At 50.6% G+C, this 69,808-nt stretch overlaps 1 protein-coding gene and 1 long non-coding RNA gene across 3 annotated transcripts; one reads left to right on the top strand and one right to left on the bottom strand.

The window, feature by feature from the left end:
• The first annotated feature begins 22,574 nt into the window (after nt 1-22,574).
• On the top strand, nt 22,575-68,005 carry TBX5 (T-box transcription factor 5). 2 transcript variants are annotated; one of them, XM_063173304.1, is made up of 9 exons: nt 22,575-22,704; nt 30,067-30,242; nt 32,055-32,149; nt 34,683-34,802; nt 36,549-36,696; nt 38,881-39,033; nt 47,465-47,556; nt 57,433-57,659; nt 66,002-68,005. In XM_063173304.1, exons 2-9 carry the CDS (start codon nt 30,096-30,098, stop codon nt 66,577-66,579), a joined length of 1,560 nt encoding a protein of 519 aa, XP_063029374.1. In that variant the 5' UTR covers nt 22,575-22,704; nt 30,067-30,095; the 3' UTR covers nt 66,580-68,005. The 2 variants fall into 2 exon arrangements, with proteins under 2 accessions (XP_063029374.1, XP_063029373.1); XM_063173303.1 differs by lacking the exon at nt 22,575-22,704 and adding an exon at nt 27,441-27,746.
• LOC134427460 (uncharacterized) lies at nt 22,584-26,192 on the bottom strand. The gene is made up of 3 exons (XR_010030181.1): nt 26,012-26,192; nt 23,883-23,962; nt 22,584-23,154 (listed from the first exon to the last, which is right to left on the bottom strand). It is a non-coding gene; the product is annotated as an uncharacterized LOC134427460 (long non-coding RNA).
• Nucleotides 68,006-69,808: the final 1,803 nt, after the last annotated feature.

The raw sequence follows: 69,808 nt of genomic DNA, 5'->3' as shown, positions 1-69,808 counted from the left end.
GTGTGATGTGATTATTCCCAGAAATGCCTCGACATCTCCCCGCTGGCCCGGCCCGGGGCCGCGGGGCTCGCAGCGCGGCTCTGCGCGATACCTTATCGGGCCGGGCCGTGTCCCCGCGTAGTTCCGAGCGGAAATAGGGCCGGGAGCCAGCCGGGCCCTCTGCCAGGGCTGCTCGGCATCCATGAGAGCTCTGCCGAGCCCCCCGCCAAGGTAAAGGGGCTCCGCTGCACCCCCGGCCCGCCCCGCATGGGGAACACCCTGGGGTGGGATGGGATGGGCTGGGCTGGTACCCAGGGATGGGGATGGGGATGGGGATGGGGATGGGGGTCCCCGGGCACTGGGCACAGCCTGATGTGCGTGGGGTGCATCCCACAGCAGGGCCCACCCGTGCGGGCAATGAGGTTTTTCTGGGGAGCCCCCCTTGTGCGGGGAAATCGGGGTGCACAGACTGGGAGTGTTTGATCACTGCTTCTTCTGGGCTTGCTGGCCATCCCCAGCAGAGGATGAGGAGAGAGGAGAGATTTTGGAGCGGGCTTGGGTGTGAAGTTTTGGATGTGAATGTACCTAAAGATGCTCTGGTAAAACTCACCATGGCGCTTCTTCATGTTCTTCATAAATATGAATTTATTCACCTGAAGTGGTACCCGGTGTGCCAGCTCTGATCACGTATGGCAGGAGAGAAAAACAATACGCCTATTCTCTCTCATATATATATAATTTTTTTTTCATTATTTAAATAATTTCATTTACAGGGGAGGTGGAAGCGAGAGAGGGCTAATGTAGAACAGGTGTTTTGATTTCATGTTCCTCTTTGAAAAGCAAATCTTGCCATTTGGAGCCCTTATTCACCCTTGGTTGGTGAAGAAATTAATAATAGGGGTTGTTTAGGAATTCATCAAAGAAAACCCCATCCCCTTTCTCCACCTCCCCTTCCCTGAGCCGTCAGTGGCATCCAGCACCCCCTGATTGGAGACGGCACAAAGCTTTGGCGCTTGATTTTTTTTTTTTTCAATTATTATTTATTCATTATTTTCTGGTTGATTTTATTTTCCAATGCGCTGTTTGGCGCTGTGATTTAAGAATTTGGCACGGAATGAGAGGGGCTGGCTCTTCCTCGCCGTGGGGATGGGGCGAGCAGGGAGAGCCAGCCCGGATGCGGAGGGGCGGCGGCATTCCCGCAGAATTCCCGTTCCATTCCCGCTCCATTCCCATTTCATCCCCATTCCATTCCCGTCCAATTCCCCTTCCATCCCTGCTCCATCCCCGTTCCGTCCCCGTGCCACCCCCATTCCATTCCCGCTCCATCCCTGCTCCTTTCCCGCTCCATTCCCTCACTATTTCCTCACCATTCCTGGACCATTCCAGTTCCATTCTTCACTATTCCCTCCCTATTCCCTCACCATTCCCTCTGGGAGCCGGGATGGAAACACACGTGGGTTTGGAGAGGTGCCCCTGAACCCCCTCCCCGACCCTTCCAGGGATCTGCTCATGCCCAAGAAGTAGCTATCAGTATAAAATATATTTATATATAATAAAAATATATAACTATATAAACAAATATACAACAATATATAACTATATATATATATATTTAAAATAGCTATACTTATACATATAAAAATAAATATAACTATACATATATATACATATGCAGAAATAGCAAATAAATGTACACATATATATATAAATATAACTATACTTATATATATTACTATACTTTTGTGTATGTATATATATATGTATGTAAGTGTATATATATATATATATATACACAGATATATATATATAACATATATCTATCTATCTATATATATCTATATCTATATATATATATATATTTCCTTTCTATTTCTGCTTTTCTCCTACCCCGTGAATAATTAAAACCACAGAACCCATCGGGTGACACAAAATGTGTCTAAATCTTGAGAAAGTACCAGGGGCAGGGGGTTCATTCATCCCCAGCTCCCAGAAACAGCTCGGGGACACGGGGATGAACGAAATCTTTGAGTTGGTTTTGGATTGTTGTTTTATTTGTTTTCTATTTTAATCGTTATCATCCATCAGAATTAAATGTGGTTTGATGATTTTCCCGTTGCCCGAGAGCTTCAAGGTTCCTCCCCGCTCATCTCCCGAGGTTCACAAAAATGAAAAGCAGTGGTAGGAATGAGGTAAATCGTTATATCGGGAAAAAAAAAATGTTTGCACTGGGGTGATTTGGAGTAAAACGGGGACTGGAGAATTAACATGCAGTTTTTAAAGCGAGGGTAACAAGTGCCGCGCCGATTTGGAGGGCTGGTTTTAGGACGGGGTTTTAAATAAGCCTAAAACTTGAGTAACTCCTGGTTTATATTCGCCAGCGTGAGGATAAAACAAATTTAGGATCCTAAATGATGTTTGTGCCTAAACTCAGCCAAATTAACCAAATATTTGGCAGTCCAAGAGCCCCGTTTTGCTCTCGATTTCGGGCTTGGGCTGCTGCTGTGGGAAAGCCGTGGGTAAATGCATCTCCGAAATTTGATTTCTGCAGCCTGATCCCGCTATAGGTACTTGTGCCCAAGCAAATCCCTGCCCGCCGCTGCTGCCTGCTCCGAAAAAAAAATAGATTTTCTTGGAGCCCAGGGCAATTTTCTCCATCCTTGTCTTGGCGAGGCTGCTCCGTGCTGCAGAAACCCCGGCTAATTTCCCCAGATAACCTCAATATTGGCCAGGAAGCCGAAGGAATGAGCTGGCCCGTTCCTCCTTTGGCTTTAGAGGTTGTTTCAAAGCTTTGATTTGAGCTCGGGGTGGTTGGAGGGCGCTGTGCCCGCACCCCTTTGTGAAGAGGGGAAGGGGAAATCAGCGATGAAACATCTCCGAGATGGAGAAGGAACCTGTGGAAGCTCTGCAGACACTCAGTCCCGCCCGGGAGCTCTCCCTGGCCGAAAACACCCGGAGGGTTTGTCCCAGCAAGTGCAGGGCGAGAGAGATTCGGGATTTACATCAGGCAGACAGGAAGAGAAATGTTTTTGTGTGGAAAACAGGGAATTCGCCTCTTTTTCCGTAGGGGAGGTAAAAAGAAAAAGTTGTGAGTTTGGGGATTTTTTTTTTCCCTTTTAATTTCTCTCACGAGCGGCGCTAATTTGGCAGCGATCGCCGGTTTTTAATCCCGAGCCTAACGGGAGCCGGGCTCAGCTCCTTCCCCTCGTCTTCCAAAATCAGGGATGCCTTCCTCATATTCCCGACAAACCGCTTTAATCCCCTTTAAAACCCCCCCAAACTTTCAGTAATTCTCTTTAATACCCCCCCAAAATATCTCATTAAAACCAACCCAGCCCCACCGTTAAACGCGGATTTACGGGGAGTCACTGCGGACGCGGTTTGGGGGAATTTGTTCTTTATTTTCCGCCGTCTTTTCAGAGTAAATCTTTTTTCTCTCCCGTTAGAAAGCTCCTGGATTTCTCCCCCCTCCCGCTTTTGGCTGGGGGGAACGGTGTAATTTAAATCCGCCCTTCAGCCCGAACAATGGGGGCCGTAAACCCAGACTAAGAAAGTTGTCGGCAGGGACGGAGGAACCGCAAACACATTTTTTTCCCCCCAACCATACAATGTGGAAACTCTTAAAGGGCGCTATCTGTAGACATCTTGCAATCACTGGTCTTCCTTGTCATCTGAAGGAGAAAGGGGGAAATATATTAAGTGAAGACACACTTTAAAATTACTTATACATTTTAAACATGCTGGCAAAGGGAACTGCCTGATAAACTCTTGCGCAGATTTCCTTTTTCTCGGGTAAATTATTTCAAGTTGTTATACAAATATCTCCCGCCCCTCTCCTTCCCCGCGTTTAATTCGAACGAAAAACAAATTCCTGCAGCCCCCAAAAAGCAGCTCGGACGTGGGGGAACAACAGCCCCGCGTGGGTGCGAACACCCACCTCAGTTTGGCTTAAAAAAGGAGAAAAAAAACCAGCAATAATAATAATTTAAATATGTTTAAATGCTTCATAACAAGCCGGTGCTGCAGCCAGGTGGGAGCTGAGCTGGGCTTGCTTTCCCCTGAGCCAAAATTCCCCCGAAAGCGGTGGGGACAGGGAATTATTTCAGTGCTGCCCAGGGCTGCGGCCAGGCTGCCTCTGTACGGCCGCCAGCTCCGAGGCTTTGGCTCTGCAATAAACTGAATAAACTGAATAAACTGAATAAACTGAATAAACCCCGCGACTTTCCCACCGTGCGGCCGCGCTCCTTGGCTTTGCAAACGGGATTGATCCGCACGGGAGAGCGCTCGGAAAAGGAAGCGTGGCGCTGGCAATTTAAATTTTTTTTTCTTATTTTGTTTATTTTTAATTTTTTTTTTCTCGTTTCTCTGGGGTAAAATTGAATATATTTTTTTCCTTTTTTCGGTTTTTAATAAAAATGAGGAAAGTCTCGGGATTCGGTAGGGGATGCGCTGCCTGCTCGGGGATATCCCGTGGTGGGGAGGGGGAAATGGGGAGTTGGGGGATGGAGGAAGCGGGGTGGGGGTGACCCAAGGGCAGCGGAGGGGCTGCGGGGATGAAGGCTCGGCTCTGCTGAGCCCACGAGCAGGATCGGGCCCCTCTTCTCCAGGGGATCTCCGGGCTCCCTCTCTCCCCCTCCCGCACTTCCAGCATCTTCAAACAGCGTCCGTCGCACAACCTGAGGGTAACGGGGCGGGGGGAAGGGGCTTTCTTCTTTTTTTTTTTTTTTTCCTTTTTTTTCCCCCCGTTAAGTCTCTTTCAAGCTGGATTTATGTTTGTGTGATGAAATGCCCCTCTGTGTTTAACATTCCCAATGATCATTTGTTTCCTTAGCTCCATTACTCCTTTATGAGAGCGCCTTTCGCCCGGGCATGTTTAATCATAGCCGCTTACGCAATATTTTCTTTGGGATAGATTCACTCAGCCTTATTACATATCAATTATTTCCTTACAACTTCGTTCCACACCAGCTGCTTTGTTATCTGGGCCTGCCACCCCTTCACCCCCCCAGCCCGGCGTGCGGTGGGAAGGGAGGGAGACGTTTGTTTTTCCTAGGATAAAATACTGCTAATAATAATGCAGATTGAGCGGAAGGAGAAGGGGGGAGCGGGGGGAGAAGCCGGGGATGCTCCGTGGGGCTGAGTGTCCCTGTCCCGGGTAGGACTCCTGCGGGTCGGGGTCCCTTTCCCCCCCTCACTCGGCGGGACTCCCCGTTTCTCCACGATTTTGCCTCATTTTGGAGCTGCTCCGCGGTGTTCGCGCCTCCCAGGCTGGGCGCTGGCTCAGAGCGGAGATTTCAGCTTCAGCATCCCCGGGGGAGCTCTCCCCACCCAGCCTCCCCCGGCCCCTCCGGCAGCCACCCATCTGGAAAGGACATTTCCAATCGATTCGAGCCCTTCCCGCCCGGACTCGGGCTCGAAATCATTTCAGTGCGAGTTTTATCGGAATTTGACATCGTAAACACGCCGCCAGATTTGGCTCCTCGTTCCGAGCCGGTTCTGCGGCGCTGTCCGGGATGGGCCCCGCTGCACCGGCGCTGCCGGGGTGGGCTGGGGGAGCTTTTCTGCTCCTCCAGCTGGCAGAGACGGGAGGGAACAGCCCCGACAGCAGGGAACCATCCCTCACAGGCTGCGAGAGCCCTGAGATCCCTTCTCACCTTCTGCTTTCCACCCTCCCCGCCCCGAGACTCCAGGGACAGAGTTTCGTTTCCCGTTTGGGCAGCGCGGCACAGCGAAGATTTCTTTTCTCTTTTTTTGCTTTTTCCCCTTCTTTTTATTTTTTAATTTATTTTTTTTTATTCTCCCTGATGCCGAAGAAGCCGAGATCTTTTGGTTAAGTCGTTTCTTTATAGGGGAAATATATACATCCATTTATGTGGGCTGTAAAGCTGCGCTGGGGAAGGGAGAGTGACCTGCTGCAGTTCTGGGACCGTGACTCGCTGCGACAGGGACTCTGAATGGGGACACCCAGATTTGGGGGTGTCAGGAGCCCCAGGAGGATACACTCGGGAATTGGGGGGGTTAATGCTGAATTTCCTGGCTCTGGCGAGCTGCTCTCTCCATCATATTTACGCGCACACACGGATATGTGAACAGATGACTTGGCACCGGCGAAAAACACTTAAAATAATGCCTCTGCCTCTGGCCAGGCCTGTGTAAATATCTCACTCTCCCACATGCCCGCCTGGCTTTTCCTGATGCTGCGTTTCTTGATCACAAATACATAATTTGCACGAGTGTGTGTATACACGGAGCCGCTTTGATCTCGGCGCAGAAATGCCCCCCCTCGCCTTCGGAGGGGCTGCAGCCCCGAGAACAAAAGCGGAGAATAAAAATGCTCAAATAACACATTTTCAAATGGGCAGCGTGTGTCGGCTTCCTTGAGTGGTTCTGGCACTGGGAAAGGGGTGGTGGTGGTGGGGGAAAGAGGCTTTATTGAACATATAAATTTAAACTTAGTTACCGCTAACAGTTGCCTTATAAAAGGGGTCCATATAACCCACATCCATTTTTTTCCTGCCGTCCTCAGGCGCGTTTCCCAGCTCAGCCGATCTCTTGGCAGCGCCAGGCTGCGAGGAGCGGGGCTGGCCGCGGGCTTTCGCAGGGGGAGATGTTTATTTTTCAGTCATTGTTGGCTCCCTCCCCTGGATTATTTTACTGCTGCAGATTTAAGCCCTTCTACTTATTTCTCGGCTCTCTGGCAGCGCTCTCTGCAAAGCTGCTCCCAGCTCTGCGCTTTCTCCCTTCGCCGCGTCTCGGGGTGGTGAAATTACAGGGTACGAGGGAAATGTGTAAATTATAGGGTTTATTAAAATGTAGGCGAGCGTGGCTCTCTAGGCGAAACAGATGCAGGATGGCTTGAAGTCAGGCAGGCTGACAAAGTGCAGAGCAGCGGGGCAGGGGAATCATTAGAGGGACATTTCCCGCAGGGAGAGAGGAAGCGGCCCCGGGATGCCGGGGATGGGGAGGGGGGGTCTCCCTCCAGGAACCCCCAAAAACCAGCACTGATCCCCCTGGGGAACAGCGAGGAGGTTGATCCCATAAGGAGGATGAGGCCTCTGGGTGTTCAGCCCCTAAATTCTGCATCACTCCTCTGCCTGTCCCGGGATGTCCGAGGGGCTTCCCCTCCTCTCCCTCCCCACCCAGCCACAGCCCCGGCCTCGGAGGTGATGATTTATTTAGGCTAAAGCTTAATTCTCAGTTTATAGTTTGGCTTCTCCGATATTAACCTCAGCTGCTTTTATGTGAATCTCAGGGCTGATGAAGGGACTTTCTGCGGCAGGAGAGAGCTCTCAGAAGGACCTTGAGGTTTGGGCGCTCAAACTCCCTGTTCCCTCTTTGCCTCGCTCCGGGGAAGAGCAAACTGGCAGGGAACAGGGCTGGGATGTCGGTACAGAGTGGGGAGTGGAGAAAAAAGCCCTGGGTGGGGTGGGCTTGGTGCTGCAGGGGCTCATCCTGGGAGATGGAGGTGGATGGAGCAGAGTGAGATCAGCAGGAGGGTGGGACCGTGCAGCTTTCCCTGAGCTCAGGTGAATGGAGGATGGATGTGCTCTCCTCGGCAGGGCAGACACTCATCCTGCATCTCTCAGGAGCTGTTATCACCCTGCCAGAGGAAGGACAAACATCCCGCGATCCCTCCTGCTGTCCCCGTGGGACCTGCTGGGAAGAGATCCCGTACAGGGAGTCCTGCGGGTGTTCTCTCAGCGCCCGAGTTCCGACACCTCGCGCAGCTAATGAAGCCTTTATTTATTCGTGTTTGTTTTGGAGGGTGTCGGAGCAGCGAAAAGTAGACAGGGGTTAACAAAGGAAAGCGTTATTTACTAATCCCCTCGCAGCCTCCATTCGGAGTAATAGAAACACCATCATAAAAGGGGTAATTAGCAGGGTACTGAAGTATTCATTCAATTCTTGTCTTCAAGAGGTTGGTTTGGGGATCTCAACCAGCCTGGTTGTTTCACCGCAATGGGGCCGTGATCCCCTCCTGCTCCTCGGGCTGTGAAATGGGGAGGAAGGCTGCCCACACCTCCCTCCCCTGTAAAACCAAGTCTTACAGCGCTGGTTATCGGTCCTGCCTCCCAGTTCATGTCCTGCAAACTCATCTGTAAGCTCAGCTGTCATTTTTCCTCCCTCCCTTTATTTGATTTTTTCTGTTTGTTTGCTTCTAGCCACGGCATTAATTTAAGAGGAACACATGTACTCGGAAATGGTCCTTGGGCAGCTTTGCAGCCCTCAGTGAGGGGAAGCTGAGACAGGTCTGGGTAGGAGAGACTGGAAAAGCAGCTGGAATTTCCATAAGGATGTGGGTGAGCTCGGGCTGAGTAGTGGGAACGGGGGAAGAGGCCGTGTCAGCAGGGACCAGGGCTCCGATCCTCCTCTGGGGAAGTCCTGGCTCTGGGCAGATGCAGGAATTGCTGAGGGTTTCTTCTCTCATTCACTGAAGCTTCCTAGCTGAAATGCCTTTGAAAGACAAGCAGGTTTGCAAATAAAGGACAAAATCAGCTCTTCAGTTCAGCTTTCCCTCCTCGTGGAGCAGGGATGGGAGTCAGAGGAGGCTGGATGCTGAACGGAGAAGTGCCTGGTGTGACTGGGGAGAGCTTATGCACTCAGCAGTTGTGTTCTCGGCGCAGAGAGGGGGCTTTTGTGCTGCTGGATATTTCAGCAAAAGCTGAAGAGGAAATGAAGCAAACCCGTCTGCGTTTCCAGGGGGAATTCTGCAGCCTGCAGGCTGGAAATATCTCCCTCTTTTCCCTTGGACTCCGGGGCTATTTTTGTGTTGCTTTAGATCGTGATCCTGGGTTCTTGGACTGCTTCTTCTGGGGTGCCAGTCTTTCTAAAAACAGGAAGAAAATTCTATTCCTAGTAGTATTTTCTTTCTACTTTTGACTGGTGGCTTCTTATTTTTAATGAGTCTTTGGGGTATTTTCTTTTGGTTTTTTGGGGTTTTTTGAGCCAACGAGGTCACGCTTTCTCCTGTGCTGAGGGGAAGGGGATCTTTGCACAAATGCCTATGCTTTTCCCCATGCTTATCTCATCCATACATAACTCTGGCAGTGCTCCACCGCCTTGTGAGCCGCTCGCTCCTGGCTGGGGAGGAGCAGCTCCGTGTGTTTGGGAACCCCAGCAGGGCCGGGCAGTCAGGAGCTATCGAGTGTGAGGGTGATGAACGGGATGGAGCCTCCAGGCTGGAGCAGCACGAGTGCAGGGCTGTGGGGATGGAGGGACACAAGTGTCAAGTGCTGCCTCTCAGCTGTGCCCCGAGCTCTGTTATTCCGGCTCTGTTATTCCTGAGCTAATGCCCGCTCACCCCCTCGGGCTGGGCTCTGATGTCCCCAGCTAAGCAGCCAAACAAAGCAAAGGTGGCAGCTGAAGCCTCCAGTGAAAATTGTGCTGTTGGAGCCTCGTGTAGGGAGCCCTCCTGAGTGATGGGAAGAGTGCAAAAGGCAGGTTGTGTGAGGGAGGCAGAGATAAAACAGGATTTATCCACAGGGAGGGAGATCCTGCCTTGCTACCGAGCTGCTCTGGGCTGCTGCTGCTGAGCTCGAGTGCTTGGACTGCTCCTGAGCCCCCTGCTTCCCTGGGCTGCTCCTCCTGCTGCTGATGGAGCCATCAGGCTCTGACTATTCCCGCTCCTGGCCCGTCCATGTCATGCTGCAGAAGAAGGAAATCTCCTGTAACTCAGGGATGGGTTCCCTCTTCTGTCACCTGCCTTTGGAGCTGCTGCACTGTGGTCACAGAGATCACTTTGCTGTGGTGCTTGGTGCGTTCAGGGTGGGTTCAGAGTGGGTTCAGGGTGTCTCAGCCCCAGATCTGTTGCCACAACAGTTTTTGGCTTCCATGGTTCCTGCCCAGTTGAGGAGGGCCTGGAGGGATGTGAGATTTGCCATCCAGAGCAAACCCAGTGTGGCCACTGAGCCAAACTGGACACCAGATGAGCACTATGATTCCAATGGTTTGTACACCACTATGGGTATTCAGCACATATTTTATCCCTAAAAATGCCTCAGGCTGCTGTAATGATGCCGATCTCTGTGGAAACGAGCAATGCATCTCTCTGCTGTCTGCTGCTGTGCCTCCAGTTCCTCCGGCAGCCACTTGGGACCCGACATCCATCTCAGACCCAAAGACAGGAAAGACTGAAGGGTTTTATTGTGTGAGACACGAAGGACATGTTGAGAATTCCCAGCCAAGGATCAGCAGAGGTGAAAATGAAGCAAAACTGAAGCAGAGGAGGGATTGGTACTGGTGGGATATCAGTGACAGTGGAGCTGGCTTTTCCATCTGAAAGGAAGAGCAGGGATGTGGGAAGGGAAGAGGTCTCTGAGTCCACTGTGGGAGAGCAGAGGCTGAAAGGAGGCCCCAGCACGAATTCTTCCCTTCCCACTAAGTTGGAGAGTTTTCTCTATTCCGTACAGAACGTGATACTCTCTCAGGAGTGACCCTGCTGACCTCCCGCCTCCTGATAGGATGGCGAGTAAGTGAGTGCAAAATAAATGGCACCAAATAGACCTTTTCAAAGAGAACAGGGGAAATAAATCAGGTTATTCTGGTGCAGCATTGACAGCATGTCAAAACAACTCCCCAAAGCGTGAAACTTGGCTGGGGAATGGTAATTCCACTGCCATGATCCTCACATGCCAGATGTATGGCTTATCATCATGTCTGTCTGTCTGTCTGTCCACCTGGCTGCCTACCTGCTGTTCCTCAGGATCCACTCTTGGAGCACACAGGAGATTTTTATCAGCATGTCTCCCATTCTGGAGCAGAAAATGCGTTCTGAATGGGTGAGGATTACTCAGGGAGGAAAGTCTGTTAGAATAGCTGGGGGCTCAATGTGGCCAAATGATCTGCTGGGCAATGCCATGGCAGATGGGCGGTTACATTTTATTATTTATATTTTATTTATATTTTATTTATATTTTATTTATATTTTATTTACAGAAGCCCTGTTGTCTCGCTGAGACCCATCAGGCAGGTGGGTGATGGCAATCCCTGATGGATGCTGCACTCTCAGCCTGGTGAATTGTTGTGTTATCCAGGCTTCTATTACCCAGAGCAGTGACAAACAGATCTAGAGCTCATCCTGCCAAAACCAAAAAAACAAAACAAAACAAAACAAAACAAAAAAAAAAAAAAAAAAAAAAAAAAAAAAACTAAAAAAAAACCCAAAAAAAAAAAACAAAACAAAAAAAAAAAAAAAAAAAAACACCAAAAAACAAACCACATTTAATTTTTGTTCTGTTGAGCCCCAGCCTCCAGGATGCACACACTGCTTGCTAATTCCACCAGGAAACTGGGACACGAAATCCAAAATTGGGGAACCCCTGGCAGGCTCTGAGCAGATCAAGAAGAGCTGATGAACGAGGTGTGAACAGCAGGCCGAGAGCTCCACAGCCTCTCCTGTGTGGTTCTCAGGACACACATCCCTGGGTTTGCTGTGCACAGAAGATTTGGGGGGGAAGGCAGTTGAGGATTTCATGGCTGTGAGCTCCACGGTTCCCCCAGCAGGAGCAGAATAAAGAAGGCTTAGAAATGCTGCTGAAGTTAGTTAGTATGTTGGAACATTCCTGGAGATTTCTGTAAGTCCAGAAAAACTGTAGAAAATTATCCTCCCCAGGAATTTCCAGGGCTAAAGGCTGAGCTCACTTCCAGTAGTGCAGCTGCTGTAAATTTTGACTAATTAGCAGAAGGCTGAGTAATTTGGGGAGTAGTTAATGTTTTGGCGTTTGTGTGCTTGTTTGTTTTTCTCTTTGGGGGATAAGGGGGAAATGGATCTGTGCTGCACACTGGGTCTGGTAGCAGGGGGTGTTTCTGGGGCCAGGCTGGAGAGATTTCCTTGCAGAGCCTGTTTGAGCAGTGGAGCTCAGGACATGGCCAAGGTCTTGAGCACTCGGCTTTGATCCCAGGGACACCCACCAGCAATCCTGTGCAAATCCACTGGGAATTTTGTGTTTCTGGAGGTGATTTTGGAGCTAGGTGGGGGATTGTAGGGATGTGAAGGAGCTTCAAACAAAGTTGCTGGTGGGGGTGAGATGTAAATGGAACATGAGCAGCAGAAGAGCTCAGATCAGGCAGAACTTTAGAATGATGCCTCACCCCTAAAATCTCCCTGATCTACAGGTATTGGTTTTGCCCGGGCTGAAATTCAGTGATTTAGGACAAAGCTATGCAGGATTCTCTGTTCCAAAAGATAAAAGCCCTTTCTTCTGACTTCAGGTGAGCTGGAGTAACCAGTGTGGTCTGGAGGAGGAGAAGTGTCCTGCAAGACAGGAGCAGAGGCCGGGTTCTGTAATTTCCCAGTCCCAGGAGTTCCACCTTGTTTATGGTGCCAATCCCCCCTCTCACCTTGGTTTATAGGAGTCACACCTCGAATGGGAGCAGGGGGAGATGTCCCAGCTGACCCTGCTGGGGTGCAGCTCCTGGCACTCAGGTGGCACAGCCCTGCCACTGCAGCACCAGAGAGGGCTGGCACAGCCTGGCAAGGACCCACCTGCCCCTTGGAGCACAAACTCTCACCATTCCAGGTGACCGTGCTTAATCCAGAGGGGTCCCCAGCACATCCACCGCAGGCTGCAGGCCATAAAACACTTCCCAACACCCTATAACAAATTTAAGACCCTTAGTACAAAAGACCAAAAGCCACAAAACCTGGAACACGCAGGAGAGATCAAGGGCATTGCCAGTGTCCTGGGTCCCAGCAGTAGCAGGGAAATTGTGAGGTGAAAATGTCCAGACCATCTTAGGAAGTGGACCATGGCCCACCCTACAGAGGAAAAGCAAGAAAACCCCATCAGTCCCTGCCAAATCTGACCCGAGGGGAAATTCTTTCCTGAATACAGGCCAAAACACAAAGTAATTGCATATGTACTCTTTAAAAATGGATTTTATTTAGGAGAAACACATTGTCATCATCATCCTGTAAACTGCTCCAAATGTGTGCTGAGGATTTCCGTGGAAGGAGGACGGGGAAGGCTGCAGAGCTTTGCAGAGATGCTGGGATGGGTGAGGGACCTCCATCCCCCTCAGCCCTGAAACACCCCAGGTTTTTTGGAAAATTAGGTTTGACTTCCCTGGAGCTGTTTTTTTTCCCTTTCATGAATCCCCCATCAGCTGTGCTGACCTGGATTGGTGGTTTAGAACCAAAAATCAGCCTTCTGAGAGTGAAACCAGGCTTTGTGAAGGGTTTCCTCAAGGTCCTGGCCTGAGGACCTGGCTCAGGGCTGGAGATCCATCGTGGGTTTTGGGCACACAGCAGCCACTCTGTGCCTCTGCTGGAGCCCTCCCTGATGCTCTGGGCTTGTAAAAGCCCCAAGCACCACTCCAGCCTGACCAACCAGCCTGAAGGACTTGTTCTCAGGGCAAATTTGCTCCTGTTTCCTGCAGTCCCAGGTCTGTTCCTCTCTTTGTCACCCTTTGATTGCAAGGGAAATCTCTGGAAATGAAGGGAAATCTCTGCTCTCGGTTCAGGCAGCAGTGGCAGTCAGAGCTATCTCAGGCTGCAGTTCCACCGTGTCTCTGGAAGCAGATGGATTTAGAGCATTTGCCAGAAAGATTTATCCAAATTAGAGCTCCCAGCCTCGCTGAAGCAGCCAGCTCTGTGCTCTGGATAGAATTAAGAGGGGCTGGGAGGGAATGGGTAGAGGTTGTTTTGCTCTCTTCCTGTCCTTTTTGTGATGCTGAAATTCCTTATTTTCAGTGAGGATGAGCTCACCATGAAATCTCAAATTTTCCCATCCAAAATGGCATCACAAAGGCATCAGACTACTCTGTCATTTTACAGATAGGTTCACAATTGTTCAAAAAAGGGCTCAAAATCACACAGGGGTGTTGGAATTTTCTGCCAGAGACCCTGAAATTTTGCCTTTCCTAGGGAGGGAATCAGGGCTGACATGACTGGATGCTGATTTGGGGAGCTCTGGAAGCGTGGGATGTGCTGCTGGCCCTGAGGACAGATGTGCAATGAGGACAGCATGCACTAGGGACTGCACAGACACCACTGATCCATCTGGGACCCTGCTGGCTGGGATGAGCAGCAGCTCCTGCACCCAGGGCTTCCCAAACTGTCTGAAACGTGGGAATTTGCATCCCACACCAAATCCGTTTGATGTTTTCTCACAGCTGTGTTGTGACACATGCAGAGAACTGATATGTTCAGGTCTGAAGTGAAGCCATGGATGAAAATTTGGGGCAGGGTTATCCTGGCTGGATCATCCTTAGGGTGAGGTCTTGGCCCTGCAGTTGTGGGGTTGTCCATGGGGAGATCTGTCCGTCCTGTCCTTCCTGTCCATCCTGTCCATCCCTGTGACCTCGGGCTCTGTTCTGGCTGAACTGAGGAGCCTCTCTGGCCACAGGAGGTGCTCACAGGCAGCTGGGGCAGCAGCTGAGCTCTGGGATCCAATTTCCACTGGGAGCTGGCGGCAGGAGAGCTTTGCCAGAGGGAGGGCTGTGGGCAGCACCGTGTTTGAGCATCCCTGCCTGTGCAGCAGTGACATCCAGGGCTGCTCCAGCAGCTGCAGCTTCACAGTCCTGCCTGGCCCCAGATCTGCTCTGGGTGGGCGTCCCCACTCTGAATTCCTCCTCAGACTGAGCTTGGCATTGATGGGAGCCTTGCTGCTCCCTTCTCATGCCAGGAGGAGCACCAGCTGATCCAGCAGACCCAGCTCTCACTGGGCATTCCCAATCAGCCTCTCTCATCCTGTAACTGCAGAAAACACGGGAAAAAGATTTAATGCCAGCTCAGCTGGTAAAGCTGGAGAGCCAAGTGTTGTGGAGAGTGTGTTGGCATCTATATATATATATTTTTTTTTTCATAGGACGATTTCATTTCTATGTATTTGGAACAACAGGTTAAAAGCACATGTCAGTGTTAAGTTAAATCTTGCACACAGGAATAAAAATAGCCCATGCTGGGCTTGGTGGAGAGAAGGGGAGCTTGTACCACTTGCATTAAAAATGACATTTAAGTGGAAGGTGAGCTTGAAACTTTGACAGGACCATGTCCATCCCCTTTGGAGCCTGCTCCTGCAGAGCCAGGGTAGAACAGCTTTCCGTGCTGATGATCCCTCACTGATTTTTGTGTCCTTTTTGAGTGTGGGGAAAGTCCACTGAAAAGAGAAATAACGGGATTTTTTTTTTTCTGAAATTCCCCTATCAAAATGAGCTCCTACAGACAAACAACTCTCTTTCTGGAGACCTCATTTAGGAATAATTGATGTGATCCTCCTTCCTCCTTTCTGTGATGGAAAAGGGTATTAAAGGGGGTGCTCAGGTGCCATTCTGAGTCTGAGGATGACATGGGGTATTTGGGCTTTAATAAAGCATTTTCAGCACCTGCTGAGCCTCATGGCCGGGTCTGGAGACGTTGTGTGGGATGTGAGGCCCAAGTGCCCAGGGTGGCACTGAGATTTGGCTTTTCACACGGGACTGGGCCCTGCCCACTCAATGGAAATCAGACCCTAAAAATCCCGGAAAGGAAAAAGGCATGAAAAGAAAAAAACAAAGAAACAAAAAACCCCAAAATGACTGAAAACCCCTGTAAGCCCACACCTCCCTTCCCCTTCTCCATGGTTTGGAGTGGCTGCTTTGGGGGATCTGTTTTCACTCAGGAGCGGGGCCACCCTGCCATGGTGGGCTCCATCCCCACGGGCCCTGCTCCCCTCTGGGCTGAGGTGGCTCCAAGCACAACCCCGGGGCTGGGCTGGGCCGGGCAGAGCCCTGGGCAGGCTCCAGTAACCCTGGGCAAGGTTCACCCTGCCCTGGCCAGGGCCGGCCCCGCCGAGCTCCAGCCCCAGCAGTTGTAGGGGTCAAGCCAATGCTGACACTGGGGCCTTTGATTGTGTTTGATTCATGTCCCAACACCACTGGTAGGTCAGATGGGCTGTTAATCCAGATTCCCTTCCCCCTTCCACAGAGGGGAAAAAAAAAAGGAAAATGAGAAATAAGTTTAGTGGGCGACTAAATAAGCGACTTCCCAGCGCGCTTCAAGGCTTGTGGTGCCAACTGGCTGCAAGCTCTGGGTGTGCAGAAATGCATTTCCTCCTCTTCAGTTGGGTTTTTTGGAGGTTTTTGTGGTTGTTTTTTGTTTGGTTGATTGGTTGGGTTTTGTTTTTTTTCTTTTCTTTTTTTTTTTTTTTTTTTTTTAGCAGCCTGCTGACTAAAATGTACTGGAAGGAAAAAAATCTCAGCTGATGTGTGGAGCAGAGTCTGGTGGTGAGGTGGCTGTAATAACCTGTTTCAGGGGGACCTGGGCTGCCTGGGGGTGTAAATGTGGTCTCTCTCTGCTTTGCCGTTTGTATTTAATCCCGGGGATTCCACTTCCATCTCATTTTGGCAGCTGGAGGCTGGAGGAGGAAGCTTTGGAGCAGAACTCAGCATCACCCCCGTTTTCTGTCTGCACAGAGCTTTTGCCTCCTTGAATGTGCCTTTACATGTGATAGGGATGGTTTTTTCCCAGCTGATAAAACGTATTTGTGTGATAACACGTATTTGATATCTCTAAAAGGCCGGACAATCAGATTGTGGGTGTGCTGAGCGGGACACAGAGGGTGGTCAGAGGCACAGCCACCCTGGCGAGGTGATGCCGTGTGGGAGAATCACTCTGTGATTCCTCAATGCGGGAATTCCGCGGCTCCCCCATCCCGTGCGGGTGGCTGGGAGCGAGCAGGAGCTGCCGATTGGATTTGGGAAGGGAAGATTTGGGGAGCAGCAGCATCCCCGGGGGGTACCTGTGGCTCCACACCCCCGCAGGAGGCTGAAAATAGCGTCAGGCGGGCCCAGCGCTGGGGCAGGCTGCTGCGGGCAAATGACCAATTAGGGAATCTTTGTCAGATTCGGGAAAGCCGAGATAAGTCCCTTTTATCAGCCTATAAAAATACCACTTTCACTTATCTGGAGCTACCTACGCCGCCCAGCTGCGGGAGCCGGGAGGGGGAGCGGAGCCGCTCCGCAGACAGAGGAGGAGTTTGGGATGGGCTTGACAGCCAGGGGGGTTTGGAAAAACCTTTTGTGCCGCAGAACGAGCCCTCTCCCCTCGCCTCTCCTCCCCCCCGGAGCCCACCAGCTCTCCCAGCCGCGGTCTGCTGGGTGGGGAATCCAAAATTTCCCTTTTCCTCTTATTTTCACCCTTTTTTCCCGGTGTGATGCTGCTGGGGGGGCTCGGCCAGGTGGCAGAGGAGCCGAGGAGATTTAGGGGGAGTTGCGAGTGGGGAAGGGGCACCCAAGGGCACGGAGGAAGGCACGGGATGCTGGGTGGGTGGCAGCTGGATCCAGTCCCCCTTATGCACTCAAATGCCCGAATTTACACGGAAATGCTCAAATCCGAGGCCGTGCTGGGGCTGGGGGTTTTTTGGACACCCCAAAAATGTCTCCCTGCATCTGTGCCTGTGCATCTGAAGGCATCTCCGCCCGCATCCCCACACGCAAAGGGAGGATCAAGACAGGAGAGACTTCTAACATGAATTATTATTCACCTTTCTTCTTATTTTCACCCTTTTTTCCCGGTGTGATGCTGCTGGGGGGCCCCGGGCAGGTGGCAGAGGAGCCGAGGAGGTTTTGGGGCAATTCCGAGTGGGGAAGGGGCACCCCCGGGCTGCTGGGTGGGTGTGAGCTGGCTCCACTCCCCCTTGTGCGCTGAAATTCCCGAATTTACATGGAAATCCTCAGATCCATCCTCCCCCCGAGGCCGTGCTGGGGTTCGGGGTTTTTTGGACACCCCAAAAATCTCTCCCTGCATCTGTGCCTGTGCATCTGAAGGCATCTCCGCCCGCATCCCCACACGCAAAGGGAGGATCAAGACGTGGAGAGAGTGCTAACATGAATTCCTACTGTGGGAAAACATGCTGCACTTTGATTATTTTTTCTGTGGTTTCCAAGCTGTTTGGGCTGTAGGAAAACGAGCAGATAGAGCGTGGAGGGGGAAAAGAAACCCATCAACTCGCAGCGCTGCTTTCTAGGTTTTTTTTCAGAGGCTGTTGGGGAAGAGAAAAATGCGGGGAAAATATGGTTTTCGTTAAAAAGAAAAAATCTCCAAGCGGTTTTGCTGGGTTGGAAAGAGGGCAGAGAGGCAGCTGTTCCCCGCTCGCCCTTCATCCCCCCAGATTCAGGCCCGCAGCTCTCCCTCTGTTATTTTTGGTTTTTAGCAAATCTGGCTGGCACCGAGCGAGAGCCTTGGCTGGCGTGGGGTGAAATCGCCTCTCTCGGGGTTGGGGCAGGCGGAACTTTGCGCTGGGGTTTCTTGTGGAGTCGTTTCTCTTTCGAGGAACCCACACGGGGATGGAGAGGGTGCCACGGGGCGTGGGGCGACCCTCGGGGGGCTCGGGGAAGGGGCCCGGTGCCTTTCGCACACATTTGCTGGGAGGGTTTCCAAATTCTTTTCCAAATATAGCCCTGGCTCCTGCGGGTGCCCTTCAGGCAGCCCGGGGGGACGAGCGCGACCCCGGCAGGGGACAGGGATGGGGTGACCCCATGGAAACACGCGTGGAAGCTGCAGGGCCCATCCCCACCGCTCTCCCTTTTCCCTGAACTCCGAGCAAGCTTATTTTTGGGTTTTTTAGTCCTTTCTGCCCTGCTGTCACCTCCGGTCCTTCCCGAGGGTGGCACCGTCCCCCATGCCCTGTCCCGGGCCAGCAAGGAGAGACGAGGATTTATTTTCCTATTCTAACCAAAATCTGGGAATTCCCACCCCAAAACGCCCTGGCAGGAAGGGCTGCGTGGGGACAACATCGGGGTGTCCGCAAGCGCCTTCAGCTTTGGGGGGACACCAAACCAGACCCCCATTTCCCTCAGAATTCCCGTCCTGGAGGGAAATCCAGGCTCGGGGAAGGAGGCAGAGCCTGGGGGGATCTAGGGTGAGGGGACCCCTCCCCGCAGGCCTGGGAGCCTTCAAAGATCATTTCCCCCGCCATAAATGGGATTTACACCCGCACCCCCCGTCCCACAGCCCCCGGCTCCGCTTTGGGATATTCCTCCCCCATCACGATTTTATAGCGAGATCAAGGACAAACTTGTTGCGGGTCTTTGGGAATTTTTTTTCTGTAGTTTTTAAAATTTTTTTTAAATTTTTTTTTTCCAAGTTCTTTTCGGGGGAAAGCTCGGAGAAATTTGCGGTTCTCCCGCCGCAATTAAGAGGCAGAGGGAGCGCGATCTTGATTGCTCCCGCTCGCTGTGCTCGCTTCGGAGGTGGGGAAGGGGAGGGGGAGACGGGACGACGGGAGGGAATTGATTTTAGATTTCTCTTTTATGTCGGGTCTGGTTTCTGGTGATTAAATTTCTCTCTTCTGCGGACTGAACCTCGGGATAACTGATTAATAACATGCCACTTGGCGCCAACACGGGGTCTCGAGGCCTTTAATCGGCAAGATGCACAAGAGAACAGAGAGAAACACAGAGCAGGACAGAACTCCACCGACTATTCCAGCCTGCTGCTCTCTGCCTCGGCGGATTTTTTTTTTCTTCCCTCCCCCTCATCTTTTCAGTATTTCCTGCTAAACTCGTAAACTTTATTTGATTTACAGCTATTTCATGAACCTGCTTAAACTAACATGTGTTCCGTCTTGTCCGACTGAATCATAAAAACAATCTTGGATCCAAACGAGATTTTTTTTTTTTTTTTTAAGGAAGAAACGAGTTATTAATGACAGAAAATAGACATTGTCTTGCACGGCGGCCCCCGGATTGGGGAGATTGGTGGCTCCTGTGGGGGGACCCGGGCTCGGCTCCTTTTTTTGGGGGGGATTTTTTTGTGCACAGATTCGAGCGCTCCTTTCCCCCTTTAAAGGGTATTTCGTTGGAAATGAACGATTTTCAAGGCAAAATGAGCTGGTAAAAGCATCAACCCGCGGCCCCGGTGGTGGCAGCCTGGCAGACACACACGGGGCAGGTAAACACGCCTGGCTGCACCCCAAAAATCCCAGGCGGGAACCAAACGAGCTCCTGAAATTTTCTCCAGTGGGGTGAAAGCAGAATTTATTTTGTGCCCAAAACCACAGGACAGAGAAGCACGTATCAACAGGAGCTGTTGATATCCGTGGAACAGGTATAAATCCATAGGGTTGTATAAATGGAAGCACACCCGGGCTTATAAAAAAAATCAGATCTACCACACCGAGTACCACCCAAATATTCAGTCCCGATTCCCACCTCTGTTTGTGTGGAAAAGCTCTCCAGGGAAGATACCTGCTAGGCTCAGAATTAACTCCTTGTCACTCCGGGAAGCGGGATAGGGCATCCCACTGCTCCCAGATATCGCCGAGAACCCGCGGGGCTCTGCCCCTCCAAAAGCGATTTCTCTTCTGCACTCGGCTACCTCAAGGCCCTGAAGTTGCAATTTGGGTTTAAATCCTCATCCAGCCCTGGAACAAGAGGGGAAATGCTCATTTTTTTTTCCTTTTCTATTGGTCCTGTGATAATTTTTTGATATTTAACATTTTCTGAACACACACACACACACAAAAGAAATCTCAAGAACTTTTTGGGTTATTGATGTAATCTGTATTTTTCCCGCGGAGATAATGGATTTTAGGATGGCCGTGATACCGGTCCAAGGCCGAGCCCACAGCCACCTCCCCACCTCCCTGGGAGCGTCTCCCGCTCCCAAAATTCGCGGACAGCCGGGAATACAAAGGAAAATCTGGGAACCCCAGAGCGGCCGCGCTGCGCTGTCAGCCGTGTTATTCAGGGCAGGGGGCGAGAAAAGGGGAGAGAAACGGAAAATGGGGAAGAAAAGAGGCGAGAGGGCTTGGAAAAGAGGAAAGAGAGAAAGAAAAATGAGTTGGAGAGAAAGGGAGGAAGAAATTGGGCCGGGATGAGGGAACTGGGGATGCCCTTGGGGTCCCCCCTGCCCAGGGCTCCTCTGCTCGGGAGGGCGAGGGAAGGGAGAACATCCCCAGGTGATGCTGTGAGGCTTTTGATCGGTGTCTGCTTCAAACCCTGCGGATCGGGCTCCTTTTGCCACCCCCTCAAGGTCACGGCAGGGGAGAGGCACAGGGAGCTGAGGATTTCCCCATTTTTGCCCTCATTCCGTTTCTTCCCAGGGAGAGAAGAGAGCGAAGGCCTTATCAGCTTTTATTTTCTCCTCGGGGCCGAGATAAGGCCCTGATTGACGCTCTGGTTGGAGCGGGGATCCCACGGGCACCCCTTGCCGAAAATTCACCCACGAGAATGGGCGCAAAGAGAAATTCAGCCCAATTCCCTCTGTGAAACACTGGGGGACAAACTGGGGAGGGGGTGGTGGGGTCCTGTGTGCCCGGACTCCCCTCCCTGAGAGATTTTTCTCCCTTTTAGAGGAAACAGATCCCTTTTGCTCCATTGGGGATGGATTTGGGGGTCCAGGAGGAAAAGGGATTTTCACCCCACGCGTGGGAGGTGCGGGAGGGCAGCGCCGTGCCCGCGCCTCGCCAAGCCAAGCCCTGCCTCTGCCCCGCTCCTTCTTTTTCATTTTCGTCACTGTTTTAAAGGCTGCAGCTCGCCTGGGAAATTAATGGGCTCAGGGAGGGGAAAAGGGTTTTAATTGCAAACTTTTTTTTTTTTTTTTTTTTTTTTTTAAGGTAGCCAGAAGGGCGGGAAACAAAAAAAACCAAAAAACAAAACCCCAACAAACCAACAAAAACCAAATCCAAAACAGCCGAAACCACAAACTTTAAAAGAAAAACGCTATTCACCTGTAATTAAAAAAAAAAATAAAAAATTAAAAAATAAAAAAGCTCGAGCCAGGTATCTAGCCCCGAAGGCTCGTCTAAAGCAATTCTCCAGCACTAAATGCAGGATTTTGTAATGGAAATAATGACACGACAGAACTGTATTGGCGGGACTTTTATACAAATATTTTGTTGATAGCAACTCTCAGATCAATGCAGTCAGTCCCTGCCCCCATGGCTGAGGGGAAAGAAAATAGGAAACAATTGAGACAAAAAATCCAACACATATTAAAAAAAAAAAAAAACCAATAAGTGAATGGACAAAAATGCTTCCAGAGAAGAGGATTATTTTAAACACTTGTTTGTTCCCAGGTGCGTATTTCGCCAAAGCGAAAGGCGGCCAACAAAAGGGAAATAAAAGCAAAGAGAGAACTGGTCCGAGAGGGGAAGTAAATTATCTAAAAATGGGAAGGAAAAATAATAGTCCCTGCTAGGAGGAAGCTGGTTTTCTCTGAAAATACAGCAAGGAGAAAAAAAAATTAGCGTTGGGAAGCCACAAGTGCTGATGTCTCTGTGTTTTACCAGCCGGGCGTCCCTGGGCAGGGCGGCGGCCGAGGAGCCGCGAGAGAAACGCACAAACCTCCTCGGTTTGGTTCAGCCGACCCAAAAAGTGATTTTAAAGGGGTGTGGAGGGCGGGCGGGGGGAGAGCGAGTTCACGCTCGGCACTATTTCTTACTGCTGACACCTCGACCCCACTGCGAGCCGGCACCCCGGCCATCCATCCCCTTCCTGCGGCAAATCCCGCACGGAGAGAGCTGCGGGGACAGCCGGGGACAGCCGGGGACACCCAGCCAGGGACAGCCGGGACACCGTGCCCGGAGCTCCGGGGACAGCCAGGGACACCCAGCCAGGGACAGCCAGGGACACCCTGCCCGGGGCTGCGGTGACACCGTGCCCGGGGCTCCGGCCATGCGGGGCTCCAGAGCCGGGGCTCGCCGGGCCCGGGCAGTGCGGCCGGGGAGCTGAAAAACCAGGATCGAGCCCGGCAGGGCTGCAAGGAACCCGGGGGGGAACAGCCACAAAGCCACCATCCCCACCCAGGTAAGTGTTGCACGGTGTTTGGGGCCGTGGCTGCCGGAAAATGCGGGAGATTTGTATTTCTAGATAATATAGAAATATATATTTATATATATCTGGTGCATAGGCGGTGCGCGCACGCCGATCCGCTCGCCCGCCTTTTGCTGGCGCGCAGATTTGCGCCCACTCCCACTGAGCTGTGAGGAGGGTGGGGGCGCATTAAGCCTTGTGTGCACCCAAAAATCCCTCTTTAAACCCGGGGTAAAATGGAAATATCCGTATAAAACCAAACAGCGGATGGGGCAGGGGTGGTTCGAGCTGTTGGGCAAGTGTTTGTGAGGATCTCATCACCTGCACATCCGCACAGGCGATTTTTGTGCTGTGCCTGGGGGTGTTTCCGTGCACAAACAGCCGCGTTTATCCACGAGGAACTCTTGGATCTCAGCACTCGTGCCGTCACACTGCACGCTTAGCCTAAAGATACCAAATAAATAATATATGGAATAATGGGATATAAAATCGCTTAAAGGCTTGAGCGAAGAGGCATCGTGTGCGGGGGCGTGTTTGCAAACGGGGTGTCCGCACTCATGTGTGCACATCTGAACTTAAATACTGTATTTGCCTTAAATACCTGCATTTCCCTTAACAACCTGTATTTGCCTTAAATACCTGCATTTTCGGGTGGTTTTATCTGCATTCCTGCGTGTGCCCGTTCTGTGGCCCCTCATCCCCGCCGCTCTCATTCCCCGGCAGCAGCAGCAGCAGCAGCAGCAGCACGATCCGCGCTGCTCCAGCCTCGGAGGGACAGCGATTCCCATCCCTCAGGGCTGGGGGGACCTCAGGGGACACCAGGAGGTGATGCCGGCTGCGGGGGAGAACATTTGAGTTCTCATTTCGCCTGGGGTCCTATCCTTGGGGCGCTCGGTGCCAGCTGGAGAACCATCCTCGGTGGGTTTTTCTCTTTTCTCGGGATATTTTTCCCTCCATCCCGGACGTTTGGCACGGCCAGATCCAACCAATGTGGCGCACCAGGGTAAAAGGGGCCTTTCCTTCCCTAACCTCCTTAATTTTAATTTTTCCCCTCCATCCTCGCTGGTGCTTTTCCAGCAGGCCTGGCTCATCCAGACCCCTCAAAGCCGGGCTGGTGGTGCTGCCCCAGCCCCTCGGGCCGGGCAGGGCTGCGATGCCCGCTGGGAACTCACCTTGGCTCCCGCACGGCTCCTCGCTCTCCTTGGCTGCTGCTCTTTAATTCCTCGCTCCCTGTTCCTCCTCCTTTCTTTTTCTGTCGGAGGAAAAAACGCTTTAGTGCATTTTTCTCTATATACGTGTGTGTGTTTTATTTCCTGCTATTTTTCCTTTTATTTTTTTCCTTTTATTTTTCCTTTCATTTTTTCCTTTTATTTTTTATTTTTAATTTTTAAAATTTGAGTGAAATCTTCCTGCTACCACCGCGTGTGCATCCTAAAATTCCTCCAGATGAAGGGAGGGCTGGGACACGGGGCAGCGCCAGCGGCATCTCTGGCTGCACTTGGAGTGATCTGGAGGGTTTTGATTTTTTTTTTTTCCCCTTGTCAATCTCCTTTGGCAAATAATCGCCTGGACTTACTACTTTTTTTTTTTTTTTCCCTTTTTTTTCCCCTTATATTTTTTTATTTAATCAGAGCAAATAATTGGCTCCCGAAGCACACTTGAATCCGTGCAAATAACCAGGTTATCATTTGCTATATATAGCCCAGCGTGCTTGCTTCCAGAGGCGCCTGAGCGTTCATTGGACAAGTTTCCTGCTCACTCTCACTGAATTATTTGTTTAGAAAAAGAAATTCAGCTGAATAATGCCGATCCCGTTGGATTATTTAAGTTGTGGTGAAGAGGGAGTTTTGTTTCTGTTTTCCTCTTTTCCTGCTCGAGGATGAGGGGGTTTCCCTGACATTTCCAGAGGCTCAGTTCCTGCTGGGATATGCTATAAAACCCCTCACACCCGCATGTCTGAGTCTGCCTCGTGAATATCTATATTTATATATATAAACATACATCATATAGAGGTCGCACACACCCAGCCACGGTTATTCTGCGTTTCACCGAATGGATTTCTTTTTGGGAAGAAAAAAAAAAAAAAGGCACAGGAATTTCCCTGATAGAGCTTTAAAAAGAGGAGAATAATACAAATTAACCTTCCATTACTGCTGCAGTCAACCATGACAGAATAGGCCAGTTGCGTGGTTGGTGACGTCTCCGTGTCCTATAGGAGCAAAGCTCGTGAGATAGCAGCTATCGCCTTGAACTCTCTATTTTATCGGAGTATGGCCGGTAATAAACAGTAATATTTAATTTGTCTGAGACCACAAACCGGCTTCGAGCTGGAAGGCTCCTCGCCTTGCCCTTCCAGTCCTGGGGGAGCCTGAGGGAGCCTGAATTTGCCGTTCTTTTTTTTCCCCCCAGCTGCTTTCTTTTTGTTTTTTGTTTTTTTTTTTTTTTTTTTTTTTTTTTTTTTTATTTTTTATTTTCTTTTTTTTTTCTCTTTCCCTCCTTGTCCACTCCTCCCCCCCCCAACCTGCAGACGGAAATAAATTCGATTTATTTGCATCGTTTTCAACTTGTCTTCAAGGTGTTTGAGAGCTAGTTTGGCACTGGAGAGGTGAGTGCTTTTCTAGGCAGCGGCCGTGCTCGGGTTCGCCTCTTCCGAACTTCAGCATTTTCACTTCTCCCTTCCTTTCCGCCCAGGGGAGGGAAGCTATTTTTCTCTGCCAGAAACCTTTCTCCTCGTTGCTTTTGCTTGTTTTTTTTTTTTTTTTTTTAAGGAAACCCCGCTGTCCTTTCGGGGATGCTGGCGGCACACGGGCCGGCCGCGCTCCCCGCGTGTTTCCCGCACCTCCTGCCCGCCTTTCCCGCTGCCTTTCCCCGCTTTTCCCTCGGGTTTGCACCTCTCGGAGCAGAGCCCAGGCCAGGGAAAGGCTCCTCGGAGCCCTCGCTCGCCCCAGGCCGGGGCTCCCTCGCCGCTTTCCCCGCAGGGCAATGAGCGCCCGCTTTGCTGCCTGGTTTATTTGTGTTTGGAAGCGCTGCGCGGCTCCTTTCCCCTCGAAAAAATAATGAAATATGGGACAAGCTTGGCTCTGTTTGTTTAAGTAGCATTCTCTGGCTTATTCTCTGCGGCTACAAGTGCAGTTATTTTATTATTCTTATTTGCGAGGGTTTACTGTTGGCTGTTTCTTCTCAAGTAGCTGCTGGGACTGGCGTGCACATGGGAAGGGTTTGGGAGATGCCAAACTTCACCCGCAGCCGCGCCCCCCTCCCCGAGAGCCGCTCGGAGCCCCCAGACCTTCCCCTTCCTCACCTCAAACTTTCAGAGGGCTCCGGTGTTATCGCGCCCTGCCAGGGTGGATTTGCCGAAAATTTCCTCGAAACGCCAAAAAAAAAACAACAAACAACAAAAAGAGAAATTGTCTGAGAGGTAGAAAAGAGTGAGGGATTTTTTTTTTTTTTTGGATGGGACAGAGCGGCGAGCAGAGGGTGGGGGCAGCAGCAGGAGGAGGAGGAGGGTGGGCAGAGCAGATCTGAACCATGCCATTTATTCCGAGTCTTATCAAAAATCCGCCTCGCCAATCTGGTTCTCTTCAGCCTGCAGAATGCGACAGGGAGGCTGTTTACCCTGCGCTGACCTATTCAACTTTACCCTCCCAATAATACATTAAAAAAAAAAAAAAAAAAAAAAAAAGAAAGAAAGAGAGGGAGCGAAGGAAGATGCAGATAAACCCGCAGCCCCTCTCCACGCTGACGGCTTGATTATTTGAGCTCCGGGGGGCTGCGGCCCTCGGCCGTGGCAGCGCGGCCAGGGGTGAGGAAGAGGATGGCAAAGGGCAGGGGAAGGAGCCTGGATGCGGCCACAAGCGGGGACAGGGGACACAGCCCCGCGGACGCAGCCCGGGGCCATCGGTGCCGCCGCGCCGCTGGTTTTGGGGGGTTGCACTCATTAGGAAAATCTATTTTAGGGGAACATCCCGCACCCCCCAATAAAAGGCCTCTGTGAGCAGCAGCAAATTTCGAGCCGGGTTTAAATCCACACCTCCGGGCTGCCCGTGAGGGCGGGAGGGGGAACTGGGGGTGGTGCGAGGTTCGCGCAGCCAGCGGTTTATTTAGGGCTGGGGGGGCAGGATATTCCCAGCCGCTGAATTTTCTCTTTGGTTGGGAGAGATGGATGGAGGAGGGAGGGAGGGAAGGAGGGAGGGAGCGGGGAAGGAGGTAAAGGAGAGGGGGAGGGTTGCTGGGGAGTTTGATGATTGTCTTTGTGCCTTGTTCTTGTTTGCCGGCCAGAAAAATAGGCTGGAAAAGGAGGTTTGGGGGGGAGGGGGCGGGAGGGAGGGCTGTGGGAGAGGGAGTCTCTCCGGAGCAGGATCCCAGCTGGTTGGGCAGCGGGTCCCGGCACTTGGCGAGCGGAGCTGGACGAGCCCACGTCACCTCCGCGCTGCGCTGCGCTCGGCTCCTCCGCGCCCCGCGCCGGCTCCGCGCCCGGCGGCAGCGCCGCGAACCTGCCCGGAGCAGCGGGGCTCGCCCGCCGCCACAAACTTTTTTCTTCTTCTTCTTCTTTTTTTCCGAGAGGGTGCTGCTTTCTTTTTCCGCTCTTTCGCCCTCTCGCTCTCTCTCTCTTTTTTTTTTTTTTTTTTTTTTTTTTTTTTTTTTAATGACTATTTTTAATTTTTAAATTATTTTTAGCTGGGCAGCAGCGAGAGTGGGCCGGGGAGAGCTGCATCAGATCAGGCTGAGAAAAGGGTGGGGGTGGGGGCATTATCTTGGTCTCAGGATCCTTTCTAGCGCGTCTGACAACCTGGAAGTGTTTGGAGAGAGCAGGGGGGAGAGAGAGAGAGAGAGAGAGAGAGAAGCAGGCTTGCATTGGATAGATTTTTTTCTTCCAGGCTGTGTTTTCACATGCTGATCCGCAAATATAAATAAATAAAAGGAAATATGCACACGAGAAGCCTGATCCCATTGTAATTTCCATTGCAAACGGGGGAAATAGAGCCACACATTATATATGTGGAGATGCATTGATTGCATGGAACTCAACGAGCAAGGTAACGGCTCTTGCATTGCCACGTCTGTCCGTCGGGCTCGGTCTGTCCGTCCGTGTGTGCGGGTGCGTGAGCGAGGCACAGCGAGAGCGGGGGCACCGCGAGGCCTCGGCAGCGGCGGGGAAAGCAGCGGGGGCTGCTCTGCCCAGCGCTCCTCGGGCTCGGGGAGGGCCAGCAACAAAAGCAGAGGGTGGTGATTTCATTTCTTTCATTTCATTTTATAAATTTTCCCCCCTCCTTGGGCTTTTTTCCTCCCGCAAACCCCACTCGGCGCTACTTTAGCAAAGGGAGATGCATTCTTCATCCAGCCACCGCGGCCTGGTTCTGTCAAGCTCCATTTCTTCTCAGAAGCTCTTTTAAGGGGAAAAAAAAAATAAGAAAAAAGAAATTAGAAGCCACGGATCGCCAAATGCTCTTAGTTGTGGGGTTATTTTTTGTCGTCACACCTTCTGTTTTTAAAATTATGAATATTTTTATATCTGCTTAATTATGTCTGGGCGCGGAGAGCATCGAGGAGGCTTCGCTGGGCTGGGCTGCGCTGCCATGGCTGGGTCCCTCTTTGTTTTAATAAACACGCTTTAGGGTTTTTTATTATTATTTTCCCTCGCTCTACCCCCTAACCTCGCCAGCTCTGAGGGAACCATAGCTCCAAGCTGGAGAGAAATCGATTAAAAAATGCATAAGCGGCGCTTCGCAAAGCAAGGGGGAAGAAAAGCCCAAACAAACAAGACACCACAACAGTCCAGGAGGAGAAAAAAAAGAAAAAAAAAAAAAGGAGGAGGAGGAGGAGGGGAAGAGAAAAGCCTTAAATGGTCCCTGGAGCTGCGGCTCTGCCCCCGCGGGCTGGGCCCGGGCCCGGCTCCCGCAGCGCCCCGCGCACTTTCCGCGCTCTCGCTTCGCCCTCGGCTCCGGGGCCGGGAGAAACCTTCGGGAAGAGAGGGAAGGAGGGAGGGACGGGCACGGGCCGTGCCTGCACGAGCTGCAGCTCCAGGGGTGCGGACCTGCGGTCCCCTCGCTTTTTGGCCTTTTAAATTATAAATCCGTCCGTGGGTGCGTTCCCCACCACTAGCGGGGAAGAGAATTTTCTCCCCCCTCCCTTCCACTCCCAATTTTCCTTCGCTTTTAAAGGAGAATTGCCTTTTTCTCGCTCTCTCTGCTTGATTTTGAACAGCTTTCAAATATCGTTGCAGGGCGAAGAACTCATTTAAAAACATTCTCATGTATTTAAACCCAATATTGCCTCCATATGGTTGGCCTTTCAAAACTGAATCCCCTTCTTTGAAACATGCAAGAAATATTTTTTTAAAGCAGCTAAAACTCCCAACTCCTTAAAAACAATAAAAACCTAACAGATAATTCAATGGCTTTTATCTTTTTTGGTGGGTTTTTTTTTTTTTTATGTTGCTATGAAACTTTTACCGTTCCTGATAGAGCCTTTAAAACTAAGTCAAAATACAGCTTTAAAACTCACTGCGGTTACTCACATCAGATATAAAACCTTGTAATTTTAAAGGTCGTTTTCTCTGCTGGTGCAGTTTTATCCTAAATGCTCTGGCTTAGTTCAGTCCAGCCCCAATTCCATCCCCCGTTCACCAGCCCGAGTTACCTCTCACAGCGTTTGTCCAATTGATTTATTTGCATTTTTATATTGTGATTTTCTCGTTTCTTGTAACTGCCGCGGCTAAGAGAAGGACAGGCTTTTAAAATTATTCCTGTTTTATGAGAGGTGCAAAAAGTTGAATTTTCCTTGGGAATTGGGTGCTAGAAGTGGCCTCTTGTGTCAGCGGTGTTCTCCTGCTCCAAACCGGAGCGGGGTGAACGCTTCCCCTTCCCTGGGAGCAAAGTTGGGACTTTCAACCCCCCGGGCCGCAGCGATTCGGGAGGAATTGGAGGTGGCCAAGCCTCTGGAGGTTGTGGGGTTCGAGGTGGGGGCTCCAGAGCCGTTTGTGCCACTCGCTGCTCGTTCCGCAGCCCCTCGGGCGCTGCCAGGCAGCCCTAAAAACGCGCTGTTTACCTTTTCCAAAAAGATGCATTCAATAATACCGCCTCCCCCTTCCCCTCCCTCCCCACACCCCCCCGAGCCCCCCCCAAATCCTATCATCCCTTGCGGGCTGCGATAATAAATAAAAGTCTTTATTTCTCCCTCTCCCAAAGTTAAAGGGCCTTGCGAGTGTTAAAGTGAGTGTTGGGATGGTCGGGGCAGCCCCGGCCGGCGCTGCTCTCGCTCGGAGCCACCCCGCCCGATCAAAATCTATCTTTTATTAAACGTCAGCATTGACTTGTGCGTCTCTTATCTCTGCTCTCTCCCGACGTGTGCCTGCAGTGGGGGATTCGGCGAAGGAAGCTCGTAACATGGCGGATAGCGAGGAAGGCTTCGGGCTGCCCAGCACGCCGGCCGATGCGGAGGCCAAGGAGCTGCAGGCCGAGGGCAAGCAGGACACGCAGCTGGGCAACACCAGCAAGTCACCCACCTCACCCCAGGCAGCCTTCACCCAGCAGGTAAGCGCCCGTGCTGCTCCCCTTGCACCCCATCCCTGTTCTATTCGCTCATTGCCCCCTCTCCACCCCATCCCCGTTCCATTCGCTCATTGCCCCTTTTCCACCCCATCCCTGTATCATTCGCTGGTTTCCCCCTTTTCCACCCCATCCCTGTATCATTCGCTGGTTTCCCCCTTTTCCACCCCATCCCTGTTCTATTCGCTCTTTTCCCCCTTTTCCCCCATCCCTGTTCCATTCTCTCATTGCCCCTTTCCCCCCCATCCCTGTTCCATTCGCTGTTTGCCCCCTTTTCCACCCCATCCCTGTTCCATTCGCTCATTGCCCCTTTTCCCCCCATCCCTGTTCCATTCCCCCTTTTCCCCGCGGTTTGCCTCCTTCCCAGCCGGGGGTTGGGGGAATTTAGGCCCCACGCGTGGGTAAAGCCTCGCCTGGCCGTGGGCTCACCCTCCTGCCGAGTTATTTGAGGTCGTGCTCCAGCGCCAAAGCTGCGGGGATGTGCCCGGGAGAGATTTGGGGGTGTGGAGGAGCAGGAGGGGAGCAGGACCCCAAAACACAGCGAGGGGAGCCCGGCCTGCAGCGGCACCCCCACACCCACCAGTGTCCGTGCCCGAGTGGGCGAATGCACGGGAGAACACCCACACGGTGGAGACGCCCTTATATTTATATATAAATGTGTATATTTTGTACATACCCACATCTGCGCCCCTCGGACCCCCGGGCGGGCACAGCGGGCACTCAGCGCGGGCTGAGCCACGCGTGGGCACCCCCAGAGCGACACTTGGGGGGTCCCTGGTGCCCTCCCTCAGCCCTGGCCCCCCTGGCGCTGTGTGGGCTCCGTGCTCCGAGCCAGCCCTCGGCTTCTCCCCGTGCTGGGAGCCCTGGCAAGGGAGGGGAGAAATGCGAGGAAAGGAGATTTTCACCTCGGTCCGTGCTGTGGGGTCCCCTGGCAGTGCCCCCGATAGATCCCGCTGCCCAAGGGGTGGGCAGGAAGCTCGGCAGGGCCAGAGCGGGCACCGGGGGTGTTTGGAAAGCGACCCCCGAGGTCTGAGGGGCTTTTTTAGTAAGGGCGAGAGGCGCTTGGTTCGGCCGCGGGTGTCCCCTGTGCCTCCCAGCCCGGCTGCAGGGATGTGCTGTCCCCACGGTGCATCGAGACAATCAGGGCCCGAGAGGAGCAGGGTGACAGCCACGCCGCTCTGGCCTGTAAATCACTCGCGGGACGGTGTCAGTCTCCTCCGCTTGGCTCTGGGAGCGGCCGGGCGGGGATTTCTCCGGGAGGATGCGGTGGGAGCCGGCTCAGGGGCTCTCTGCCCGCAGGACCCCGCTCCAGGCCTGCCCTGAGCGGCATCCCGGGGATCCGGCCTGCAAACCCTCCGGCCTGCAAACCCTCCGGCCGCAAACCCCTCCGGCCCGCAAACCCTCCGTCCTTCAAACCCCTCCGGCCTGCAAACCCTGCGGCCGGCTCTGGGCAGGGTTAGCCCGGGAGTGCCCCGAGCTCGGCCCGCAGAGCCCGGCCCTTCCCTGCCCGCTCCCGGCTGGGCCGTGCGGGGCCGTGCGGAGCCCGGCTCCCCTCGGGGCTGTCCCTGCTCCCCTCGGGGCTGTCCCTGCTCCCCTCGGGGTTGTCCCCGCTTCTCTCGGGGCTGTGCCCGCTGCTCTCCGAGCTGTCTCCGCTGCCCTCAGGGCTGTCCCGGCTCCCCTCGGGTTTGTCCCCATGGCTCTCGGGGTTGTCCCTGCTCCCCTCGGGGCTGTCCCCGCTCCCCTCGGGGCTGTCCCCGCTGCCCTCGGGCTGACGCTCTGTGCCTCCCCGCTCCGCAGGGCATGGAGGGCATCAAGGTGTTTTTGCACGAACGCGAGTTGTGGCTGAAGTTCCACGAGGTGGGCACGGAGATGATCATAACCAAGGCCGGCAGGTAAGAGCAGGGGGACTCCGCGGTGCCCTCGGTGTTTGCGGGGACGGGCAGGGGGACAACCCCGCCTGGATGGGGACAGCGGGCACCTCCCTGGCCCGGGGACAGTCACACCTCTGGTGTCCGTGTGTGTGTGTGTGCCACTGCCCGGCCGTGCAGAGCCCTCCCTGCCTGCAGAGAGGCGGCAGAAATTGTTTCTTCTGGCTTCTTTCTCAACCAGAACAGTTGGGTCATTAATTCCGACTTCAGGCCTTTGGAAACTTTCCAGGCGAACGCGAGTTGCAACCACTTGGCCAAAAAGCAAACTTTGTTTAGAGCAGCTCGCTGGGCCATTATTATTACTATTACTAGTACTATTACTATTACTATTACTATTACTATTACTATTACTATTACTATTACTATTACTATTACTATTACTATTGGTGCACTTTGGCTCTTCTGCTTGCCCCCCCCCAAAGTTTCATGCCGTTTTACAGAGTTTTTTATTTATTTCTGCTCACTCTGGAGCGAATATTCCCATCTCAGCCACTTCACCCCTTTTAAAAGTCGAGGCGGTCTTAAGCTACTGTTTATAGAGAGAGAAGAAAGCTGTTTAGATGCAGAGATAGATGCGTCCGCAAATAAATATCATGTGGGTGTGTTTCTGTGCGGGTGTTTATCTGCGTGGGTGTGCGGCAAAATATGCAGCCTTGCAAATCCAACTTTATTGGGGTTTAATCGATTCCATGACCGGCCGTGTAAACCTGATCCGCAGATATTTATATGCGGACGAGGGTATTTTTGAGGGGATTTAACATTATCCTGGATATTAACGTGGTGGAGGGTTGTTAAATTGAAGAGTGGCCAGCGAGACGCAGTAAAAAAGTCTCTCCAGTCCTATCAACAAATTGGGGGCAGCCCGAGGGAGGATTTTTCGTTGTGATTTTCAATTAGAATTCTTGGAGGAAAAGGGAAAAAGGCTCCACGTGTAGGAATAGTTTCAGATTGTAGGGACGCAATCAACAGGGCAGAATCAAACTTTCGTTTTGCTCTGTCAGCTGGTATTTGTTGTATTTGCCTGAAGAGGGAGGGGAGAAAATAAATATCGAGCTGGTTGGATAAAGTTTTAGCGAATGGATCTCGCCTTCCCCTTGAACCTCGCTGCTGCAAAAATGGATTTGAGAGGGGTTTGTGGCCAAGGGGACATGGGATGGAGTCGGTGCTGGGATCTCCCGATAAAAACCCCGGTTCACAGGGACAAAAAAAAAAAAAAAAAAAAAAATTCCAACTCCGAAGGGAGACAGAAACCACCTTGCAGAAATTTCAAACAAAAATCTCTGTGGACAGAGATCTCATCTGGAGGGCAATAAAAGAGACATTTACAGGCAGGGCTCGAGGGGAGATGCGGGCTCGGTTTCCTTATTTACATCCTTGCCCGTGGTTCTCGTTCAAGTCCCTGGTCGCGCTGCTCAGGTGTTTTCCATGGAGTTACAGATTAATCTCCAGCTGGAATTTGGTTTCTCCTCCCTTAAAAAGTTTAAGTTCAACACTTGCTTCCTTCGTTGGGCGCTTTTCGCCCCCCTACAACTTTTTAGAGCCGAATTAAAGCCCAGCCCAGGTGCCCCACGGCAGCGATACGATCCGAGCCTCGGAGAAGAGCGAGGTATTTTTAGAGGTGTGGGACTTTTCTCTTTTTTTTTGTTGTTTATGCGTGTTTTAAGTCCAGGGCTCCATTTTCATCTGCTTTATTTTTAAATATTTGGAAAGCTCGAACTAAAATAACAGCAGTGGTTTAAGTGCCTGCCTTGCAGTAATGGAAAATATTTCGAAAAGCCCCTGCCTTGTGTGTATCCGAGGGTTTCCAAGGATTTGTCAGGTGTGTTTGCTGCTGTCTCGGGGTGATCGCAGTGCTGTTCACGGATTTTCTCTTCCACCTGAGTGCGTGCAGGTTTTTTGCTCGTTATCTGTCCCTAGAACCTCGAGGTGTTCATATTAATGTATTTTAAAATATTTATATTTCTATATATGTAATATATGAGAACATATTTCTATAAACATATACATTTATAGAAAGGTATATAAATATAATTTTTATAGGAGTATCTATATTGTAACTTTTATTTTAAAACTTTTATTTGGCAAATTTCCTCTCCTGTTCCAGCGGTTTATGGAGGGAGGGAAGTAACTTGCTTCCTAAAGTTCTCACGCTCAGATTTATTAAAAAAACCCCAGAGATTCAAAACTTTAGTGAAAGAAATAATTAGTAAAAATACGAATAGATTAACAGATACACGAGGAGGTGAATAAACAAACACGCCAGCCTCGAAATTCCGATTTTGGTTTGATAAATCACCCGGTTTGCCTGGATGGGAACCCAGCACCACCCAAACCTGTCCCAAATGCCTTCCCAGGGGAAGATCCACCTGGGGACGGGGTTTAACCCTTTTGTTAAATGTTAAATGTTCCCTCCAATGTCTCCTCCTCGCACACACACGAAACCACCCTGGCAAACTTTCTTTTTTTACTTATATTTATTTATTTATTTCTTCAACAGGCGAATGTTCCCCAGCTACAAAGTGAAGGTCACTGGACTGAATCCAAAGACCAAGTACATCCTGCTGATGGATATTGTACCGGCGGATGACCACAGATACAAATTCGCCGATAACAAATGGTAGGCACGCCTGGGGGGACAGGGACGACATCTCTGGGGCTGCCCGAGGTGGGAGAAATCCTTCAATCAGCGGCTCGTCCTTCTTTTTCCGTGCAAAATGTTGGGCTGCAGGAGCCTCACCTGGGCATAGTAGGGTGCTACCACAGCCCCTGGGACAAAAATGCATCCAAAAAAAGGGGGGAAACAGCAGGAATTCTGTCGCAATTAACGAATCCTGTTTGACGATGAAATTATTTGCTATTGTGGAGCTGATGGTTTAATTATATTAAGGAAGGGAATATCGCCGGGCAGGAAAACCTTTAAGGATTGATTCTTTGCTCCTGGCCGTAATTAGGGAAAGGGGGAAGGATGGGGTTAAACGTGCGGGCGGCGAGAGCCATCTCCGACGGGAAAGGTGCCAAAGAGCTCAGTAATTCCCCGAGCCAGCCGTGCTGGAAATGCCTTTTCTCCTTCTCCCCGGCACGGGGTACCTGGGGGCGAGGGGACGGAGGGGCAGCAGGAAACCCACGGGAGGAACCGCAGGAAGGGATGGATGGGGGAACAGGAACCCACGGGAGGAACCCCAGGAAGGGATGGATGGGGGAACAGGAGCCCACGGGAGGAACCGCAGGAAGGGATGGATGGGGGAACAGGAACCCACGGGAGGAACCCCAGGAAGGGATGGATGGGGGAACAGGAGCCCACGGGAGGAACCGCAGGAAGGGATGGATGGGGGAACAGGAATCCACGGGAGGAACCCCAGGAAGGGATGGAAGGGGGAACAGGAACCCACGGGAGGGCATGGACGGGAGCAGGACCCCCAAAAGGGGATGGCCGGGAGTAGGAACCCCAAGAGGGGACTGAAGGGAGCAGGAACCCATGGGAGGGGATGGACGAGAGCAGGAACCCCAGTAAGGGACAGACGGGGAGCAGGAGCCCACGGCAGGGGATGGATAGAAGCAGGAACCCCAGGAAGGGAGAGAGGGGGAGCAGGAGCCCCAAAAGGAGATGGATGGGAGGGAGCAGGAGCCCCAGGAGAGGATGGCTGGGAGCAGGAGCCCACGGGAGGGGACAGACGGGGAACAGGAGCCCCAGGAAGGGACAGACGGGGAGCAGGAGCCCACGGGAGAGGATAGGAAGGGAGCGGGAGCCCCAGGAGGGGACAGATGGGGAGCAGGAGCCCCAAAAGGGGATGTCTGGGAGTAGGAACACCAAGAGGGGACAGATGAGGAGCAGGAGCCCCAAAAGGGGATGCACGGGAGCAGGAGCCCTAGGAAGGGACAGACGCCCCAAGAGGGGATGGATAGGGGAGCAGGAACACCAGGAAGGGACGGACGGGGAGCAGGAGCCCTAAGAGGGGACGGACGGGGAGCAGGAGCCCTAGGAAGGGACAGACGCCCCAAGAGGGGATGGATAGGGGAGCAGGAGCCCACAAGAGGGGCCTGAAGGGAGTAGGAACCCTAGGAAGGGACGGACGGGGACCAGGAGCCCCAGGAGGGGATGGATGGGGGAGCAGGAACACCAGGAAGGGACGGACGGGGAGCAGGAGCCCCAGGAGGGGATGGCGGCGAACAGGAGCCCCAAAAGGGGACTGAAGGGAGCAGGAGCCCACGGGAGGGGACCGACGGGAGTAGGAGCCCCAGGAAAGGATGGCCGGGGAGCAGGAGCCCACGGGAGGGGACTGAAGGGAACAGGAAGGTACCGAAGGGGGCAGGAGCCCACGGGCCGTCCCCAGGAGGCCGCAGCCCAGCCCCGTGTCCCCCGCAGGTCGGTGACAGGCAAGGCAGAGCCGGCCATGCCCGGCAGGCTGTACGTGCACCCCGACTCCCCCGCCACCGGAGCGCACTGGATGAGGCAGCTGGTTTCCTTCCAGAAGCTCAAACTCACCAACAACCACCTGGATCCCTTCGGACACGTAAGTGCCGCGGCTGGGACAAGGGCACCGCGCTGTCCCCTGCCACCGAGGCCGTGCCAGTGTCACCCACCCTCAAACCCAGGCTGCTGGGGGGTTATTCTCACCTGGGAGAGCGGGGTGAACCCCACTGAGGACCCCCCAGAAATAAAAGCCTTAAATAAAGCAAAAAAACCCCCTTAAATTTCGTGGGAATTGATGGCAGACCCCCGGGGCCTGGAGTTGGTGAGTGGGTGAAACTCTCCCGGCTTCACTGAGAATTTGGTCACTCGGATTTTAATCACATGGGGAGTCCCCAATCGTTAAAATCCACCCGGGAATTTGCCTAACAGGTAAAATCAATCAGGCATAATTAGCGGAGGAAATAGGACCTAAAACGATGTGGATCCTCGATCAGGAAGTAAAAAAAAAAAAAAAAAAAAAAAAAAAAAAAAGAAAGGAAAAAGGAAAAGTAACAATAATTAAGGACAATTAGAGAAATTGAAGTCCCGCTAGAACTTCTTGGGCATTAAAAAAGTCTTTGTGAGACTCGTGGGGCCGTGAAAATTTGTGTGAATTCTGCAGCCAGGAACAGCCCTCCTTCGAAGGTCTCCAAAGATGCGAGTTCCTCTGAGCAAATATATATGAATAAAATATATATGTGTGTATATATATATAAAATATATAATTGAACGAATATGTGACTCCAGACCCCGCCAGCCCTTTCCAAGAGCAGATTTTTCTCCAGTCTCGTTTCAACACTTCAGTTTCATTTTTTCCAAGCTGTTTTATTTTCCTTCTTCTTCGCTTTTAAATGATAAATTTTGTGCTATTAAATCCTCGCCCACGTGGTCGCCAAGAAGTGAGAGGGCTTTAGGGGAGAGAGGAGCCAGCAGAGTCCCGAGCCCACCCCAAAGCTGAGCATCATTTACAAGCGCTACTTTGCACCTCCATTTGCGGGGCTTGATTTCCTTGTTCTTTTTATAATTCGAATTTTTCTTTTGATAATTCGAATTTCATTTTCATTCTAATGGAGCTGCTGCAGAAGGGGTTTGCAGGGGCTGCTTCCCAGGGATCAGGAATTTTCCTGCGGGAGCAGGGAGGGAAGCAGCGCAGCCAGGGGAACCCATCCCAGCCCCGGGGGTGCTTTTGGGGATCCGGGGGGGGATCCGGCCCCGGGGGGAAGGGGCCAGGCATCCCCGCTGGGAACAGGCGGCTCTGGGGAAAAAGTCCCTCCAAACAAACCCAAGACGCTGAAGGAACAATGAGGGACTTCAGAGGAGGAGCTGCGCCAGGAGCCTCTCAATTAGAGTCGCTGTAATGAAATTAAAAACCATTAGATCGTTCACCGTTGATGTCTACGACTTTCCTGGATGTCAAAGCAATTTGCTTAAACCCCCGGGACGGGGGAGGCGGCGGCGGGACGCGCTGCGTCTCGCTGTCGCCAGGGTCCGGCAGTCATTATCGGGCCCGAGCGGCCCCCCGCCGGCCCCCATCCTCCCCCGGGATTAACCCGGTACCGAGCAGGGCCCGCTCTTCATCTGGAACCCCCCGCAGCCCCTGCCGGCCCCGCCACCGTCCTGTGCGGGAGAGATGGCCCTAAATCCCCAAATCCCCCCCAGCTCTCCTCCTTCGCCCTTTCTGCACTCTTTACCCTCCCTGAGATGGGATGGGGGTGTTGAGATGCCCGCATTGCCCCCAGTGCGTGTTGGGGGAGCAGCTTTGGCCCCTCAGGGGTTTGTGTGGGGGCAGCAGGTGAGGAAGCGCCTTTGACAGCACCTCCCGGCCCTACTGGGCTCCCGGGCGTGCCCACCATTTATTACTCGCGAATTTTCTCCTCGAGAAAATCTCCCGAGTTTCTGGGGAGATCCGTGCCCCTACCCAGCACCTCCATCTGCCCTTCGAAGGGGCTCCTGAAAAGAGCCAACATTTTGGGGAAGGGGCTCCTGAAAAGGGCCAACATTTTGGGGAAGGGGCTCCTGAAAAGGGCAAACATTCTGGGGAAGGGGCTCCTGAAAAGAGCAAACATTGTGGGGAAGGGGCTCCTGAAAAGGGCAAACATTCTGGGGAAGGGGCTCCTGAAAAGAGCAAACATTGTGGGGAAGGGGCTGCGGGTTCCTGTTGGTGTGTGTCCTTCTCCTCCAGCCCTGCGCCGTGCTGTGCCCCCTCCATTCCCACGGGATGTCCTCTCCTTCTCCCCCTGCCCAGATCATCCTGAACTCCATGCACAAGTACCAGCCCCGGCTCCACATCGTGAAAGCGGACGAGAACAACGGCTTCGGCTCCAAGAACACCGCCTTTTGCACCCACGTCTTCCCGGAGACCGCCTTCATCGCCGTCACCTCCTACCAAAACCACAAGGTGAGGGGCTGGGCCGGCCCCCGCCCCGCAAACCGCATCCCGCTCTTCCCTCTTCCTGAGACACTCAGCCCCTCTTCCCTCCCTGCTTCTTCTTTCACCCCTTCTTTTTCATTCTCCTTTTTATTTTCTTCCTCCCTTCTCTTTTTTCTTTCCTTTCCTCTCCTTTCCCCCTCCTTTTTCCTCTCCTTTCCCCTTCTCCACTTCCTTTCCCCCTTCCTTTTCTTCTTCTTGTCTCCTTGTCCTTTCTTCTCCTACTCTCTCCTCCCTGTCCTTTTCCTTTCCTTCTTTCTTTCTCTTCCCCTTTCTTTCCTCTCCTTGTCCCCTTGTCTTTTCTCCTTTTCCTGTCCTTCTTTTTCCTCTCCTTGTCCCCTTGTTTTTCCTCTCCTTGTCCCCTTGTCCTTTCTCCTTTTCCTTTCCTTCCTTCTTCTTTCCCTTTCTCTCCTTGTCCCCTTCTTTTTCCTCTCCTTGTCCCCTTGTCCTTTCTCCTTTTCCTTTTTTTCTTTTTCCTCTCTTTCTCCCCTTGTCCTTTCTCCTTTTCCTTTCCTTTCTCCTTTCTCTTCCCCTTTCTTTCCTCTCCTTGTCTCCTTCTTCTGCCCCCCATGTCTTTCCTCCCTTTCCTTTCTTGTTTCTTTCCCTTTCTTTCCTTGTCCCCTTTTTTTCCTCTCCTTGTCCTTTCCTCTCCCTCTCCCATTTTCCTCCTCCCTTCCCCTTTCCCCTCTCCCATCCCATCCCATCCCCTCTGTTATTCCTGGCCGCGCAAAGCATCCAAAGCCAGGCTCGGGGCGAGCCGGGGAGGGGGGAATGAGCTCACCAGGATGCTTTGCTCACACGGAGACATCCAACCGAGGAAGTTTGCTTTATCTTCCCCCCTCGCCGTGGGTCAAAGGCTCCTAATCTGGAGGAGGGAGCCGGGCGCTGATAACCCGGCTGCCCACGGGGGCTGCGGGCTCGGCAGCCGGGAGGCCCGGCCAGGAAAGGGAGGCTCAGCCCCGAGATCAGCAAACAAAGCACGAGAATAACGGGATGGGTTCGTCTTGTGCTGGCTTGGGTGGAATAAGGGTTTTCTTGGTGCTGTCGCTGCCCCTCTGTGAGGAGCCCGCTGCTTCCCCATCCAGCAGGGAGGAGGAGGAGGAAGGCTGAGTGTTGAAGGCAGGGTGGTTCTCCACAGATGAATCTTTCACCAACTGTCCCTTGCCACAGCCCCATGAAAACTCAATTTCTCTCAGCAAAACAGCAAATTCCTCTCCCAATCACATGAAAAGCATTTACTATAAACTTGTATTACAGGCAGGTAGGATGGCTCCCTTGTACCCCATAGAATAATTGTTTCTCAAACAGAGAAAAGTCATTTAGCACCCCAAAGAAATCCTGGATGCTTTCCTGGAAATGCAGGTTCCTAAAGTTGTGTGAAATGATTGCATTTCCTCCATCCATCAGCTGACCAGCAAGCTGGGCTGGAGAAGAAAGTGTGTTCCACCATAACTAGGGAGAAAGGAAAATACTTCCCTGCCCTTTAAAATAGGAGCTGCTGGCACGGCTGGGACAAGCAAACCCAATCCAAATTGAGTCTTTGCCAAATTATGCCTTAAATTATAACTCCACTGTGGATGCTATAAAATCAAGTTTAACTTCTGCTTGATGGATTTGCAGAAAGAATATAATATTAATAGAAGTGGGAGTTAATAAAACAGGACACACTGCCTGCTTTAAAGGCATTTCCCGAGCAGAAAACAGACGTGAATGGAGCTCCTCTCCTTTGAAGAAAAACGGGGCTGGTTTATAGGAAAAGAAATGATCATGCAAATAAAACTAAAGCAAAGCAGGAACATGTAAGTACAGTAGTTTGGGAAAACTGCCATGCTAGGAGGAGCAGGAATATTTGATTGTAAATCAGCAACATCTGTTTGATAAGAAATGACATCTGTGTATCTGACACAGGCAGGAATCCCCACAGACACACCAGGACACATTTTACACACCCCTGACACGTTTTACAGGCTCTGACATCCCTCTGCCCCCTGACACACACATTCCTCCCTGTGCCGCATAGAATCAGGGGGTGAACAGGGGAAGAGGGGCTGGAGCCCCAAGATAAAATCCCAATTGGGAAACATAGAGCCATAAAAATAAACCAGGGGATGATCTTCCCTAAATGGCATCTCCCTGCAGGGAAGGGAATAAAAGCTGGAGCTCACCCCAGTGCAGACAGGGAATGATATTGGGGGTGATGCAAATGCCAAGGAGAAACATCTCCCAGCTGAGGTGGGTGAATTGGGGTTTCTTCCCCCAGCTGAAACCTGAGCTCAGCTTTCACAGCTGAGAGGTTGCTTGGAAAACCAGATTTTGCTCTTGTAACACAGGCTGCATTCCTCCTGCCATAGAGGATGGCAGTCCCCAACGTGTGGGTCATCCCCAGCTCTTGCTGATTTTTTTTCCCACTTTTCTCTCTCACCTGTAGCTCATCCCTCATGCAATCTTTCCCATCCATCCCACCCAGGCTCTGACATATTTTAAACACCCATGTATTTTACACACACACATTCATCCCTCCATGGGGTTTACGTTTCAAGAGCTCTGTTAGAGCTGAATTCTATTACAGAATGAATTGTGTGACTCACCCCAAAATGCATGTGAGTCCATGCTTACACAGCTTATAGAAATACCTGCCTGCTTCCAGATAGGTCAATTTATTTCAAGAGCACAGCTGCAATCCCAATGTAGGGCTTGTGCTTATTTCCCCTGATATTTTAGACAGCCTGCAAAGATATTTAAGCACCCTGGGATCTCCCTCTCCTCAGCCCTACTCCCCAAAAAGAGGCTTAAGCTATGAAGAGAGTTTTGGTGAAGTTTTCAGGGTGGTTGTCAGCAGCTCCATTGGTCACCTCCCCCCTCTCTGCTACCCTTGAAAACACCCCAGAAATACTGAGGTGTTAAAAAAGGTCACATGCACATTTCATTTCCTTGCCATTTACACAATGGCTGCTTGCAATCAGGTCGATTCCCAAATATTAACTTTCCCTGCAGTTAAGCACCATTTTGCTGTAGCTGAAATCATTGTGTTGCTGGCTCATATTTATTAGGTATGAGCTCTCTGCTTAGGACCAGGAAATGAACCTAATAGACAGAAATAATTAAGGTTCTCCCCTCACGAGGGTTCTTTCAAAAGCAAGAATTCACAACAATTATTCTCATTAATTTTTACAACCTACTTTCCCCCTTAGCTGGGCTTGGGCTTTATATTGGTTCCCCCCCCTCAGGATATCCGGTTTTATGCTGATTTTTTTTTCCCCACCCTAAGTTATTTAACATTCTTGGTAGCCAAAATTCTTTTAAGGAAATGTTAGCCCTGGGTGGGATGTTCCAAGCACCCAGAAATGCTGGGAGGAGCAGGGCAGGGCATGGCCAAAGACTGGATTCACTGCCAGGTATCTGGTGGGATTTCTGAATACAGACGTTCATCCTTCCCCTAAAAAGGGGAGGAAAAAGGAGAAGGAAGGAAAGAAAAAGACCAGGGAGGAAAAAGGAGAAGGAAGGAAAGAAAAAGACCCAGTGCTAAAATCGTGCTGGTGAGTCAGCTGGTGCCCCACTCTGGGGTTCTGGAGAGCTGGTGTCCCCTCTGAGCATGTGGCTTCTTGTCACTGTCCTTGAGGGCTGGAGGTGAGCAGGTCCTTGGGTGTGCGTGTTTCCTCCTGAGAGCTCCATTTCCCCTCTCTCAGGTTGCAGGTGCCACCTCCACCCCTTCTGCAGAGGCCACCAGTGTGGTGGCCAGGCTGGCATCTCATGGGGCTCTCCCTGCCCTGCCTGGGGTCACTGTCCCTGTGCTTCTCCATCTGGCTGGCAAGAGGGGCCAGCTCCTCTCCTTACCCAGGGCAGACTCCTCTCCAAAGAGGGGTCCCCCAAGTGCTGGGAGAGACAGAGCTCCCTGGGGCTAAGCAAGGTGACACCAAGGAGCTCCTCTTCATCACCAGCCCCGGTGGCTTCTGTGCAGCCCTGGGGCACCTGAGGATGGCAGGGAGCTGCTGCTCTCCCTGACCCTCTGTGGGGCTCTTCATGATCCTTCCTGCTGTTCCAGGCCTTGGTGGGACAGTGCTGCCTTCCAGGGGTCTCATGTCCTTCACAGCTCTGGGTGAGCCAGTCTTGTCTCCTTCTGTCCCAGTCTTGTCTCCTTCTGTCCCCAGCCTTGTCCCCTTCTGTCCCCAGTCTTGTCCATGCTCCCTGCCAGCCCTGGGATGGGGTGCTCAGCCAGCCCTGAGCCCCTGGACTCTTTTGGTCCTCAAAGCAGCCCCTCTCCTCAAGCTTGGCCAAGACTCCCTCTGGATCTGGCATCCATCCTGCCTGCAGACTCCTCTCCTTCCCGCAGAACTCTGTGCCAGGTCTCTGTTCCTGTCCTTGTGTCCCAGTTCAGGCAGCTCCCAGCTCCTCAGTGAGCACCTCTGTGTCACCCCAGCACCTCCCAGCAGCCTCCCAGTCCCTCCCATTTTCTTCACTGCTTTGGGTTCAGCATCTTCTCCCCTCTGCCAGCAACTCCCCCCTCCCTTCTCCTGGGGCTGAGTCCCAGCTCCTCTGCCTGGCCCAGGTGTCCCTGGGCTCAGCAGCCACCTTGGCTCCATCTGTTTCTCTCCTTGGTTCCCACCTGGGCCATGTGAGAGCCTGGCAGAGAAGTCTCTGTGCTCTGCAGCTCCTGTGGCTGCCAGCACTGCCAGCTCCAGGTCCCTCTGTGCCACCCTGAGCAGGACCATGGCCACCTGCAGGCCAGGGAGAACTGGATCCCATGGAGAGGGGAGCTCCATGAGTGCTCTGCACCTCTCAAGGGTAAGCACCTGCACCTCTTCATCACTAAATGGGGATTTTTTTCCCCCCCCCCTCCAATCAGTTTTAAGTTCTCCAAGTAGACCTGAGTGAGAACTCAGAAATTCAGGATCCATATTCCTTGCAGAGCATTCTTTTTCCAAAATGCCCAACCTTTCTTGGTTTCAGAAGAGCCCGAAAAGATCAGGGTGAAGTGTCTTCCCTTAGCTTAAGTGCTTAAAAAAAAAGAAGTTAATAGCAAAATATGTAAATAAAATAGAGTCCAGAGCATCTGGTGTGGAGCACATCACCCCTAACAAGGTTCTAACTTTGTTACAACTTCTAAACTGAGAAACAATTGAGAAAAATCTCATCATGGCAAGTTTTTGATAAAAAGTAATACAAAATGGTAGTTTTTAATTTGGCCATATTCATGAGCCCTTAGGCACAAATCCCATATAAATACATGCCTGTGGAAAAGGAAAAAGAAGTAAAGCAGAGAGACCTAACTCCATGCAAAGCTAAATTTTGCCATGCTGGAGCTGAGGATGCTGGTGGGAAGGTCTCAGCAGAAGAGCTTTGTGGCCAATTAGCCCAGAGAAAGGAGTGCAGGGGAGCAGCCCAGGGATTCCTTTGGGATTCCCAATTCCACTGGGAACTGTCACTTCCCATTAAAGTGAGGATGAGCCCGTAGGTCAGACAAGCCCTGGAAAGTGGAAATCTGGGAGGCTTCACCCTGCAAAGCTCTGCTCTGCAAGGGTCTGTGGCAGCTTCAGAACCAGGGAAACTTTGCTGTCAGTAACAAATACCCAAACAAAGCCCTTCAGTTTTATTGAACCTGTGCTGTACAATTCAGCCCTGGGCACTCTGTCTTAATGACCTCTCAGGACGTTGTATTTTGTTTTATTTTTCATGAGGTAATTGTCATTTGACTTTCTGACAGCTTTTCTCCCCCCCTGCCCCCCCACCCCGTGAGTTATAGTCAATTAAACTCAGTTTTGCTGTGGCAAAGCTGATCCAGAAGAAGGTTATTTCCACCCCTGAGTTTGCTTTTCCACCTCTGGAATAGTTTGGAAGTCAGGTAAAAGAGTGGCCAAATGAAATATCTTCCACAGGTTGTTTGCTCAAGCAGGGATTCACCAACTTTTTCTCTGTTTTCTAGTTTGTTGTGTACAGTTTTGTTAAATCTGGCTTGGGCTCTCCTGGCTTTGTGGTGGTGGATGCCATGAGTTGTCACCTAGGGAAACTTTGTTCTGGGAGCTCCAATCCATCTGAATGACACCAAAGGTCTGAGAATGAATTCTAAATCTTTAGTCCCTGGTTTTTAGGCGCCTTCAATCCAGCAGATCCTTAATTTTAAGGAGGCTGAAGTTGGCAGTGATTCTCTTGGGGCTTTTGGCCACCAGCATCAACACCTTTGCTTGTAAGTGTGTTCCTGGTATGGATTAGGGGATTTTTAAATCACCAGATTTGCAATATTGAGGTTCCATTTTGATATTTTCGCTGCTATTTTGTGGGTCATTAAAACCTTGAAGAATCAAATGGGGCATTCAACTGAGGGGTTTAAATGAGGGGCTGGAGCACTGCTGGCTCCTCCTGCAGTGACCAGAGTGCACTGGGGACCTGTGAAGGCACTGCCACCCACCCCAGAGCCCTCTGGCAGTCCCCATGTCCCTCCCTTGATTCCAGCAGGGAGCTGAGGCTCCCAGTGCAGGCGCCTTGGTTAAAATGCCTTCGGTCAGGTTGGGATGAATCCGGCCCTTTGTGCCTTTGTGTGCTGGTGCCAATCCTGTAAATCCTCACTCACTGAAGGACTTCACTTATGCGAGGAAATATTGCCATTGGGGTCGGCAAGGGAGGACAACTCCTACATTTACAGGGCTTCAGGAACATTCAAAATGTTGAATAATGCCTATTATTCATTCTAGAAGAGTCACCACCTTCAAACCGATAGGCAGTTGCTTTGCAAAATACGCAGCTGGTTGTGTAATAATTCAGGGCTTTTAATTACAAAACACACCTCTGTTTTATTGCTAGAGAATGGCTCAACTGGCAAATTGACCCCAAAAGATTGTTTGTTTACCCTTCTCTTTGAAATCTGAAATGAGGGACAAAAAAAAAAAGTGCCAAAAGTGCCAAGGGCTTGTTTATGTGCTGAAGTATGGTCCTGATTTAATGGGAATGCCTGGGGAGATAAGTGTAAGTGTGGTGGGGGGCTCTGGGAGAAGTTTGGGGCTGAATGAGGCAAAAAATGGCAAATAAACAAGTGGCTCTTGGAAAAAAATATGCAAAAAGACAAGAAAAGAGCAAAATAATCTGATTGTGCATACACCTGGCGAGGTTTGCTATTGACACTGGGCGAGCCAGATTTTCCTCTCTGGATTTTGGCAGGGAGGTGGGCCTGGTTGTTTGTGCTTGACTCTGTGAGCATGAACCTCTCTCTGTTCTCCCTGCCTTGATCCTGAGCCCTTTCCTTCCCCTTGGCCAGCTCTCAATGGGAAGGAAGGATGGGGTTTCCATAAAACATGGTCAGAGCATGAAGCTCCTCCAGTGCAAAATGAGGTTGTCTTTCCTCCTGGGCAAGGGTCTCTCCTGATTCCTTGCTGAGAGCTCAGACTGCCAGGCAGGGATGGAGAAAAGAGTGGAAAAAAAGGAAATTTCCCCTCTTCTGCCCAAATTTTGGGGCTTTGCAGCAATATCACACCTGGTCCAGACTCAGCCCTCTTCTGCCAAGGCACCAAAGCATTTGCATGAGATTTGGCATGGCAGAGGGAGTTTTTACAAAATCCACAGGGCAGCTGAGGGTGTTGCTGGTCCACAATGAATATTGGCTTAGATGACAAGCCCTGCTCACCAAAACCCTCAGGAAAAGTAGTGCAGGAGGGATTGAACCTGTTGGAGCAGCACAGTGTTGGGTAAGGGCATGGTCTGTCTAGAAGCTGCTTTAAATGTTAAATTTAGATGTTTTAAGAGGGCCAAAGTTGAGTTTGAAGGGATTAATCTGTCTAAAATTTAGACTCTCACTTAGTGAGCAAACTGGAAGCGATGGGGAGACAAAAGATCCTCCAGGGTTTGATGGTCCCAGGTGAAGTTGCCCTCAAAGAAATTTAGGTAATGAGTCCATGAATTGCTGCCAGCTGTGGGGCAGGATGGCAGATGCAGAGCATCTGGAGCACATTCAGCTGGTCTGAAACACCCAAAGGGTGAGATTCCCTGGGCCAGGAGAGAGGGTGCGGGGTCTGAGAGGGGAGGTTTTGGTCTTGTCTTGTGCATTGATGAGAAAATACTTGTTGGGATTTGTTCAGACCTAACTTCCATCCCTGGTCCTTGGAGCAGTGAAGCCCTTTCTGTCCCAACAACAAAATGAAACTCTCAGAAAGCAGATTTTCTCCAGAGAAAAATGTGTGTGAGCAGTCTCACATGTTAGTTATGGGACAAGGCTGGGAGAAGCGAGAGGCTGTTGACAGGAGATATTTTTGCTGTGGAGCATTCCAGGAAAGGCCCATCTGGAGTGGTCAGTGCCTGAGCTGAGGGATGACTGGAGTTCCTGCAAGCTGTGTTTTCCATCCCATCCCACCTGTGTTTAATAACCTCTGTCCCCTCTGTCCCTGGCCATGACCCTGCTGCGTTTCCTCCCTTTCAGATCACCCAGCTGAAGATTGAGAACAACCCCTTCGCCAAAGGCTTCCGTGGCAGCGATGACATGGAGCTCCACAGAATGTCCAGGATGCAGAGGTAACGTGTGCCACCCTCATGGGGACCCTCACCAGAGCCACCTGGGCCTTGCTTGGCACGTCCCTGAGCCAGGACATGGTGCCTCGGCATCTGCATGGGTGTTCTACGTCAGGTTGCTGAAATATTCCCAGGACATGGGGCCAAAATCCTGGACCTTCTGCTCCCACCTGAATTGCTGGGTGGCAGAGGCAGGAGCTCACTTGTGGGATGCTGTCTTGGCCACGGGGACTTTGCATTTCTTTCAGACTTGTCCCCATCCAGAACACCCTTTAGTTTTGTACTAAACTCTCCTCTCCGAGGCTGCACGTGGACTTAGACCCATTAAAAACTTGGAGAAGCTCTGGCCACCAGTGTTCCTTTCTCCCAGGTGACAGTGCTTTAAAGACAAAGCTCCCAGCCTTGTTTTGGGAGTAGGGTTTTTAAGCCTGCTCCAGCTGCCTCTGGAGGTGGTGCTGGAGAGTCCTGTGCTGTGTTGTTGCTGGCTTTGGAGGGGCTTTGGCAGGAGGGGAGTGTTTGCCTGCTCAATTCTGGATGTGCAGAGCAGCAGCAGAGGTGTGGTGGCTTCAGGTTGAAGAAGGGAAGGTTAGAAAATGTTGGGATCTCCAGGGCCAGGTGGCTGAGGAGGCCTTTCAGAATCTCGGGTTTGGCTGCAAGTACTTAAGCTGAAAAGCAAGCCTAAATCTTGTTTGAAAATCCTGTTTAATGTCCTTTTCTAAATGTCAGGCCCTGCTGGTAATTAACTTCGTGCTTTTCCCTTCACTTGGAACTTTCTCCATGTGTCAAGCTGCTTCCTGGTGCAAATGTTTTGCAGGAATGGTGCCATACCCACGATCCTAGCTAAGACAGATGGAGATTCTCAACAGAGCATTTTCCAGGAGGGGAGGAGCCACTCAGATCCTTTATCCTCTGGCTCCTGCTGGAGGGACCTGCTTTGGGACCTTGTGATGGGAGGGTTTTTCCCACTGCCCACCCAGGAGCCAGCTGTAGGTGGTCACTTCTGCTTGTTGTAGTTGATGATGTGAGTGTGGCTCTCCATAGCCAGGAAAATTGTGCTGTCAGGCACCAAATAATTCCTGCAATCCTGCAAAGACACCTGGCACCCACCCAAACTGGGCAAATGTCCTCCTGTGTACAAACATGTTCAGACTCAGCCCCAGAAAAGCCAAGATAGATGTATAAAAAAGGTATAGGCAGCACTTAATCTGCTCCATCCAAATAATCTCTGTGGGCTCCTGAATGTGCCCTGTGTTCCCTGCCTGCCCTTTCCAACAGATCCTGGCAGGATCTGTCAATATTTATTTATTTATGGTGGCACTACCCCTTGAAATAGCTCCCCCCACCCCGTGCCAGTCTCCCAGCTTCTACTGCAACTTGAGTGATGATGTGTTCTCCCCCCTGCCAATATTCTTTTTGCTGCCAAACCACCCTTTCATTACAGCAACTGGAAAGATTTGAAGGTTTGGATTCAAGGGTTTTTTTTTTTTTTTTTTTTTTGGAGCAGGAGGGAGGAGGTGGAACAGGGAGGACTCTTAGGAAGGGCTCAGTGCCATGTGAAGAGCATGGCATCAAGCCACACTGAGCCCGTGCTAAAAATTGATTGGCATTTTTATGCAGGGGCTGCGGTCGCTGATGCAGGGAACAGAAACCCTTGGAATATATAAATACACCCACTCAGCGCTGGAAGGGTTAAAATCCTTGCCTTTACTGGATAATTTCTGATGTTCATTTTAATAACTTAGCAGAGGAATGGCTGTGTGCCTTTACAAAGGTGGCATTTTTTTTAAGGGAGGGCAGGATAAGATGATTATAGTAAAATAAAGACCCATTCAAGGTTGCAAATATGTGCCCACCTTTGTGGGTTTTTTATGTAGATATATGAATATATTCAAAATTATATATGAAAATACATAAAATCAGTTATATATATAAATAAAGTGTAGCTATAAAAAATAGGTTGTGTCTGTGAGATAAAGAACCATTCAGGATTGAGAATGTTGCAGAACTATGCCCTGCCTTTTGTGGGTTTATATAGATTTAACATATAAATATATATTAAAATGTAATTAAATTTATATTTTATATATTTTAATATATAAATGTATGTTTATGATGTTGTTTCCCAGTGATGGACCAGTCTATCCTGGTCTTAGGGGAATGATGTCCATTTATGCCCTTGGAGAATATGGTGGGATGCATTTTTAGTGCTATTCCTTCATTATGAAAAAGTATCTGGAAAACCCCCACATTTTTTAACAGTTCAGAGCCTTTTGTACCAGAAACTGCTGACCTGACATTCATTCACCATGGCTTTGAGTCCATCCCTCTCCATGGCTTTTTCCTTTCCAGGGCCTCCCGTGTTGGTTTTTTCCTCTTATTTCCCAGAAAGATGGTGATAAATCTGTCCAGGTAGAACTTCATTCAGGAGAGGATTTCACTAAAAAAGAGGAGCCACAAGCTCCAGAGAGATCCAAATTCCAGTGAATGTTCATTTTCCTCCCGCTGCCTTTCTTTCCTGAAGCACAAGAGGTGCCTTCAGCAGCCTCTTTGGTAGATTGGACCCTCTGGGAAGGGGAGGTTCTTCAAAGCTTTCAATTTTCTGAGCATGAAGTTGAATTTTTTATTTTCTTGATTAGGGGAAAAAAACCCAAAACATTTCAAAGGAAGGAAAATGCATAGAGGGATGTGAGTTTTACTGCATGTGTGGGTCTGGAGCACTGTGAGGGAGCAATTCTGGTCAACCCTGTAGCCAATTCTTGCTGCTCATCTGCAGCTCCCATTGTCTGTGGTGGTTCTTATGGGGGCTGAGGAGCTTCTGGTAGTCTGGTTATTTTGTAATTTAATTAATTTTGTAAATTAATGCAGTTCAACCCTTGAAGCTTCTGTTGGGAAGGCTTTTGAGGGGGGTGATGATGCCATGAAATGGTGGCTCTTGGCTCCTTGGATGGGTACTCTGAGCCCTTGAAAAGTGACAAAAAAATCCAGAATGCTGCATAGGACAGGGAAGAGTGACAGCACAGTCTGACGTCATGGCTGTGTTTTCTCTGTCAGGGATCACGAGCCAGTTTGCTGCCTCTGGCATTGATCCACAGCAATCTTCTTGGCTCCAAAGGAATTATTCCAGAGATTCCCATGTGTCATTGAGAGCAGAAACAGGGCCCAGGCACTGAGGACACAAAATCAGCTCCATGAGTCAGAGCCAGTGTGACAGAGATGACAGTGCATTTTGGGGTGCCAGCAGAAGAAATGGATGAGCTCTGGTGTTCCCTGGCATTCCAGCATCCTGTTGGACTGGTGGGCATCAGGCTGAGTCAAGCATACCAGTTTTGGTCTGCTGAAAACCACCTCATTCTTCTTGTGTCCTCTCACTGCATCTTTAATCCACTTCCATTTCCCAGGTTCCGTCACTGAAATCTCCCAGGGGGTCACCCTCTGTCTGAAACGTTTTCAGTGTGAGCTTTGGCATTATAACATCTGCTGGGGAGGGGAAGATTTCCTCCAGCACACATCCCCCAGGAAATATTCCTGATCCTGGTTGAAATGTGTTCTGCAGAATTTAACAGAATTCAGGTGAAATCCAAAGGGAAGCCGGGCAGACCCCACTTATTCACAGCTTTTTTGAAGTGAGAAAGCCACTCAAGAAACACAGGGTAGCTGCAGTTTCTGTCCCTGATCTTCCTCTGGGGATCTGAGCAGCAGGGTTTGATCAGCAGCAGCTCAGCCCAGCATGAAGGGATGAGGGGCTGCCTCTGGCCCATATCCATTCTCCAGCTCCTCTTGTGTTCCTCTTACTCCAGCATCTTTTTCTGGAGAAATTTATCTTTTTATTTCTGCTAATGAGAGCTCTTGGTCTCCACCTGGTTCTTTCCACTGCTGGTTCTTGGGTTGGTTGCAGAGATGGCTTTGGGCTGCACTGCTCAGAGGAGTTGCTAACAGGCCACAGGATCACCATGGAAGGATTTGGATTGGAGGGACCTTAAAGACCATCTCATCCCGCCCCTGCCATGGCAGGGACACCTTCACCATCCCATGTGGCTCCAAGCCCTGTCCAGCCTGGCCTTGGACACTTTCAGGTGCACCCACAGCTCCTCTGGGCACCCTGTGCCAGGGCCTCACCACCCTCACAGGGGTGGATTTTTTTCAAATATCCCATCTAAACCTATTCTCTCATTGTGAAGCCATTTCCCCTTTTCCTGTCACTCCAGGCCCTTGTAAACAGTCTCTCTCCAGCTCTCTTGTAGGTCACCCTGGAACCTTCTCTTTTGCAGAGACAATTTCCAATCTCAGCTCTCCCAGCAGAGCTGCTCCATCCCTCTGACCGCCCTGGTGCCTCCTGGATTTGCTCCAGCAGCTCCAGGTCCTCCCTGTGCTGGGCCCAGGGCTGGGGCTGCTCTGCAGGTGGGGTCTCACCTGAGCAGGGCACAGCCCTGCCTTGCCCTGCTGTCCATGATGCTGGGGAGGCAACCCAGGACATGGGAGGTTTTTTGGGTGCTGGGGTGTGTCCAGCTCTCCCCCACCAGCATTCCCAATCCCTTCTCCCCAGGGCTGCTCCATCATTTCATCCCCAGCCTGGACTGATCCTGGGGTTGCCCCAGCACAGCACCAGCACTGGGCCTTGTTCAGCTGCCTGAGATTCCCATCCCAACCCAGGGATCTTGGAGCCCCTCAGGTCCTGGCAGGAAGGTCAGGACATCTGCTGTGTTAGAGGAGAATGGGGCACTGAATAGATTCCCATGTTCCTCAGTGGATATTTTGGTTTGTGCTGCTGCACACCCAGGTGTTACTCTCTGTTAAACATGACAAAAGGGGGTCGTGTTTAATCAGAGGCTGAGACTGCAGGAAGTCCTCAGTAATTCCTCTCCTACCATTTCCTTTCCTGCTCTAGCTTATCCCCTTCCAGACAGCCTCTTGAGAGTGGTTCAATTTTATTTCAATATTCTGGAAATCAGCTGAAACGAATGCACACTAACAACTGGGTTTGGGTTTTGATTTTTATCCCTGGGAGATGATCTGTTTATTCCAGACACTTTTCCCCACTTCTTCCTTTTGTCTGTTATGGCTGACTTCCACTCCTTCCCTCCTCTTGAGCCTCAGCAGGAAGGACAACAATTGGTGGCCTGGGAGCTATAAACCCCAAAGCCATTGAGTTGTGTTTGCACATCTGGAATTGGGGGTTGATTCTGTGCTGGGTAGAGGGGACAGCACTGATGGGGTGACAAATATTTGTCCTTTTGTTGGGACTGCCCAAGGAGGAAATCTCCTGGAAATTTGGAAAGAATGGAGAAGAATCCCTGTGTTCATCCTTGGGTCAGGTTTTGGACTAAGATTTGATATTGTGAACAAGATGTAGACAGTTCAGGGATTTCCAAGGCTGCTGTAAAAACATGGAAAGGAAATCCTTTCCCATGTCATGGTTCACCTTGACCTCCAACAGATCCTTGGGATCTGATATTTAATAAGTCTTTTGAAGCCTTGTTGCCATGAGCTACAGCAGCTCTGGAAAGCCTTGAGGTATCCAATGTTTTCTTGCAGAAATATCAGGACCATCTTCTAGAATAACTTGTTTAGGGCCAGGAGGGGTTGGATACTTCAATGCAGGAGCTTCCTGATTCTAAACTGTGGACTTTTGAAGAGGTTTTTAACAAGGTTTTTGTCTGGCAGCTTCATTTGCTATGCCTTAGCTGGTACATCAGGAAACTTCAGGTCTGTACATGAAAATACACGGAAAATTATTATTCTTTTAGAGTGTAGTAATAAGCAAGAAAGTGAACTGGATGTTGCTCTTTGCAGGTCTGTTGTTAGTAATTTGTAGTGGCCAACAAGTTTTCTGGTTCTGATATTGCAAAATCATCTTCTATTTGCTCCTTTGAATTCTTTGCTGGCCTTGAGTTTGTGGCAGGAGTGATTTTACAGAACTCTTGAGTCTGTCGTGGTGAGAGCATCACTTGGCCAGGGAAAGGGGAAGTTGTCATGAGAGAAAATGAGAGTGAGTTTCTAATTGCACCTGGCAGAGGTGGAATTTGAGATTTGGGATTTCAGGAGGGATTCACTTGTCAGGCCTGATCTGTGGGGTGGGAGTTCTCTGAGGAATTTGAAGTGGAATGTGGGTGCTGCTGGGAAGTTCTGCAGAGCTGCTGTCCAGCCCTGTGGATTTGGGGAACCTCTGGCCAGGTAGGAGGCAAGAACAGAGCCCAGACTTTGATTTTGATCAAAAATACTTTGATTTTTGTTAAAACTTGGGAAAAGAAATCATGGATGATGTCCAAGCGTATTTACGAATACACTTCAGTACCAATACACTTGGACGTCATCCATGATTTCTTTTCCCAAGTTTTAACAAAAACCAAAATATTACACAGCACTTTTTCTGCTTCTTCCTGTCCCCTTCTGCTATTTTAATATAGTAACTAAATATTAGTTATTAGCCTCCAACAGACTTTAAATAGACCAGGGATGGGTTTTTTCCTTGGAAATTCTTTTCCCAATCAATTAAAAAAAATTCTTTTAGTTTTGCAATTTTTAATGCAAAAATGAAAATAGCCTATTAACACCCCATGTAAAACTAATATTTTGGCCCAGAAGCATCAACACCCTCATCCTTGCTATGTGAACAATTTCCTACATTGCTTAAGTCAAGATTTAATACATTTTTCCCCTCTTCTTACTTCACTACAGGGTTTTTTTTGGATAGCACAATTTCTGGATATGACAGAAACCTTTCATTCTATTAAACTATAGCTCAGGATGATAATCACTATTTTAGGAATAGTGACCTTAAGGAAAAAAAAATTTGATCCATTTCAGTTTGCCCTTCAGTCTTTAAAAATTATAGGTGTGCACTCTACATGCTGAGTGGGCTCAGGAAAAAATAGAAATATTAAATATTTTGAGATGATTGCTGCTTTAGAAGATACTAAGGATTTATTTCAGCTCAGCTCCTGTAAGGAAGGATATGTAGAATTATAGAGATAGCAGACTTTATGAATTGAAAAGAAAGAGAATATTTTGGATATTTGTGAGACTATTTGGATATTTAGTGAGAAAACACTTCCCTTCTCCTCCAGTAGCTGATTTTTTGGCAAAAATAGTGCCCAACATGTTTTGACTGAAATGGAAATATTTCAGTCTGGAGAGAAGTTATTGCGATACCTCCCGGGAACTGCTGTTTGCAAACTTGGTGACTCCAACCTGTTCTCTCTCCTGAGGGACTCCCAGCTCCTGCTGTATCCCCCAGAGCACCACAGTCCTCTCTTCTGGCCATGGAGATCCTCCTGTTCCCTGGGAAATTCTGGAAGGAATCTGGAGCCCAACACCTCTGTGCTCTGGCACTTGGGGTTCAAGTATTGCTGGTGCAGACAAACAGCTCCTGCTTGGCCTGAAAGGAGCTGAGCTTCCCCTTGGCCACCAGGAGGAATTCCTTCACTGGAAGGGTGGTCAGGCCTTGGAATGGGATGCCCATGGAGGTGGTGGAGTCTCCATCCCCGGAGGTGCCCAAGGAATGACTGGATGTGGCACCCAGTGCTCTGGTTTAGTTGGCAATGTGTTGATCAGAGGTTGAACTTGACCTTGGAGGTCTCTTCTGACCTTCATGATTCTAAGGAAATAGTTTTTGATCAAGAAATGAAAGCCCTAATCAGGTTGTTCATTTTTTCCTGCTCTCAGTTCTCCATTGCTTTGGGTGAGAAGTATCTGGGGTGGGGATGGCTCCCCAGTGTTTGTGTGGGGCTTGGCACAGTGAGAGCATGATCTTTATGGGGTCCCACTGAGAATTTATGGTCAGAAACCCCCATGGAGATCACATTCCAAAGAGACCTTTGGAAAGGGTCATGGAATCACTGAGGAAAACACCTCTAGGATTGCATCCAGATTTACCCACTTTGGCCAAAGCTATCAGTGAAAGATGTTCCTAAGTGTCACATGGCCTGGTATCATGCCATGAGATGTCCCTTTCTCCTCCACTGGAGCTCTTAGGTTCCTACTGGGAAACAAACCAAAGCTCTGTCATTTTTTGGGAATTGGATGTTGGTTGTGTGAGGCTAAGAGAGATGAACCCAGCCAATCCATGCAGCCTCTCCTCAGGAAGGAGAGCCAAGGGCATGTCCAGGAGTCGCCTCCTTGCAGGCCCTCTCCTTGGAAGGGAAACAAGGTGGGGATGTGGCTTAGGGATGTTCTGTTGGTACAATTTTCATTGAGGATCACGGTGTGAAGGTGGAACAGGCAACTCAAAACTATCACCAGGGAGGGCTGGGAGATCCCTTAGAACCCAGAAGATCTGAGGGTCATCCCTGAGGTTTGGTGGCCACAGGTCTTGACCTTCCCCAGAAGCCACCAAAGCTGTGCTCCAGCTAAATCTCCTGGTGGGGTTAAATGCTGTGTGTCCACAGGCAGGTCCTCTGAATGCCACCACAAATCCTGGCATCCACTGCTGCCCTGACTATCCAAGGGATAGATCTCTGCTTCCTCCCAGTCCATCTGTCTTTGTTCCTTGTGCACAGCCTGGATTTTAGTTCTGAGCAAATGCTGCTTCCAGGAGATGAAACCCCACCTTTGGAGCAGGCTGTCCTTGGCAAGCCCCCAGTTCCTGGGCTTGGGAAAGCTTTCATGGCCCAACCAGAGCCACATTTCTTTGGATTTGAGCTCCTGGGTGAATTTCCCTTCCATTCCAGCTCAGTTGCTGATGTTTCTGGCAGCCAGCACAGCAGTGGTTTGGATAGAAGCTCCCTGCTGGCCTAGGTTTATATGATTGCTATTGTTAAATTTTGTAAATAAGTTCTGAGTTCTACCGTGATAGATCCTCCCTGAGGGGTGTCACTGCAGGTTTAGGGTTCTTCCCTGCATGGAAGTGCCTGGTGAGCCTGTGGATGGCATTTAAGGAGCTGTCCTTGCTCCAGCACAATGATTTTGGACAGGTGAGGGGGGTACCTCAAAGCCAGCTTGGTCCAATGGTTACAGACTCAGAGGAGAAAACTTGTGTTGGAATCAGCACTTTGTGGCTGCTCTGAGCCTGGTGATGCTTTGGGGTGCTGTACTACCTGATCTTTATGCATTTTAGCAAGCCTTTGGGTTCAGGAGGAGACTTTTACCCCACCTGAAGTGTCTGAGACCCCCTGTTCAGCTTCAGCTCTCCCTGCAGAGCAGGAATCATCTTTGGGGTTGTCACATTGCCAATGTGTTTGGAGGAACATCTCCAAAAAACACCAGAGGGTCTTTAGGAGAGGGAATTTCCAGCCTGTGTTGGCAAAGCATCCTGACTTCAAACCAGATCTGGGGGCAAGAGAACAATTCAGGCTTTCCCTCTCATCTCGACTCTGCTGAGGCTCTGGTGTGCATCAAATCTCAGTGATTTATTTATTTCTCTTTTCTGAGCTTGGTCTGTGGTGCAGGGATCCCCATCCAGGGCAAGCAGGCTGACAGACTCCAGGCAAAAGGAATGGGGACAACTACTATAAGGGGAAAAAAAGTAGACCAAAATATTTAATTAATTTCCAAGTAATCTTGGCAGAAATGCTGGTTTTATTTACAGGCATGTGCATATTGCGAATACATTACAAACAGTATGTAGCTTATAAATGCTACAATATGTAAATAGAAACCATGTTTATTTTGCTGAAACTACATTTATATATTTTATGTGTGTGTATAAAATAGTGGTGGTTGAAAAGGCATGAATTTAAGGGGACTAAAAGGAAGGGGAATAACAAGTTCTGCATGGATAAAGTGTGACGGGGCTGCAGCCTCCAGGGAGGGATATCTGCATTTCCCTGAAAGCCAAAACAAACTCCATGACACTAATGTGCTGCCTTTATTTATTAATAAATAGATCAGAGGATTAATTGATTGCTTTGCTGACTTGTTTCTCTTCTGTTTCTTTGCTTGCAGTAAAGAGTACCCGGTTGTTCCCAGGAGCACAGTGAGACAAAAAGTGTCCTCGAACCACAGCCCCTTCAGCGGTGAGACCAGGGTCCTTTCTGCCTCCTCCAACCTGGGCTCCCAGTACCAGTGTGAGAACGGGGTGTCCAGCACCTCCCAGGACCTGCTGCCTCCTGCCAACCCCTACCCCATCTCCCAGGAGCACGGCCAGATCTACCACTGCACCAAGAGAAAAGGTCAGAGCTTGCCTGCTCTCTGCTTTGTGTTTTCCCCCTCCCAACATGACTGTCAGCATTGTTTCCTGATGTGTCCCCTTGGACAGCTCCAAGGATAACTGCCTTTGTGGGTAGAAAAACATCAAAGTGAAAGAAAGAGAGTATTTTAGATATTCAGTGAGAAAATACTTTCCTTTGTCTCCCTCCTCCAATGGTTGATTTTTGGGCAAAAATAGCATGCAACAAATGATGCTGGAGGATGAGCAAGGCATAGGATTGTGGGCTGGGAAACTCTAAAATCCCATTTCTGCTGGGTTGGGAATGAGCTGTTTGGAGGGCTGGCAGTGCCTTTCACCCACCATGAATTCACATTTGGAAAGATAGCTGGTGCTGGAGATAAAGATGACTTATCTGCAGCCCCTCAGACAGGCTTAATCTCCAAGTGGAGATACCTTGACAGTTTGTATTTTGGCCAGTTTTCAACTCAGGGCTGTCTCTCAGTTGGGAGACAGTTTTCTGTCTGCAGAAATGCTCAGGCTGATGAAGGGTGCCTGGGATTGAAACCCATGATATCCATGGTCCTTTAGTAACTTTAGGGATCAAACTCTGAGGGCTTTCCAGTGACTGCTCAGCTTGTCCTGCCATGAAGAGCCCCCTGATAGTGCTGGGATTGTTCTGGACAGGCATGAAGGGTCTGTGGTCTCTGCCCTCCTCTCCCAGAGCAGTGGGAATGCTTCAATGCAGCACCACTTGAGATAGGAAAAGCTTTAGATCAGTTTTACTTGGAAACAAATAGGGGATTTCCAGGGCTGGATGAAACAAGGGGTGGGCAGGAGCTGGTTTCTGCCAACCCTGTTGCTCTTCTTGGGATTTCCTCTATGGAGAAGCTACCAGAAGGCAGCAAGCACCAGGGCAGCAGGAATTTCTCCCCACAGCAGAGCCCTTCCCACTTCCCTGCACGACCCTATCAGTCAGACACATGTCATTATTTTTAGCAACATAACCCCTGGAGCACTGGGATGTGCAGACACACAGTCTAAGGTAGGGAGGGCTGGGAAGTGCTGGCAGAGGAGGCAGGAGGGCAGTGGAAATCTCTCCCATGTCCTTGGTGAATCCCCTAGATATTGTAGCAGCACGTGGGTTGTGTACAGGTATGCAAAGTAAAAAAAAAAAAAAAAAATCCCTGAGAAATCGGAATGTTTTCCTGAGGTAAACATTGGAAAGCAGGTGGCATTTGCTGTCCCCTCCAGGTGACTGTGCTCACATAGAATGTGCCAGAGCAGGGATTGGAAATGGGCATGCTGGCTGTAAGGCAGGGAATAAGGAGATGCCCAAAGTGTCCCCCAGGTCAGAGGGGGGATGTGTGGCCTGTTTAACCCCTGCACTGCTGTGGGGTCAGGTGCTGGGGTGCTGCAAAGTCCCACTGCTGGTGCTGGAAGGTGATCCCTGCAATCCCTCCTCAGCGCTGGGAGCTGCAGCTCCTGGGAGCCCTTTCTCAGCTCCTCCATCCTGGGAGCTGAGCTCTCACCTCTGCTCTTCCCCCTTTTCCAAAACTAACCAAAACAAGCTGGTCCAAATGACAACCATCCCTCGGGACAATCCCTGGCTGCTGCGTGTCCCTGCCCCGCGGGGCAATTCATCATTCGCCTCCGCGTCGGAACGTGATAAGGAACCAGCAGAGGTTTCCTTCCAGTTTTGGGATTCCCACTAAGTGCTGTCTCCATGGGTGGTTTCCCTCAATCCCCCAATTATCTCACTTCCTCTTATTGTCACAAAAGGCACGGCTATCTGCCCTGGAATAAAGCTCCCCGGCCCTCTTGGCCTGCGCGGCCCAGCGCGGGGACAGGCCCGGGGAGGCCTCGTCTCCCCTCCTTATCTCTGCCATGCCCTGAGTGGCACAAGCAGTTAAGGGCCTTTTATCAGAGCCGCCAAAGGCTTTAATCAAAGAGGAGCAACGTCCTGCCCAACACCAGAGGCTTCTTCCTCGAGGCTGGGTGTCCCAGCAGCCTGAGCCTCCACTCTCCTCACTGAGCCTTCTCCTCTCCCCTCCCCGTGCCTTTGGTAAATGGAAAACAGCCACCAGGGCTTAGAGGAAAGAAACACAAAGTTAATGGGAACCAGAGAGCCAGCCTGGGCTGCCAAGCAGCTCTTTGCGAAGTGAAATTAATTAAAAGGAAAAAAAAAAATCACTAGAGATGAGCAATTCGAGCATGATCCAAGGTTTCATGTCACTGAGTGTGGAGCTTCCTTCCAGCACCAGCAAGGATCTTTGTTGGACATGGGAACATAATCCTATGTATGATATTCCTCTTTTTTTTTTTTTTGTTGCTGTTCCAGCCTCTCATTTCTGAGTTTTTCCTCATGGTTCTCCTGCTTTCCTATGTTTGTGCTTAACAATTATCAAGGCTCACCACCTCAGAAAACTCAAAAGCAAAAGTTTGTCTGCTCCTACTGGCCCTGTGTCCATTTTCTGGACTGGAAATCTTATTGATTGTGTTGGACTATCCACTCCCCAAGCACTGACTCCTCCTGAGGCAGTTTAGGATTTATCTCAAGCGGATTATTTCCTTTCCCAAGGCTGTGGTTATGGATAAGTGCTCTCAGGGGCAGAGGGCACTTCAGCTGGCTTTGAGACCAGCTGCTGTCTGCATCTTCTGGGGTGAATTCCAAGCCAGTCTCCTTCCAGCTTTGACATCTCCTGAACTTTCTCTGCCTCCTCTTCAATCAGAGCCAAGCCTTGGGTTAGGCTTACTCAGGGACAGGTCTGTGTTCACCCAACTCAAAGGAACCTTGTTCAACTTCTGCTTTCCTGGTGACCTAAGGCAAGGATAAGTCTCTGTGGCTGGCAGTGTTGTTCTTAGCTGTCAAGGCAAGATGGATTCACTGTGGAGATCTGATATGGAATTGCATTAGGGGAGAGCAGCAGGGCTGCCAGGGGGTGTTATCTCTGAAGGCTCCCCTGCTTCAGGGAGGTGATGCTCTCCTGGCTGAGGAAGGAAGGAAGGACACATCCCAGAGCTCCTAATCTGGTGATTCCTGGTGTGCAGGTGGGAGGGCAGGGTCACAGCATTGGGAATGACCCCGGTGCACTGCAGTGGGGTTGCTGTTCCAGGAATGGGGAATGGCAAGGATCATCCTGCCTTGTATCCCAGCCCCAGTCTGGGATTGCTGATGGCATGTGACAAAGCCACTGGTCTTGGGAGGACGGACTATCTCCAACCCTGTATCTCATCAAGGAGTGGCCACAGCTCTTTATGTGGATTTTTAGGCTGACACAAAGAGCAGTTGGAGCTTTGTCTTTTTTCTGGTTGTTTCTCCACCTCTCCCTCTCCCATTGTTGTGCTTGGAGAAGCCCAAAAGGCCTCACCAGCAGGCAGCTTGCCTTGTGTCTTTCATTTAGCCCCACATCCCACTTAGGATACTGGGCCTTGTTTTCTCTTGTATTATCCTCTCTCTCAGATATCTTGTGGACTAAATAGTCATCCCTCTAAACCTCTGCTCCCTCCCAGCCTTACACAATCCCAACCACTTGGCAGATTTCTGGGATGCTTGTGATGCTGAACAGGAGGCAACTGGAACAGCCTCTCCCTGGGGAGGTTATAAAAGTTGTCAAGTTGGCACTCTGAGGGAGAAGAGGGACGTGGCAGAATCCACTGGCTCCAACCGGTGAGGACCGTGTCCTTCAGCCCCCTAACTTGGACATCACCCTGGGGAAGGATTTGTTTTTCATCTCCTTCCTGCTCTGATGAGGTCACTGCTGGTACAGCAATGTCTTTCCACCTTCTCCTCAGGAACAGGCACTGTCAGTGTGCACAGACCTCTTTGTTGACTGAACCAACTTCTCCCACATCCCACCCAGCTCTATTTTATCCCTCAAAGAATCTGTAGGACAAAACTCAGGTATGGGATGTCTCCTTGGAGGACACACTGCTCACCCTGTTGATGTTTGGAGATGTGATGAGCTGGCCAAGGCTGCAGATGGAGAGATGCAGTGGAGCCCAGGGCAGGGTGCCCGTGGGACACTGAGGGTGAGGAAGGGACTCCCTGCATGGGGAGATGTTCAGGGAGCTGGGGTGCACCCAACTCTTGCTCAGCAGCCACACTCTTGTGGCACTGTAGTTTGACATCCCTAATGAGGAAAGCCTGAGGGAGCTGGGCCAGTCTTGGCTAAGAGGAGACCCCGTCAATGTCTGCAGGGAGGTGCCAAGGGATGCACCAGGCTCTGCTCCATGGTGTCCAGCAGCAGACAACAGGCAGGAACTGATGCTTGGGATGTTCTACCTGAACATGAGGAAGGACATCTTTCCAGCCAGGATGCCCCAGGAGGGTGTGGAGTCTCCTCTCTGGAGATATTCCAGAATTTTCTGGACACAATCCTGTGCCATGTGCTCTGGGATGACCCTGCTGGAGTAGGGAGGTTGGACCAGATAAGCCAGTGTGGTCCCTTCCAGCCTGACCCATTCTCTGATCCCCCTCTCCTGTCAGAGGTGCCTGCTGGGGAGTGCTGGCAGCTTGCTGCCTGTGGAAAAGATTCCAGCTTTTGGGGACCGGATTGTCCCTGTCCCACAGCCCTGTTGTGTTCAACACAACACAGCTATATCACAAATGGTGAGATACAGCTGGAATGGCTGGCATGTCTTGGGTTCCATGTCCCCAGATTTAGGATTTATTTTCCCTTTAGAGATGTTCACTTTGATTGGATCTGCCTTGTCCTTTTCTTCTTGGACAACCTTTGTCATTCTTGCAGCCTGGTATTGGCTCTTCAGGCTGGTGCCAGATCCATGCTGGAATCCAGACTGGATAAAACAACAGAGTTAGTGATAATCACCCATTGTGTGTCCCTCACAAAGTCAGGATGAACCTCCTGTAACGCCCTGGAAATGCGGGTGAGCTCTGAAATCCAAAGGAGTCATGTCCCATTCTTCATTGTCTTCCACCCTGGGGAGATGAGTGTCATCTGTGGGGAAGGAGGTCTCCTGATTGACACCAGGGGGCTAGAGGGAGGCTTAGCACACCCTGAAGTCCAGAGGCTTTCCATGTTTGTGTTTCATTCTACGTGGCCCGAATCTCGGAACTGGGAAAATTCCATTTAAAAAGCCATTTGCGTGGTATTTACAGCCCAGCTGGAAGTAGTAAATACCGGAAATCTTGGAAGCACTCATGCTCTCGCTCGAGCTCCTTCATTAGATAGATCATCAAATTCCTTGTGAGGGAGCCAGTTTCCAGCCCATTCTTCAGGCTCCGTTTTCCTTGGATTCACTTCAGAGCAGCTTCTCCCTGGCTCTGGCAGCTCCCCCTGCTTGGCAGCACCTCCTCCTTTCTGAGGTTTGTGCAGCACTGAGGGGCTGCTCCCTAGAGCTGATCACCACCCTTGGCTTCCAAGAATAGCAGCAACAGGGGGACATGGTCAGGATATCTCCCAGGATAGCCAACAGCTCCTCTGAGGGCTCAGTGACACCTGGAAAAGGACAAGGAGCTGCTGTCAGGGAACCAACATAGGAATCACACCCTGAGCAGGCAGTTACGTATCCCAGTGTCCTGGTTGTGTTGATAGGAGGGAAGAGGATCTTCAGGGACAGGATTGTCCCTTGAGCTGCACTGTCCAGTGTCCAGAGCCCATGAGGATGAATTGAAACTGCAGCATGAGAGACCTTTGGTCTTGTGCCCCTTTTGTCATTGCAGATGTCCCCTTTCCACCCTAAAGCTGCCCCTCACACCCTGGGGATGCCCTCCAGCTGCTCTGTGCTGGCTCTGATCTCCTCTGAGGTGGGACAAGACCAGAGAGCCTGAACTGCTGTAAATCCCTCAGGCAGCATCAGCTGAGGCTCTCTGCTCTGCACCATCCCACCTCAGGATGCACAGGGACCATCCTCTTCCCTCTCTAGCACTTTGAGGCTCCATAAATGGGAAAATCACTGGGAAGAGGGGAAGGAGGACAGGCAGAAGCTGTTAGGGCAGCCTGGAATCCTTTGGTCAGCCTAGGTCCTGTTTGGAGATGGGAACAAGGTCCTTACACACCTTAAAATCCCTTTCCACATAAAACATGAGGGAACCTGGCTCTAGAGGGACCAGTAGAGCGAACCTGAGAGCTTACAGAAGGATAAAGGGCACTTATGGGGTGAAATCCTGGTTGGCTTTGTTGTTTCCTCTTCACCTGTGATGGATTCTGGAAGTGTTTCTGTGACACTGCGGCTCTGCCCAGCTGGGCTGTGGCAGGCAGTGAAATGTCTGGGCTAAATGGAAAAATCAGCAAGCTCAGGTTGTAAGTCAGGCAGTTTTACACCATGGAAAAACAGAGTTTGACTGGTTTGTGTTGTATATTTAAAAAAATCAAAATAAAATAAACAGTCAAACCCCAAGCCAATGATTTCTGGTGCCAGCAGAGTGATGCGGTTTAATGCTGAAAACTTTATTAGCAGAACAATGCTGCATTTTACAAGACATTGTTTTTCCACCCCAGTGTTCTTATTACTCAGCGGTGGGTCAGGAATCCAAACTTTTTACACTGTCCATAAAAGCTCCAGCTCAGGCTGCTCTTCCAGATGTACCTCCTGTCATGGAGCTGAGATCAGGACAGAGGTTAGACCTGTGCCTCCAGATTTTGGCTTTCAGGGCACCCCATCCTTTCCCCTGCTCCTACAAAAACTGGACCTGAGCTGGATTGAGGAGGCTGACACATTCCTGCATCTCCCTGCTCATTGTTCCAGCTGGTTTCAAAAATACGATGGAATTGCTCTTTTATCTCATCCTGCTTCCCACCCCAATGTACAGGGAAGGCAGAGGAGAAACTTGATTATCAGGGCTCTGCCTTGCTGAGGTGAAGGAGCCAGGCTTTGATGTTGTCAGGAAGAAATAAATGGCACTGTGGCTTTCCAGCTGAATTGATGCTATTACAGAGCCAAGGGCCACTGTGGGGATGTCCCTGTGGTGTCCCTCAGGACCTGCTCTTTGTGGGATTGTTGGACCAGGATAAGCAGCAGCAGTTGTTCCAGCTGCACTTGGAAAACGCCTGGGTGGGAACAAGGGGTTATTTTACATGCAGAGAGGGTGCAGCCTCCAGGAGAGCCCTGGTGGCTGTTCAGGGCAATAAGGGTTACGTGCATGTGTGTGTTTAGATGAAACAAAAGATGCCTGCACTGCCCACCTGCCCCTCCTGAAGGTGTGACATGAGCACTCCCCTCAGAGCAGCCTGGCAGCAACACCTCTGTGCCCCTTGTGGGGCACATGCTCTCAGTCCTTCTTTCTGTACAACTGTTTGGGGTTTGTTTCCCCACCGTATTTTGGGGGTGGAAAAAATTACACCTCAAAACACGTCGGTGGAGAAAAATTGTAAAGAATAACTTGTTCCAAATTTCTTTCAAATCTGACCCCTGTTCAAAGGGTGCAGCCAGGACAGCTCTAACCAAGTGGGATGTTTTCCTGCCTGCACCAGAAATCTTGTTTTTGAAGCAGCAGCAGCAGTTAATCCATGTCAGAACAGCTCCCCTTCCCTTGCCACACTGTCCTTAAAATCTCTTGGTGAAGTGCTCATCCCTGGGAATTTCGCCATCCATTCCAGCAGAGCTGGATTTCATTTGATGACCCTGTGAATGAATAAATAAGTGCACATTCATTTATTCATTTGGCCTCACCCTGGAGATTTCACCTAAATTGTTTATCTCCTTCCCTCTGCTGGCCTGGGATGCTGCAGGAAACAAAGGGCTCTGCAAGATGTGCCTTGCTGTTTCTAGCTGTGAAATTTACTTTTCTCCTTTGTTCCCCTTGGCTCCAGCACACGGCCCTGTGTGGATTTATGTGCCCACAGCCCTGTGAGGATTTATGTGCCCAGCTGCCTTGGCACAGCTGAAGCCTGGGGCTGTCAGACTCCAAATCTGATTGTCCCAACCGTGCCATCGCTGGTGCTCTCTTGGGAGGATTTTTATTGTGATCTCCTTTTTTGTCTCTTTTTATCATTTATATTCTATCATGGAAATATTTTGTTGTAAAGGATTTGAGTTGACAGCATCAGCTCTGAGCCTCCTGGGGGAGAGGGGGGATCCTGGTAGGTGCAGAGGTCACAGGCAGATGTTGTTCCTCAGGCAGAAGTGGCAGCAGGAAGGAGATGGGGACCATGTGGGAGGATCACCAAGTAAGATAAACCTCAGGTCCCTCCAGCACCTTGATTTTCCTCCCAGAGCTCCTGGATAATCCCTTCTCTACTCTAGCAGGGCCAAGTGTAAGGCTTGGTTTCCACGGGATAGATGAGTTCCAGGGAAGTGATGGGGATTTACACCAAGGGAAGTGTCAGCTTGTCCTGCAGAGAAGAATGCACAGCCTTGGGCACGTTATCATTGGTGGCTACCAGGACTTTTCTCTCCCAACAGATGAGGAATGTTCCACCACCGAGCATCCCTACAAGAAGCCCTACATGGAAACCTCTCCAGCAGACGAGGACCCTTTCTACAGGTCCAGTTACCCTCAGCAGCAGGGACTGAACACGTCGTACAGGACTGAGTCGGCGCAGCGCCAGGCCTGCATGTACGCCAGCTCCGCGCCGCCCACGGAGCCCGTGCCCAGCCTGGAGGACATCAGCTGTAACACGTGGCCCAGCGTGCCCTCGTACAGCAGTTGCACAGTGTCTGCCATGCAGCCCATGGACAGGTTACCCTACCAGCATTTCTCTGCCCACTTCACCTCGGGGCCGCTCATGCCCCGCCTGGGCAGCGTGGCCAACCACACGTCGCCCCAAATCGCAGACACCCACAGCATGTTCCAGCACCAAAGCTCTCACCAGCCCATCGTGAGGCAGTGTGGACCTCAAACGGGCATCCAGTCCCCTCCCAGCAGCCTCCAGCCAGCGGAATTCCTGTATTCCCACGGCGTGCCTCGAACCCTGTCGCCCCACCAGTACCACTCGGTGCACGGCGTGGGGATGGTGCCAGAGTGGAGCGAGAACAGCTAACCAGGGGGGCAGGGAGTGCCAGAGCCACGGGAAAATCCCAGCAAAAGGGAGAAGGAAAAGGAAAAGAATCCCCCTGTTGATAACAAAGCGTTTTGCAAGACTCCTTGAAGTGAATGTTCACCGCTAGCACTCGAGAGGGACGGACACTGACTGAAACCACGGCCTCGCTGTGACTTGCCCTGACCCCCCTTTTGTTTTCTTTTGTTTCAAAAGAAAAGCCAACAGCCCAGCACACTTCTGTCCCTCCACGGTCCCACCCAGTTTGTGTTGCTGCCACCACCCTCGTCCCCCCTCGCCCTTCTGCTCTTTTTGTTCTCCAAGGGACACCAATCTCCTGCTGCCTTTCTCACCACGGTCAGAATGCTTGAACGAGAACAATTAGGATGTTACTTTTTTTTTTTTTTGTGGTGTTGATGTTGACAATGTTATATAATAAATAATAATATATATTTTTTTCTTTCAATTTTCTCAGAAAAAAAAAAAAAAAAAGACACCGGCCCTTTTTAGCGAGGGTGAATTTTGGAGTGGTGTTTCTTTTTTTTTTTGAGCTAGTGTTATCTTTACTTTTCAACAGAAAGAGGTACTGAGAAACCCCAAATAAATACATCCAGTACCTACCTCACCCAGGCATTGTACCAAGAGTGAAATTACTCCCACAGGGAGCTGTGTTTCCTTACAAATTCCCCAAAATTCTCTCCAGGAGCCATTCCATAAACCATCCCCGCATCTCCTTTCCCACTTGTAATCCTCTCACTCTTCTTCCCTTCCCATCTCCTGGTCTTTCCTGGTCCCTCAGCCATCTCTGACAGAGGCATGGGGTTATTTCCAAGCTTGCAAACATCCCCAGCTTGAGTCCTGCTGGATTTTTAGCAGCATGTGGAAAGCCAGGCTCTGAGCCAGCTGCCACAGGGGGAGAGTGGGGAGAGGATGCAGACACTGAGAGGAAAAAGTTTGCTCACCCAAATAATGATGACGCTTGTTTGCAATCCCAGGCTTTCATTTTCTCCTGTGTTCCTTTGCTTCCTCTCCAGAAAAAAAAAAAGGAAAAAAAAAAAGGGATATCAGTATATCAGTCTGGGTGTATGAAGTGAGATATTAAATAAATGTGTTTAAAAGGGGCAGAAAGTGATCATGAGAGGCTGGGAGCGGTGGAGGCAAAAAGAGAAGGAAAAGCAAAATTGTGCGAGGAAAAATGTCTACTGCAGAATATTTCAGGTGTAAAATTTCCTGGTCCTATTTATTTATACGTGGGAGTTCCAATAACTCCAAGGATGTCACAAAAGCAGCTGATTCCAAGAGGTTCAAATTTTTATTGAAATGGAAGTTTGCTTTCTTTTCTTCTTTTTTTTTTTTTTCCTCTCCAAGCTGTGCACACTCTATATAATTTACATATATTTTTAATTAAAAGTAATTCTAATTAACTAAAGAGGTATACCTGCGTGTGAGCCTCTGGGAATGTGGGTGGGAATGTGTGGGAATTCTGACCTGGGAGGGAATACAGACAAGCACCCAAATCCTTGGAGCGAAGGAGAAAAAAATAATCCCAACCTAGCTGTGCCTTCCCATTTTTGTGTGTCAATTAATGGCTAATAAATACCACACCCTCTCAATGGCAAGGGAGTGCCCACCTATTTTAAATGTATTTTTGGGTTTGGAGTGGTTTTACCTCTTTTTTTTTGTTTTTGTTTTTGTTTCTACTTGATGCCTATAATTGAATTTTTATTGATTTCTGCTGTAGTAGAGGAGGTGAAGGGGGGAAGGTAGGGATGGGCTGAGCTTGAGTTGAGTTTGAGCTGTGGCCTTGTCTGCTCCACGGCTGCCTGGGTCCGCCAGGGCCCTGCTCTCCTGGGTCACTTTTCCATCAAGGCAGATTTCAAAGTGACCTTGGTGGGTGCTGAGGTGGCATTGGGAGCCCCCAGTGAGGTGGAACTTCCACCCTGTTGCCAGGGCAGTGAGGCTGGTGGGAGGTGTTTGGCCCAGGGGAGGTGAGGAGTTGTGCCCCAGCCTTGGTGAAGGAGGAGAGACGCTTTGGGAACTGGAAACCAGGTGGGAAAATCAGCTGCAGAGCAATGAAGAGATTGTAGCTGGGAAGACCAACAGAAAGGCTGGCTCTGTGTGGCTGCTGAGCCAGGATCACCACAGGAAGAGCATGGAAGGAAAGCAGCCAAGGAGGTGTCCCCAGCCTGCCAGGATCACCTCAGGAAGAGTGTGGAAGGAGCCCAGGAGGTGTTCCCATCCTGGATCCCAGCCAGGATCACTGCAGGAAGAGCATGGAAGGAAAGGGGCTGTGGAGGTGTCCCCAGGCTGGGCCAGGATCACCTCAGGAAGAGCATGGCCAGGTGCTGGGAAGAAGCTGAGGAGGTGTCCCCAGCCTGGGCTGGGATCAGTTCAGGAAGAGCATGGAAGGAAAGGAGCCCAGGAGGTGTCCCCAGGCTGGGCTGGGATCAGCTCAGGAAGAGCATGGAAGGAGCCAAGGAGGTGTTCTCCTCCTGGGGCAGGATCCCCTCAGGATAAGGGGAAGGAGAGCCCAGGATGTGTTCCCAGTCTGGCTAAGGCCAAGATCACCTCAGGAAGAGCATGGCCATGTCCTGGGAAGGAGCTGAGGGTGTGTCCCCAGCCTGTCCCACATGGCAGGGACACCGAGGGACACCTGCAAAGGCACAGAAAGGCAGCAGGATTGTTCAGGACACAGAGAGATGGTGTTGGCTGAAGAGGTGTTTAACAGATGGTTTATTGCAAAATCAGGCTCCTGGAAGCTCTAAGGCTGTCACACCCAAAGCCATCACTTTAGAAGCCATACATTAGAGGCCTTGCATCAGAAGCCATTATAACTCTAATTACAATGACTTTTATAAAGTTCTTATCCAATCAGCACTTTCCACAAAGCTTGCTAACATCTTCATTGCCAATTGCTAAGTTTTATATGACTTACCCCAATGCATCTTTTTCTATGCAATCATATAACTCTACAGAAACTTATTGCTGTATCTTCTACTTTTTATCAGCTCTATAACAAGTCCTGTTGCCAAACTTCAATTGTATTCTATTGTCTTGCTTAGTATAGTTATTCACTTATATGAGGCCCATATTCACTTGCTTAAAACATATTTCTGCTTAAACTACAAATCTTTATTCTTGTTTTCATGTCTGTTTCACTAGTCTGTGCTAAACCTTCAAGCCTTCTCCAAGGGGTTAGGTCAAGCACTGCATCCATCTCTATCTCTGAGCC

This window comes from Melospiza melodia, chromosome 20, assembly GCF_035770615.1.
Source record: "Melospiza melodia melodia isolate bMelMel2 chromosome 20, bMelMel2.pri, whole genome shotgun sequence".
In the NCBI taxonomy this organism is placed as follows: Eukaryota; Metazoa; Chordata; class Aves; order Passeriformes; family Passerellidae; genus Melospiza; species Melospiza melodia.
The sequence above is the reverse complement of the archived record's forward strand: the minus strand, read 5'-3'. Positions and strand labels throughout refer to the sequence as shown.

Coding starts and splice junctions, on each gene's coding strand:
- TBX5 (XM_063173303.1), top strand. CDS start 27,707: ATGTGGAGATGCATTGATTGCATGGAACTCAACGAGCAAG. Junction 27,747..30,066: donor CATGGAACTCAACGAGCAAG/GTAACGGCTCTT, acceptor GTGTGCCTGCAG/TGGGGGATTCGGCGAAGGAA. Junction 30,243..32,054: donor AGGCAGCCTTCACCCAGCAG/GTAAGCGCCCGT, acceptor CCCGCTCCGCAG/GGCATGGAGGGCATCAAGGT.